This window comes from Heterocephalus glaber, unplaced genomic scaffold, assembly GCF_053883595.1.
Source record: "Heterocephalus glaber isolate CG9 unplaced genomic scaffold, H.glaber_assembly_v1.0 deba00000546, whole genome shotgun sequence".
NCBI classification, from domain to species: domain Eukaryota; kingdom Metazoa; phylum Chordata; class Mammalia; order Rodentia; family Bathyergidae; genus Heterocephalus; species Heterocephalus glaber.
In genome coordinates this window covers 8,507,558-8,579,646 of record NW_028258147.1, presented here as the reverse complement: position 1 = coordinate 8,579,646, position 72,089 = coordinate 8,507,558, and the positions used below count along the sequence as shown (strand labels likewise).

Below are 72,089 nucleotides of genomic sequence, written 5' to 3'. Positions count from 1 at the left end.
CATTAGAGAATTGCAGATTAAACAACACTGAGATTTCATCTTATACCAGAGGGAAAGGTTATCATGAAGAAATCAAATAATAACAAATGCTGGTGAGGCTGTGGGGAAAAGGAATCCTTCTACATTTCTGGTGGGAATGTATAGAAGTCAGTAGCAAGATTCTTCAAAACACTAATACAGAAATTCTATTCAGTCAAGCTATTCTCCTTCTAGGTACCTTTCATAAAAAAGTAAAGACATCATATTATAGTGATCCATGCACAGACACATTTAGAGCAGCATTACTCATAATATCTAAATTTCAGAAGCAGCGTATAAGTCCATCAACAGATGAATGAATAAAGAAAATGTATTTATGTACAATGGAATACTACTCTGCTTTGAAGAATAAATTTGAGGTATTTGTGGGAAAATGGATACACTTTGAGACCATAAAGTGAAATAAGGGACGAGATACAGTTCAGTGGCACTGTGCCTGCCTGGAAAACCCAAGGTCCTGAGTTTGATCCTCAGTACTGGAAAAATAAATAAATAAATAAATAAATGAATAAATAAATGAATAAATAAATAAGACATGCAAGCTTCCATATCACATAGTTTCTCCTATATGACAAACTCAAAATATAAATAAAGAGCAAAATAAAAGATAATTAATAGGAAACAGGGAGATAGATATTTCACAAATGGGAAAGGACCAAGAAATGGAGGGATGGGAAGAGAGAGGAAGAGAAGAGGAAACAGAAAGAATTAAGATGTTATGTACATATACCAACTCCCCATGATGAATGTAATCATTGCGTACTGGAAGCATGTGCTAATAAAAAGAACAATTTTTAAAATCTTTTTTAAAAATGGAAACCCTATTGTACAAACAATGAAAAATGAGAAACAATTAAATTCAACAAAACTTTTTTGTCATAAAAATTGATGAGTTTATATTAATATCTGCATCTTAATAGCCCACTTTAAAATAACCTAATATCGAGTATCCTAAAAATTTAACTTGGACTAGGTGGATTTTCCAATTATCTATTGTACTTTGATTAATTATTGACTTATTTTCATTTTCATCCAATTTTTCTCCTCTCGTTATGTTTGAGTAGCAGTTCATTTTTATTACTTTAAAATGCAGAAATACTGTAAGTCAGCACAAAATTTTACACATAATATTGTTAAAACTTACACAGTTTATGTTTTAGTCTAAAAGGTACTTATAGTAATTAATTTCATCATGGGGCAGATTTTAATATTTTTTAAAATTATTACATGAATATTATGTAAGCAATAGAGTTGCATTTGGCAATCTGTTATGGAAACAAGGCATGAACACATCACAGAAGCCTGTGCTGCTATTACATAGCAATAGAGGTATTGAAGAGGGTCAGCTGGGAGAGGTCCAGACAACTCTGAGATGATGGAGTCTTCATGTTACATAAGATGGCCTTATTGGTGGGGGGAGGGGGGATCTGCTGAGTTCAGCCTCTGGGATGACCTTTTCTTCTGTAGAGTCAGCTTCTTCCCAATCCTTTAGAAAAGGAAAAGGAGAAGACACCGAATCAGCCCGCGGCAGACAGGCAGGTCTGTGCACGCCCTACCGAGGTCCTGAGTCGCGCGGAAGACACCGAAACACCCTGCTGCAGACAGGCAGCCACCTGGTTCCACACTACAAAGACGCAGAGGACACCAGACCACCAGACCAAGGTACTTAGTTCCACTGTTCCCGGCCCAGAGGTAGGGGCTTCTGAGCCGTCGCCTCACTGCTCCTGGTCCAGAGGAAGGGGCTTCCCAGTCACCATCCCTCCCGCTGCTCCCAGCCCAGAGGAAAGGGCTTTTGGGCCACCTTCTGTCCCGCTGCTCCTGGCCCAGAGGAAGGGGCTTCTGAGCCACCATCCCACTGCTCCTAGTCCAGAGGGAGGGGTTTCCCGGCTACCATCCCTCCAGCTGCTCCCAGCCCACAGGAAAGGGCTTTTGGGTCACCATCCCTTACCGCTGCTCCCAGCCCCTGACCCACCTCGCCCAGCTCAGAGGAGGTAATTCGTGCAGGCGCTAACAGCCCCCCGCCCCAGTCGAAATGAGAAAACACGTAAATAAGCCTCAAAAACAGACTTCCAGATCACCTACAGCAACCCTAAAGGGAAATGACATGGAACACTCTGATACTCAACCACCAGGAACCACTGAACTGGCAACAAAAGGGGATCTGGAAAAAATGAAATCAGAAATAATTTCTCAGATAACAGGAGAAATTGTGCCCCTAGTGCAAGAAAAGGAAAAGGAATGAGTCTCTGGGTTGGTATTTTCTCAGGATTGGAGCCAATATTTTTATCATGTCCTTCTTCCAGATAGAAACAACTTGAAATGCATCAGAAGGACAAAGAAGCCAACTTGTAGGGGTTCCAAATGGTCATATCTGAGACAATTTAAGTAGCAATAAAAAATGATTATAATAATGTATTACAACTCATAGGTTAAAATAAGAATCTAAGGGTCTATAATAAATAAATAAATCTTCCTTACAGTAGATTTCCAGCTAATAAATGTTGGATGAAGGAATGATGAAAATAGAAAATCAATTTGGCCGACACCACAGAAATCATTGTTTCTGGCAAGAATCATTGGTAAATGCTTAAATTTCTAAGTGAAAGTTTAATGAGAGATAAGATAGTTTGAGAGTTCCAAAGTATCTCTCCATAAGAGGCATGTTAATTACAAGGGAGAAAAGAGTTGGAGAAAGCCTACCTGACATTTTTAAAAATTATTAAGGTTAACATCAGCAGAATAAGTTGATATCATGTGCATCTCAGTGAGACCTATTGAGTATCACTTTTATGGTATTCTTGCCCAAAAAAATGCAAAACCCAAATTGAATTATTGAGAAAGACTGCAAACTGAGTGACACTGTTCAAAACAACCATTCAATATTCTTCAAATTTGTCAAAGCCAATGAAAGACTAAAAGTTAAAATAAAATCAAGTTCTTTCTTAACCTTCTCTCTTCTCATGTACTTCAGTGTATGACAATATAGGCATTTGCTTTTCAAAAAAAATGTGTCAACAATTATTAACTCATGAACTATCTTGTTTATCTAATCCCATTCCCACTGGATTATTTTGAAAACAACCCCAGACATTATAACTTTTCATTCGTAACTACTTCCTTATGTTTTTCTAAAGTTATAACCACAATACCACTATCATTTTGAAAAAATTATTCCTTAATATTCCCAAAATATTCAGTCAATTAAATATATCCATAGATAGCAATTAGTTGATCCTGGCAGTGTCACTGGGGAGAGAGGAGGCAGTCCCCCACAGGCACATTTTTGGGCAGCTTTATTGGCCAAAAGAAAAATTATATTGTAACAATTTACTCCATTTTAACAAGGGCAAAGATTCAGTGGAATGGTACATCTGCCTACTCTTAAAATGTTGTCTCATTTTTTACTTAAGGCACTCTGCAACATTTATAACATTTTGTAAACAATTCTTTTAAAAATGTTACTTATATGATTATTAGTATTTCCTTTACTTATATCAGTTAACTGTTACCATAATAAATTATAATAACTTACAGTTCTTTTGAACTAATTGGTTTCCTATGTGCATCTGAACACAGCAGTGTCTCTAGCAGCATGACTGCTTACATACCAATTGTATTGAGTGGTTTCCACAGGCATCTCCACCATTGCAACCACTCAGTAAAATTCATGTGTAAGTAGTCATGTGGCTAGAGACGCTACTGTGTTCAATTGCTGCAATGACCAATGAGACAGCCTGGAGTAGATAGCACTTGTACCCTGGTTCTCGTTCCCATAAACATATTTTTCTAGCTGTAAGATGATGTTGCAAAAATTTTGCAGTGTAATTATATTAAACTATATATTTAATAATGAATAAATCTATGCAAAAATTATCTTAATTTTTCTCTATAGGTCATTTTAATTTTCTACTTTAACACTGTAGATTACTGTATTTTTATTTAATTAATAAATAATTGTAAAAAATTACCTACATTTTTTTCTATATGTCATTTTAATTTTCTATTTAAGTAGCTTAGCATATTCAGATATGTTGGATGATAGCAAGCTGAAGGACCGCCTGGAGTAGCACGAACTCTAGCTATGCCACTGGATATTGGTCCTTAGTAGTCACCTAACAAAATCTCAACCTAATTTTAACCAAGCTATCCACTTACATGTGACCTGACCTATGGGACAGGGCTGCAGAAAACCAGGCAAAATGATCAGTTATGATATATGTATGTACCAATACCCCCAAACAAATGTAAATATTATGTATTACAAATATAACTAATAAAATTTAAATTTTGAAATAAATGGATTGACCCACTGAAGGAACATTAACCCCATGAATGAAGTTCATCCCTTTTTATTTGAGGAACCAAACTGAGACAAAGAATGATTTTGTAGCCTAGTCAAAGTCATAGGCCAAGCACAAGAACTAGGATCTAGACCTGAGGAATCCAACCTCTAGATTTCTCACGCATTTCTCAGACTAAATGCATAAAAGAGTGCTTTTCAAGATTGGCCCAATGTTTGCTTCAGAATCAGGAGGCAAAGGGAATGCTTGGTATGTGTGATAATTGAGTGATTGTGTCAACTTGAGAAGTTTGGTTAAGAGACTTAGCTAAATCAGCTCACCAATTTCACTCCCTAAGGCCTGGGAGACCCACCCTAGGGCAGCTCCTCACCTGGATGGTATAAAGGGGAAATAAAGGACATGGCTGCTTCTGTTCCTTTAGAGGAGCTCTTGTCTTTACCTTGGACATCATCTCCTGCCTTGCAGCTTAGTCTCTTCAGCTTCTGGTGCAGTTCCTTCAGCCTTCTGGCCTAGACTCTTCAGCCTTTCATCACAGACCCATCAGCCTCCTGATATGGACTTCCACAGGACACTGCAGTGATCTCCAGACCTTCGACTGAATCCTTTGGTCTCCAGTGTGCAGACAGACCCTCTGGACTCTTCCTCATCCAACCCTGTGGGTGGCCATTGTAAGCCAATCTTGTAAATTCTTATATATTTATATATCTTGTGTTATATCTGTTTCTCTAGTAAATACTGACTGATACAGTATGACACTCATTCCTGGATCCCACCACAGCATTACCACACCCAAATTCTGTGCACAGAGTTCAGGAACCCTTGTGTTCAACAAATGCCCCTGGTGTTTCCTCTGTGCATTAAAACTAGGAACTCACCCACATAAACAGACCATACTCCAGCTCCAACAAGAAAAACCCAGAGATATCTGAGAGAAGCAGGTCAAACATAAGCCCAATTTGATGGTCCAGTAGTTTCCTTATCATTCCAATCTATAAAAATGGGAATCAGAATCAGCAGGTATGGATGGCTGCTCAGCAACAAAGATCTTGCTGGCAGCAACCTATTCCCATCAGATGACCAGCCATGGTCAATGCACTTGACTAGAAAAGCCCGGATAATTTGCTTTCTTAACTGGTGCTTACACTATATTTCTGGTCAGCATTACAGACTATAATTGCCTTTGAAAAAAATAAAAATAAATAACTGAATGAATTTACAAAATGAATGAGAAAATAAATAAAATTTACAAGCATCAAAATAGGTCACAAATTACCATTCATTTTAACAAATATCTCTGGAGCTACCAGTATTTGCAAGTGGAATTATCTATGTTAAAGTAAAAGACATTATTAAAGTGTAATTTACTTGAATAGCATCTGTCTCTTTAGCAATATGTGTGTGTGTCCCTTTATGATATAATGTTTCAAAGCTGACTATTTCCTCATAACAAAATCCAACAAGACTGACAGTGAGTAATGGAGGAATCATAATTGTTGAACTAAAGAAAACTAACCATGTCTCAACTGTGTAACAATTATTATTGAAGTCAATCATAATCAATCATAAAATGGAAACATCAGTGGCCTAATTTTTTCAAAAAGCTAAAAAGAGGTGTTAATAGCTTTCTTTTGGTGGTATTTATAGATAATCACACAAACTTGCTTGATGGAAATATTGTTTGCATTAAGGCTTAGATTAATATTTTTAAAATAAGAGTTGGTAGATACGACTAAGAGGGTGGGTGGGTAGTAGTATTTAATAGAACAGAACTAACATGATTTTGTGAACCAAGAACTGGAGGAACTAACGTTTCTCCAGTTATGCTAAAACATCTCTATGTACTCAAATCTTGTATAAGACTGAAGCATTTGGAGCACCTAAGGCCACATACATAACCTATCACAGGCTTTGGAGTCAGACAGATCTACTTTCAAATCCCATTTCCTAGCTGATTTACCTTGATGGAGTTACATAATTTCTCAATCCCTTTTGTCATCTATAAAATGGCCATACTCATGTATACTTTTTAAAACTGTTGGGGGTAATAAATGAGATTACAACTGTTAAGTTGAGTACTCAGCACAGTAGCTCACAAATATAGGCACACCTATTGGTTCTCTTTTCTTATCTCTTCTCTATGCAAAAAGCTATAGTCAACAAAATTATTTTAAAGGCCAAATTAGGGCATCACCCTAATAAAACTTTCCATTAACTTGAACTGAAGGATAGCATTATACAGAAGTTGCACTTGCAAAGTCTTTTTATACACTTGGCCTTCCTGAGTACAAGAGAGATTAACACTGACCTCTGGCTACTGTTCTAAAGGTATATAGCTTTAAAGCCATATGATAGTGGTTTCAATAGATTAGTAGAAGTAAAAATTGCAGAAACAAGAGCTAAGATATCATAGGTTTTCTGCTATTTCTTTTGTTTAAAAAGAACTTTCACTTCCTAGAAAGGCTGTTACTACATACAGAACATCTTAGTTGTGGCACAGCAGGATTTTCTGTGGTTCTCTGTAATTATGTATAGGTGATAATGAAGCTCTGAAAACTTACCTCCCTCCTGAGCTGGTGTGGCAGGAGTATGGCCAGGGGATACAGCTTAGCTGTGTAAATCAGCTGTGAGGCAGGAGGGCATGAACAAAGCAAAGAAAACAAAGATGAAACAGGACATGCTTTTCACAAACCTAGGCTACAAGTCCAGTGGCAATTCCACTTGGATATGTCTGCAGAGATGCTAAAGAAAAGTGATTACATTACACTGTAGCATCATCCGCCCCTTGAAGAAAGAAATACCTGGGGTAGGGGATGTAGCTCAGTGGCATCGTGCCTGCCTGGCAAGTGTAAGGTCTTAAGTTCAATCCCTGGTACCACAAAAAAAAAAAGAAGAAATACCTAGTAATGTGGTTTGCAATAGGTAAGAGATCAAAGTCACAGCATTCTGCTGCCTGTGCCATCCTATTGGCACATTTGATGTGTGTATTACTGAAGCATGGAAGCTGTAACAAGTTGTCTATGTATCTTGGCTATTCCTCCCTGAATCTCATATTGCTCACACTTGTATGCAAAATTAGCCTGCTTCTTAAGACCATCTCTTTCCCACAAGGCTGTTTTCCAGAAGCCAATGGTCATGTCTCAAGGCCTGACGTCTTAAAGAGAACTTGAGCTGCAATGGGATCATTGTGGTGGCTCTCAAGTCTTGGTTTAACTATCTTACTCTATATGAGCTCTGGTGGGGCATAGTACACAGGACCCCCTTCCACTGTCCCACCAGCCAATGACACCTTGCCTTTGTGACTGGACAGTGACTCCCACAGTTAGGCCAACAGGTGCAGAGAATCACAATGGTTCTGGGCCAGAGCTGTGGGTCCTCATCTGTTCATTGCCCTGTGTCATTTGTCCATGCTGAAACATCATGTCCAGAGTAAACAAAGAGTCAAATTCCCAACTTTGACTTCCAAATTAGAGCCTTGAAAGCTCTGGCTTTTCATTCTAAGAGCCAGCTATGTGTGAAATACAATGTTTAGGAAGAAGAGATTGGAAGGGGTGGATTTCAACATCTTAGCTTGAATACCAACTCCTAGGCTGAGGGGACTATTCACGTAGCATTTAAACACTAAGACACAAAGTGGAGAAAATGCTTAAGAAGAAAACAGACAATTTTCTCCCACACAAAGGAGAGATTCTGGGCAGGACAGAAGAGGAGAAGAGGGTCCATGCTGATCAGGGCACCTGGACCACCATATACCATTTGGATCTTTGTGTGATTAGAAAAAGGCATATGACTTCTATTTTCTAGAAAATCATCATAATGTACAAATCAATGAAATTGATGGTGTGAATAGGAATCCCTTAGATGTGACACTGTTGTACAGCATGTAATTATTTCATGAAGGCCCTAGGGGACACACATTGTTCTCTGCCTGCTTCTGGGAGTAAAGGCTGTTGAGAAAAAGGAGCTGAAATTCTTCAGTATGTTGGAAATCTGACAGCAGATTGGGAGCTGGGCCCTGCTTGCCATCACAGATCTCTAGAGCAGATCAGTCTTAACATACTCACCACCAGCATGGACAGCAGTAGAGGAGACACTGGCAACTGACCCTATAAGCAGAGGGAAGTTGGAGGTCTCATTCTCGAGACTGCCAAGAAATCCAGGGAAATGCAGAAAGCACCTAATTAGTAGCAGAACCTCAAACTCGGAGTGAGTGTAAGAGAAAGAGGAGTCTTTCAGACCACCTTAGTACATTCTTCAAAGATGCTTCTTGTAAGAGCATAAGGAATCCTCCACTCTGAGGTTTTACGTTAGTGTCTTAGTTACTTTCTTATTTCTGGGACAAAATACCCAACATCTACACTTAAAGGAGGAAAGGTTTATTTGGCTCACAGTTTATAGAGGTTTCAGTCAGCTGGCTCCAAGGCAGGGCAGTATGGCCAAGGGCCATGGCAGAGGAGGCTTGCTCATGGAGTGACAGCGGGAAGCAGAGAGCCATCAAAAAGGAAAGAGAAGGGAAGAGGAAAGAGAGATAGAGGTAGAGAGAGAGAGAGAGAGAGAGAGAGAGAGAGAGAGTGCCTTCCAGACCATGCCCACAGTGACCTACCTCTTCCAGGCTTCACTATCCAACTTCACACCCAGCTATAAACCCATCAGTGGACTAATCCAGTATCACATACCCATGACCCAGTTACCTCTCAAAAGCAAATCCTATGAGTACATGAGGCATTGAGGGGACATCTAGATAAAAGCTCTAACAATTGGGGTTTGGTTCAAACTGTTAATAAGTGTACATTTGAAGGCTTCGGGCCACCGTGCCTCTATTTCCTCCAAGTCTCTTCAAGAGATGGCAAGTTGACTGGCGATAAAGGTTATGTATATTAAGGACTTTGGACCAAATATGCTGACTCATTTTCACTCATTATTCTAGATCCCTAGCACTCTGAAATAATTTATTATTTGTTACAAATATAATTCAACTTTTAGAACAAAAGTTTTATTCTTTGGCTTCTAGAAGTTCTAGTTAAATGCTTCTAATTACTATAGAATATTAGATACTTAAGAGCACCCCATGTCTTGCACAAACATTATTTATTAATATTATACAAACACATATTAATGTACAAATTAATGAGACTCACTGTGATATTTCCATACATGTACACATTGTGTGTTTATCAGACCCATCCACTCTTCTTCTACCCCTGACTTCCCCTCTCCCCCCATTTATCTAACGAGATTAATATTTTTAATCATTGTGTTGTGATTTTTGTGTGTGTGTATGTGAAAAGTAAAAGGCGAGATCCTGAGAGCTCCGGCTGATGAATATTTGCCTTATTTCCATGGATTGATTCTGATGAGGATAGACATTCATTATGCATAACCTGAGGGGATGGTTTAGTTTTTAGTAAGAAACTGATGACAGCTCCAGTGGTTCCATTGATCTTCTGCTCACACCATCCTGACTATTCTTTACTTCTTAATAATAGTTCTTTTCTCCTTTCCTAAGAAGAATTGATTTTCTAGTTTAGTCCTTATGATTCTCAGAAGAAAGAATATGAAGACTTTCATCTGTAGAAGATGAAAGATCTTGAAGAGAATGTGGAATTAAAATGGATCCTTATTTTTAATATATCTTTTCTGAAAAATCAATATTTTTTTAAAAAAAGCACACTCCTTACAGTTACTACAAATGTATCTACAATTCTTAATCAGAAGAAAATATTTGTTAACTTTATTTAAATTGAAAAAAACCTCATAAAGTTCCTTCCAAGAGACAGGAAGAAACATAAAGCCCTTGGAGGACTTTTTTTTTTTTGGTACCAGGGATCGAACTCGGGACCTTGCACTTGCAAGCCTTGGAGGACTTTTACATCTGTGATATCTTTCCAGTTTATCCCAATGGCAGGAGGAGCAGCAGTGGAAGAAGGAATAGCAATAGTAACAATACAGGTGACAGTACCACTGGGGAGCTCACTTACCATATGTCAGGACCTGTTCTGAGGTCTTCAAACATTTATTTCCTTTCATCTTTAAGAAAATCTTAAAAGATAAAATATAGATGTTCCTCCACTTATTATGGGGCTATGTTCCAATAAACCCGTTGTAAGTTGAAAAGACAATGAATACACCTCACTTACTGAACATCATTCCTTAGCAGAACAGCACACTGCAAGGATTATTATTCACTGGCATGGCTGGCTAGAAGCTGCATCTTGCTATCACTTTTCAGCATCACAAGAGAGGATCATATCACATATTGCTAGTCCAAAGAAAGATCAAAATTCAAAATTTACTTATACATCATTGTAAAATTGAAAAATCATAATACATGGTAAATGGGGTACCATCTATCAATGTCCTCAGAGAATTGGTTCCAGTAACCCCTGAGATACCAAAATCCGCAGCTGGTTAAGTGCCTCATATAAAGCATATTTGTGTGTTAGCTTTCTGTCACTGTAACAAATACATGATGTAAATCAACCATAAAGAGAAAAGACCAGGAATCAGGCATAGTGGTGCACGCCTATAATCCCAGCATTCTGGGAGGCTGAGGCAAGAGGATCACAAGTTTGAGGCCAGCTTACACAACTTAGGACTTAGGGAGACCCTGTCTATTATAGCTTATATCTAGATGTTCCCCTAAAGCCTCATGCCCTCATAGGTGGAGCTTTTGAGAGGTGACTAGATCATGGGTGTGTGATACTGGGTATGTGATACTGCATTAGTCCACTGATGGGTTTATAGCTGGGTGTAAAGTTGCATGGTGAAGCCTAGTGGGAGGAGGTGGGTCATTGGGGGCATAGCCTGGAACAGTTTATATATCCTTCCTCCTCCCTTGATCCTTCTCTGCTTCCTGCTTGCCATGCCATGAACAAGACTCCTCTGCCATTCCCCTCAGCCTTGCTGCCCTGCCTTGGAGCCAGCTAACTGTGAACTGAAACCCCTACAAACTGTGACACAAAATAAACTGTTCCTTCTTTAAGTTGTGAGTGTCATATATTATGTCCCAGTGACGAAAAGTAACTAAGACACTATCTCGCATAAAAAAAAATAACAAAAGGCCGGGGGATGTAACTCAGTGAAAAGGCTCTAGATTCAATCCCCAGGACTACAAAAAGAGAGAGAAAGAACGGGTTTGTTTGGCTCACAGTTTCAGACATTTCAGTCCATGGTCCCATTGCCTTTGGACCTGTGGAGGGAGCACATAGTACAGGAAGCAGTTTACTTCATGGCAACTGGGAAGCAAAAAGAGAGGAAGAGGGGAAGCCATAGTCCCAAAATGTCCTTCAAGTCTTTACTTCCATTTTTTCCATTTCAAGGGTGGAGGGGGTGAAGGGAGGGCTAGGAATGGGGAAAAAATAAGAACCAAGATGCATCATGTAAAGGTACAAGTTCCCAATGAGAAATGTAATTGTGTTGTATACCTAAAATGTACCAATAAAAGAATTTTTTAAAAAATTTCCTTCAAGTACATAACACAATAAACTCACCACTCTCTACTAGGCTCTACTTACTAAAGTCTCCACTACCCCCCAATAGTACCATGGACTGGAGACCAACCCCTGCACACATGCACCTCTGAGGGACATTCAAGATACAAACTATAACAATTTGCATAGCCTATGCACATCTTCCCGTATACTTATAAATCATCTCAAGCCTTCTTATAATACCTAATATAATGTAAAAGTTATGTAAGTATTTGTTATGCTATATTGTTTATGGAATTATGACAAGAAACTAATGTGTACATATTCAGTACATACACAATTTTTTCCAAATATTTTTGATAAATATTAGTTAGATAAATCCACAGAAGCAGAACTCAAAGATATGAAGATCACCTAAACTATTATTGTTATTATTGTTCCCATTTTGCAAATGAGAAACTAAGTCTTCAGAAAATATAAGTAACTTGCCTAAGGTCACAAAATTAAAAGGCAGTAAAGCAAGATTTGAACCTAGGTTCTGAGCTAATAACCTGGCCTATGAATTTTAGGACCAAAACAGTCCTTATACCATCTCTAATCCAAATTCTCATTTTATAGATTAAGGAGCCAAGGCTTAGAATACAAATTATTCAATCCAGGGGTGTATAACTAGAGTTAGTGGAATGGCAGAGTTACAAGCCAGGTCACCCGACTTCTAGATTAGTGTCCTCAATGATCATTAAGACAGCACTTACCCTTTGTGGGAAAAAGTGAGTGAGAAGAGAAGAAAGAGGAGACAGTTGAGAGGGGAGAGAGGAGAGAGAGGAGAGAGAGAGAGAGAGAGAGAGAGAGAGAGAGAGAGAGAGAGAGAGAGAGAGAGAAAGGGACCACTACGTGGAACATCAAACATGTACATAAATACTTCCAGCAACATTGAATAGACCAAGCCACCAGCTGAGTCTGTTATTTTACCCCACCTGACGTCCTAGTTGCATCTGTGACCTGTGAAGGCAGAACTGTTCCATGCAGGAGAGCATTAGGAGAATTCAGGAGACTGAGGTTAACATGGGTGGGATCCACTGAAGACAGGAGTTTGAATGGAATTGCATCAGTAACAGCTAAGAAACTGAGAGGCCAAAGCATCAAAGCTTGGATGCTTTGTAAGGGCTACTGACTGGACAGGAAGCTTCTAGAAATCAAACTGCACAAAGAACCTGAAGTAAAATACAACTATATGTGAGGGAGAAAAACTGGAGAGTAGGTCTAACCAGGAAATACATGCCCTCACCTTTTAACCTTCAGGAAAAAAGAAGATGATATAGACAAGTGCTAAAGTGGAAAACTCCCCTATGGTCTTACAGAACTTTTCAAATATCCAAAAAAATTCAAAGAATTTTACAATGTACAATTTATTTCTCACACCAAAGTTTGATAATTAATGTTTCATCACATTTGGTTTATAACGTATTTGTCCATATATCTCTCTACCCACTTTTTTGATCCTTCACAACTTGATACATTTATATCTTTTTTCCCCCCATTAAGTTTATTGGTACATTTTAGGTATACAATACAGTTACATTCATCATTGGGATCTTGTACCTTTACATGATGCATCTTGGTTCTTATTTTTTTTCCCCTTCCCTTGCCCTCCCTTCACCCCCTCCACCCTTCCCTATTTGCAAAGACCTTGTTTCCATCTTTTTCCTCTTCTCATATTTTTTCCTTTCCCTTTTTTCCCTTCCCCTACCCCTCCCAATTCCCCTGCTCTTTTAGACCTTTTCTTCCTGTTACACAATATCAGTTATACATTTTTAAAATTACAATATTAAGATCTAGGAGACATTACCACAGATTTTACAGAATTTAAAAGGATACAGAAAGCATATTACAAAAATCTTTCTTGAAATAAATTTGACAACTTCTAAGAAGTAACTTGGAAGACAAATTAATGAAACTAACTCTGGAGGAAATTTCAAATTTGAATAGCACCTATTAAAGAAAGTATATTCCTAGCTTGAAAACCTACCTATATGACAACAGCAGGCTCATAAACATTTTAACTGCTAAATTATATCAAACAATTAAAGCAGAAAAAAGAAGGAACACTTCTCCCCTCATTTTAGGAACTCAACATTGTGTTAATCCTAAAACTGGATAAAGATAATAGAAGAAAAAAGTATGAACATAGATAGAAATTTGTTTAACAAAGCAAACTCTTAGAAGTCAGATCTGGCAGGATGTAAAAAGTGGTTTTGTTATAGGGATGGCAGTGTTGGTTCAGCATTGGAAGATCCATCCCCATAAGTCATCATTTCAACAGAGGAAAGGAAAAAGCCAGATGATCCTGTCAGTAGTTGGAGAAAAAGTATTGGACTAAATTCTACAGCTGTTCATGATAAAAGCTATCAGGAGACTAGAAGTAGAACAGAAACTTCTCAACAGATTAAAGACATGTACTCCATACTTCCAGTGAGAATGCCTTATATAAATGGAGAAGATACAATGCTTTCTCCTTAAGGTGGGGAACAAGGGCAGATATGCTTACTCTTTATCGGTCCATTAAACTTTGAAACCTAGTCCCCACCAAAATAGTCTGGCAATAAAATGACACAACTAGGATAGGATTGGCATGGCAGAAGCAAACTCTTTATATGTAGATGAAATGATCTTCTACAGAGAAAATACTAAGAAATCTCTAGGAGCCCCTAGAACTTGTACTTGAATTTAGCAGGATTAGAAAACAAAAGGTATATATAAAAATTCAGGTCTGTGTATATTTGCTATAAATGAAGAATTGGATATTGAAATTTAAAAGTTAGATACATTTATATCTTGTATTTTACTGCATTTGCGTTCTGACACATTAATCCTTCTTCCTATACTCTATCCATCTTATTTTTTATTCATCTCGAAGTAAGTTGAAGGAAGTAGTGCATGTTACTCGCAAACATATGAGAATGCATATCATCAACTAGAGTTCCATATTTATTTATAGCTCTTTTTTCTTTTTGAAATTAAATTTATAAACAGTAAATGGCAAAAATGTTAAGTCATTCATCGTTGGTTGACCAATTCACACACCTGTGCAAACTCTATCATGGTATAGAACAGTGATGGGAAAGCTTTTAGAGCTTTCAACGATATAAACAGCCCGCTGTGGCACGTGTGCCATAGGTTCACCACCCCTGGTAGAGAACATTATTATCATCATCCCAGAAAGTTCCATCAGGCCCCTCACCAGTCAATACACATTCCTCACACCACAACCAACTACTGTTCTGATATTTTTCACTATGGATAAATTTTGCCTGTCCTAAAACTTTGTTGAAATTGAATCATACTTTACACATTCTTTTGGTAATGATTCTTTTACTCTACATGTCTTTGAGACTGATCCACGGTTTTTGTGAGTACTATTCTGGAGGTTTATTGCTTTATTGCTGATTAGTATTTAATTGTATGTAAATACTACAATTACTCATTCTCCTCTTAAAGAATACCTCAGGTATTTCCACTATTTCGCTGTTATGAATAAAACAGATATGAATATACTGTAGAAGTCTTTGGGTAGACATACTCCTTGAATTCCCTTAAGTAAACACCTAGCAGTGAAATGTCTGGGTTATCAGGTATATGTTTAATTTTACAGAAACTTCCAGAAGTTTTGCAAAGTAATTATACCACTTTATACTTCCAGCAACAGTGAATGTAAGAAACTTCTGGTTACTCAGTATGCTCACCAACATTTGCTATTGCCAGAGGTTTAGCCTATGGAGTGGATAAAATTAATTCACAAAATTTCCCATCTGTTTTCCTCTCTGATCATTTGGAGGATGAAAAACAATGATTCCTTTTATCTTATTTTAATGTTAATGATAACATTTACTGGACACTTATTATGTGTCAGATATTGTGTTAAGTACCCAACACATTGTATAGGAACTTCTTAATTATTATCATTGTACTGCTGAAACTACTGAGACAGACAATAACTTCTTCAAGGCTACGTATCAGTGGTACCACCTTCCCAAGATCTGGGTCTTAGCCTTTTTGATATGCCACCCCTTGAGGCTGGAGTAGGACAGAAAAGGAGTTCACATTTGGAGCAACTCCCGCCCCTTCCTTTTGCCTAACTGTATGTGTACTAACTGGAGGAAATTCTAAGTTTAATAGGGATCCATAGAGCCACAGCTAATCCATCTGAGTGTCCATCTACAAACATTAGCTTTTTTCCATGCTTTAAACCATAACATAAAACTGTTGGTCTTCCTCTGTGCTTCATTATGTCTTAAGAGTATTTCACTCATGCTTTCTAAGAACACTGAAGTGAGTGAGTTCCATAGATTTGACTCTATTTATAAACAAGATGTCATCAAGAGATATAATTAATGTCTGTGGCCACAAACTATTAGCTGTCAGATCCATGTCTTAATTTTTTGTGTATTCTATTAAACCACATACCTTTTCCAATTGTACTTCAGTTCCCTCATTCATTTCTCTTAACTTGTTCAATCAAAATGAACTGAATTTTTGATGGGGCTCCAGAAAGGTGGCAGCTCAAAAGCAAACCATTTCTGTTAGTTTACTTCTGTTATTGTCTGTTCAACTTACATGAAAACCTAGAGGTCTAAAAGGAAAAAACAATTAATGAAAGTGTAACACTTTCTTTTTAAAGTTTCATTATCCTAGAGCACGTGCTACAACCTCAGAATCAGTTGTTTTATAGTGGGTTGTCTCAAGCTACATAATTCCAGTTCCTCACTTGGTTTCTTTGACTTTATGCCTGTGCTATAATACTGCTGTGGGCTTACTGTAAATAGTTATATTCAAGAGAAGTAACAATCATAATAATAATTTCTGACATTCTACTGAATTTAATGTGCTTTCATTTAAAAGCCAGTAAATATCTACTGACATTGCACTAAATTTAATGTGATGTCATACATTTTAAAAGCCAGTACATATCCACAGTATCAAGTGTGACTAGGAGCACTTCTGAGTACTGTGAACTTTGTCTTGCCCTCACTGTTTTTTCTTTCAGAATCTTAGCCTATCTCTCTTAAAGGCAGAACTTCTACTAACCTAAGAAAATGGAGCTAGGTAATAACTTACGTGCTCTCAAAAGATCATTGGGTCACTGTGCTTGATTTATCATGCACAATGATAAATAACTGTATACCATGGAGTAGTGATAGGTAGGTAAAACAATGTTGAATTATGTTCCTTTGTAAGTGTTTCTAAGAAACTTGGGTTTGCATATATCATTTGCAGATTCCTGCTAATATTACATACAAAAACCTACTCAGAGAGATTAATTATATTATTTGCATGAAATCTAACTTCTACACAGCACTTTACAATATTTCAAAGAAAGAGAAGTGGCAGAGAAAATTATTAAAGCAATCAAGTAAATGAAATTAATTGTATATCCTTTTTAGTTAGAAACAATGATGTTAAAAATGACATACAAGTAAAACACACAAGCTAAATATCACATGGTTTTTCTTATATGAGAAACCCAATAAATAAATAAATAAATAAATAAATAAATAAAGTGCAAAATATAGACATAATAGAAAAAAGAGAGAAAAAAATTATTGTAATCCAGCATGGACAATATTGGCTAAAAGTGTACCTTAGAGATTTGTTTTATGTTTTATGGTCTGTTAGTCTGGCTATTAATCTGCGTTTATAACAATTACCTTGATAAAGACTTAATAAAGCTTAAGAAAAAGAATTACACTGGGCCCACCTGAAGAATCTAGGATAATATCCTCATTTTAAGATCCTATAATTAAATCCTTTTGGTATAGCTCCTTTGACATGTAAAAATCACAAAACTGTAGGTTCCAGGGATTAGGTGTGAACATCTTTTTGGGAAGAGAAGGGAGTGAGCACTTATTCTGCCTATCACACCTCAGGAGCACCTGCTGCCTAACAGCTGGGAGGCAACCCTAGGATAGAATCTCCTTAGGCAGTCTGCACTCCAAGACAGTCAGCCCAGAGGATGCCTTCACATGATGGTGGTGAACCTATGGCACACATGCTACAGCAGGCACACAGAGCCCCCTCTCTGTCACACGTGAGCAAAGTTGGCTCAGCAGTTGAGCCTCAGATAATAGTTGTTTTTTTCTAAACTAAAACCTCAGTATTCAGGTTTAATTGCAGTGTTGGGACTTTGTGATAAATAAGTGGGTTGTGGGTTTCAGTTTGGGCACTCGGTCTCTAAAAGGTTCGCCATTATTGCCTTAGCATTTTCTGTCAGAGAGATTGATTTGGTCCCTGTGAAGGAAAGATCAGCCTCAGAAGAGAGAAACCAAATGTTGCTATCTCCCAGGCGCTAAGGAAGGAGCAAATGAAAAGCTAGATCATTCTCTGCATGTAGGATGCAATGACTGGTGCTGGTTTAAGAACTGTTTGATACTGGTCTAAGATGGAAAATTACAGAAACCAAAAGAAAGCTTTTAGAAAACTTTACAGCAGTTTGGCAGATTAATTTTATTATTTTTCTGTCAGCTAAATATTACTTTTTCGAGGAATTCTCCCTGAACTTGCAGATTAACAGAGGTCCCTTGTTCCCTTGCAAAACATTCTGCACTTCCTTTTATATGATTTTGGTTTTATTAGTATGACTCTTATACTGCTGTATACAGGTGTGAGAGTTGTGTTATTATTTTCATTTTCTAAAACACAAAATTTGCTGAACTTCCCACTAACCTGTATGGAAAAAAATCAAAATGTTCTGTCAAGCCTATTAAACCACAGAACAATTCTGGAGTTTCTGGAGCCCCAGGATTTAGGGTATGGGCCTCTAATTTTCATACCATTGTGGTCCACAGCCCCTGCTTACATACTCATTGCCCAGTTTGTGGTTCATTTCACAAAACTATGTTTTGCTGAGTCTAAAAGAAAATTTTTCTAATGCCAAAATTTTGTGGCAGAGTTCATGTTCACAGTATTGAAATCCTTCCTGATTTCATAAACTGTTGAATTTTTCTAATTATTAGATTTAAATTTCATACTAAAGTATTTAAGAATTACTGATATAGTAAGTATTTTTAAAGTTCCTTCTTGACTTTTACATGGGTAACTTGGACATTAATGAAATGATAATTCCAGTAAATTAATGAATGGCATTAATGGTACCCTAAATCCCTGTTGTCAGTCATTAGTACAGTCACCACTAGCTGGCGCTATTGGTTGGATCTTGTAACTAACACAGGATGGTGCCTTTATACAATTTCAGATAAGACCATTTCACAAATAATTTTTATTTTTTCCAAACAAAATTAGCTTTTTTATTGAAATAGCAACATAAATATTAATAAACTTACTCTTTATTAAAGAAATCAGGATTAACAATAACAAAACTCAAAACACTATCCTAAATAACATGTGAAAAATGAAATAGAAACAGCAATTATAATCCATTATTTTTAAATAGTAACATTGAGAGACTACATACCAAAACTCTTGGGATGCAATCAAAGATGTGCCCAGAGGTAAACTTATAGTCTTACGTGTCATATTAAATAAGAAATAAAAATAAATGAACTACACCATCAATTACAAAGAAACATTCATAAAACAATAAGCATAAAAATAAGTAAAGAATTAAAGATGAAAAGTTATATTGATATATACAATAGAAAAAATAAATTGATAAAATATCTAAGTACTGGTTCCTTAAAAAGATTGGCAAGTCTAATAAAAGAAAGGAAAAATGTAACTAAAAAGATTAGAACTGAGAAATAAGCTATAACCACAGATATGAGAAAATATTAATTATAATTTTATGTAGAAATCTGCTATCAACTTTTAAAATTCTATGAAAATGCATGATTTTCTTTAAAAATATAATTTTAAAATTGATATTCAAGAAATAGTAATCTGTCTAGGCCAAGACCATAGAAGTTTTTTGAAAGTTTTCAGAGAATCATCTTCCACTCACTCAACCTGAAAAATCATGAGGTCTAAATAGTGTTATGAGTGAGTTCCTCCAAAACTTAAAAAAATAGACTATCCCTATAATACATTCTAATCTAGAACATAGAACATGGAAATTTTCATTTTTTTGAAGCTGATAAAGTGGTATACAAAAATGCACAACTACAGTCCAATCTTTTTCATAAATATAAATGCAATAATCTCAAATAAAATGTAAGAAAATGAATTTAACATTACACTAAAAAAGGAAAAAACTACCATGATGAAACAGGATGCATTTTATGCAGAATAACTCAATTCTGAGAAACCTATTAACATAATTTATTGTGATAATAGACCACAAGAGTAAAACCATAATGATAATCTCTAGTTGTCTGGAATATGTTTAATTCAACAACTTTCAATAAAATGTTTAGTTGAACTGGGAATCCTGATAAAGACCTGTATTTCAGTCCAACAGCTAACATTAAAAGCTGGTGAAATATTATTGGCATTCTTAAAAAGTCAGGAATAAGAGCAAACTCTCACCACCATTTATTCAGTATATGAGATGTAAGTATTGTAAAGGAAAAGAGAAACTATTAATTACATTTGAAATGACTGGCTACTTGGAAAAGAATCAATAAGGAGGATGAATGAGAGTTCCAAAAAGCTACCAAATAAAAAAATTGCTTGATCCCCAAGGAACAACCATTTATTTTTTTTAAATCCCACTCAACAACAAAGACATGAAATATCTAATATAATAACTAATAGGAATATGAAAGACTTAAAAATTACTGAGGATTAAAATAAAGGATGTTCTTAGTAACCTTGACAAGTGACAAGTTCTGGAAAAGGAAACTTAGTATTACAAAATTAGCAATTCTTCCCCAAATAAACTCTACTATTTTTAAAGTGTAATCTATAACATTAAAAATTGTCAAAAGTTTCTTTTGAAACTTGATCAAAATATAGCTGAAGCTTATCTGTAAGAATAAATGCACAAATGTAGCCAAAAACATTTTGAAAAAGAAGAGTAACACTTATACCCCTGAAAAGTTAAATACACAACAAAGCAAGTAATAAAATGACAATAATTTAAATAACACAGGTTCAGTAACAGAGAATACCAAAAAACAAACAATGAATCCAGAAACCACTTCAAGAATATGTAAGAATTTAATAATTGATAAATGTGAGATATTCAAAACAGTAGAAAAGGGATGACACAACAACTAAATAAATATTTAGACCCTTAATCACATCTATATCAAAAATAAATTCCATTTGGAGTAAAGATTCAAATCTAAAAAAAATTAAAAAGAAACATGGCCAGATATTTATATAACATTGATATGATTCATGAAAAAATTATCTAAATGAAAAATACAGTATGTCTGTATATCAAAGACATCATGAATTACGTTGGTACATATCTGAGAAGGGGCAAAATGTCTGCAGCATACAGGAAAAACAACGGTTAGTGGTTTTAATATATAGTGAACTCTTACTAACCAGTAAAGTGAACCCCTAACAGAAAAACTGGCATATGCATTCATACATTACTGCAATATTTACTGTGCACCTAACACGTGCCAACTATCATGGAGGGGCTGAGAATACTACACTGAAGAATGCACACATCCACACAGGGTCTCTTCCCTCATATATTCTAGGATGGGAAACAGACCACTCAAAAAAGTAAACAGACAAATAAATAAGGTTACAAACAAAAGACTGAGACAACAAATGATTTGAGAGGTGAGGGTTACTTTCCATAGGGTGCTCTGGGCAGGCCTTTTTCAAAACATATCCAAGTGCTGAACATTTTGTCATATATTTATTTGCTGCTTATCTAAAAGATGCATTATGATGGGGCAGCAGGTGACCATGAAGAGCAGCTCAAGCACAGAGAACACATTTACAAAGTCCCCTGAGGTGCAGAAAAGATCTTGGCATGGTGGGGGAACCAGGAGTGGCTGCCTTGGGGTAAATAATAGAGAGGAGCATAGATGGGGTTAGATAAGTTAGGGTCTGATTATGCAGGGCTGTATGAGCCATGGGAAAGGGTTTAGATTTTAACCTAAAAGCAACAATTTACTTGATTCAATTTATAATAATGGTTATTGTTGCCACTGTATCAAAAATGTATTGAAGTGGATCAAGAGTGGTAGCAGTCAGACCAAGTAGAACTGACTGTCACCATATTCAGGTGAGAAAGCATACTGATCAGGACAAAGTGATGGCACTGAACTTGGAAAGAAGCAGACAGCATAAAGATATATTTGGGTGATAAAAAACTGGTGAATTAAGTGATCTACTTGTTGTAAGGAATAGCTCATGGAAAAAAGCAAGGCTGAGTCCCAGGTTTCTGGCTAAAGCAACTGGCTGAATGATGGTACTATGTATTGCAATAGGGAAATGAGGTTTGGGATGAGAAAGAGAAATTAGATTTTTGCAAATGTTGAGTTTGGGAGATCCAAAACAAGCAAAGGAAAAAATTAAGGAAACAATTAGATATGTGATTCTAGAACCTAGTGGAAAGGTCTGAGATACATAAATGTGAAAATCATTTCAGTAAAAAGATGGTACTTAAGTCTTTGAAAATTTGTAAGTTACCTGGAAAAGAACACAGACGTAAAAGAGGGACCAGGGAGGAGGCAAGAATCCTCAACTTTTCAATATTAGGCAGAAGATGGGCTATAAAACTAGGGAGTAAGTGACACAGGAAGAAATACAGGCGAGAACAGTGGCTTGGATATGAAGAGGAAACATTTAAAGAAACAGTGGTCAAGGTCTGGAGGGCAAAGCACCCTTTTGGACTGGGAAGTATGAAAATGCCTGGTGACCTTAACAAGGGTGCTGTCCGTGTGTTAGTGGGGACACTGTATCATGGTGGACTGAAAAGTAGACTAGAAAACACAGACAACATGAAAGGACAACTCCACAAAGAAGTGCACTTATAAAGGAGAGCTGATAATTGGCTACAGATGGAGACGATGTGCACGAGGGAAGATCTGATTAAAATGAAGATACTGGAGGAGCATGCTTGAAGGCTGATGAGTACAATCCATTGAGGGGAAAGGGACTGATGATGCGGAAAAGAGAAAGGGAAAACCTAAAGAGAAAATTCTTGAAAACTTAGTATGGGGTGAAATTCAGAGGACAAAAGGAAAGGCTGGCCTTTGAAACTTCCTCTACAGTCACAAAAAGGAAGGTGGTTTCCAAGGTAGCTGGGATGGACAGTCTTGTGGGAAGACCAGAAGTCTGTACTTAGTAACTCCTATTTTCTCAGTGAAATATGAAGGAAACAGGGAGAAGGGGACCTGGGCATTTTGAGAAATTGAAAACATATGAAAAGAAGTTTTAGAAGAGGGGCACTGAGACTATAGTAGGAACAGCACGAATTTTAGATTTGAAGATAATGGACTGAAAGAAAAACTAGTTGCTTGAGTTTTGTGATTTTCTTTTCTTTTCTTTTTTTTTTTTTTTTTTTTTGGTACCAGGGATCGAACTCGGGTCCTTGCACTTGCACATTTTGTGATTTTCTTAAAGAAAATGTTCAGTTATCTAAATCAGGCCCATGCAAGGTAGATGGTATAGTTTAACAAGGATTGAGATTTTTCTCAGGAAATAACTTGGAAGAAACTGAGGTTTGAGAGCTGAGAGCACTTCATTTCAAAGAGTGGGATTATGAAAATGGAGCATGGAATCTAGGCTAGAGAAGAAATTGCATCCAAGACAAGGACTGATTAATAGTGGGGGAAGATGAGGTTAATGAATTAGCTGTCAATGAGCAAATAGCCCAGGATAGGAATATGGTAATCAGGGAGTGGAATGTCTGAAATGTGTTAGTTCAGTCCTAAAAGCAAACAACAAGACACAGTTCAACGTGCAAGTTCTATTGATGGGACACTTGTGAAGGATAAAGAGAAGGAAGCAGGACAGGGGCAGGGAGCCTTCATATCATAAGGCAGGTCTGACCCACCTATGAAAGGAGAGGGAGATTGGGCAAGAGCCTCACACCAAAGCAGCACAGTTCTAAGAAAGTTCCAGCCAGGTTTTAAGAGGTCCCCATGCCCAAATCGCTCATTAGGGGCCTCCTGCATTCTACATGAATGGACCATCACCAGCACACAGCCTGCTCTCAGTCACTGACTGGGATTAGCCCAGAAGGAGCACCTCTCAGTGGATTCCCTTGGAAGGTAGGGGAACCGTCAGTCACCCATGCTCCCTGGAGCAGCTATGAGAGGTACATTTCTGTGGTCACCACAGACGAGATTACAAAGAGGTTACTGTTTCTAATAATAACAAGGTTAGAACAGTGGGAGCAAGGATTGATTCAAAGGAAAGAGTCGGAGATGAAGTTACAGGAAGGAGGAGACTGAATGCTGGAGTTTTTAAGTTCAATCACAGTTGCACATGACACAACTCTAGGTTATGTCAACCACTTCGTCGTCATTGGGGATACGCAGCTATTAAAACAATCTTCTCCCACATGGCAGTAGTGAGGGGCAGGAGCTAGCTTGATAACAGGACTTCGAGGTGGAAAAGACTAATTAAGAGCTACTCTTCAAAGAACTAATAATGAAAGAAACTGGGAGTAGGAAGTCTATAAATTAGGACAAGGAAGGAAAAGGTATCTTGTTCTGTGACAGATTCTCAAAGCCAGGGTTATGGCAGGGAGGATGAAGTCATGCTCTATGAGCAGCAATGACCAGCCCCGGGGGCCACCGATCCCCGGCCCTGGCCCTAAGGCACGTAGTCCTGAGGGGCTTGGGATAAACCAGAATGGGTTAGAGCACAGAGTGACAGGAGGTCTGGGAACGGGCTGAGGACCAGGAGTTGGCTGCTGGCGGTGGCCTTTCGGGTGCTCCGCGGGTCCCCAGGGGCGCGGCGGAGACGCCTGAGGTACAGGGCTGCGCGGGCGCCCTGGTCCGAGGTGGGCGCGGCGCTCACGGGGCGGGCTTGCCGAGGCCGCGCGGCGCGTGCTGGCGCTCCCGGGCGGCGCCGCGGAGCTTAGCGCGGCAGCTGGCGGCGGCCTGGCGCGTGGTGACGGTGCCCGCGGGCGGGCAGCGGCTCCCAGGCGCGGCCGGACGCAGTATGTTGGCGCTGCGGGGTGACGGCTTCGCCAGGCTTCGGCCCGCACGGGCGCAGCGACCCCAGGAAGGAAAGACAGAGACGCTGGTTAGAAACGCACAGGAAACACGCACGCGCTGCCCCCCAGGAGCGGCGGCCCCAGGGCGGCGAGATGCGCCTTCGGCGCCCCGCGAGACGGAACTGGGGTCCCGCCCAAACTAGTCTAAGGGCGTGTGTCCGCGATTCGGGAACTCGGAACTCGAGCAAAGCCCTGAGACTTAGCAATACTCCGCCCTTGAAATCCTAGTTTGAGAATTTTCCCTGAAAGAATAACCATGGATGCATACAATATTTTTCAGTGTTCAATGCAGCAATAGTAGCAGAAGACAAAATAGAAAAAAGGATCGTTAAAGGAAAACTGGAAATATTCTGTATCTAACAGTTAGGTGTCAGTCTTTTCCTTTCAGTGGATACTAACCTGATCTTACAATAATGCTGTGAATGATATGGAAAAGTATACTATATGCAATGAAAAAAACTGTTCCATCCCCATCTGCAGTGTAGATGGGTGTCCACTTCCGTGCTTATACACACAACACTCATGTATAAAATACTGGAGAAAAACATGCCAAAATGTTAAGCAGTTATCTCCACGATACCACTACAGGTACTTTTTATTTTCATTTTATGAATACATTTCTCAGATGTTATGCAAGAAGTGTATTTTATTTTTATAGTGAAAATATATTAATACAAGGAATTTTTCACTATTATATCGTTATCCCAAGTTAAATTAATGAAAATAATTACACAGTATTATGTGGCAAAGAAGTGAACATCAGAAAGACTTTAAAGAATGGATAGTCACCACAGAAGTGATCTTCCTCAAAAGTTCTGAGTAAATCACAGTATTACAGTGTAGATTAGCCCTTCCTTACACATTTACAGTTAATCAAAACCACTATCTTTTATGAAGCTATATCTTACTCATTTCTACTTTAGGAAAAAAAAAGTTGTCTGTGCCTTTGACAAATAAAATTTGATTGGTAATTTCCACAGACTTGGGAACAGAAAGTCTACTAGAAACAATATTTTACCATATTTTTGGAGCATATGTCTTACATAATACCAATGTTCTACAATAACTCAATAATTTTTATTCTATTTGAAAGAATTCAATGGGAGCAACAGTAAAATATTACAATAAACTAGAGTCTAAACCTAACACTGTGGTTTTTCAATCATAATGGATTTAAAGTTTTAAATTACTAACACCTAGGGAAACTGTGTGGCTAAACTTTGCTCCAGGAAAATGCATAAAGGGAACAATGAAATAATACAGAAGAATGGTTTTAGGATTTTGTTATTAAATTGATAGAAAGCCCATTATAAATTCCAAAGATATCTTAAGCCAAAGTGACCTGAAAGTTGTGTCACTCATTTTAATGATGAACAATTAAAGATTAGTTGTTTATTGAAATGTTGCTTTTTGCTTAGATGATAACCTGATTAATCATACCATCCTGCAACTTTCCTTCCCTCTGAAAGTATTGCAAAGAATTATTATGTCTGCAGGAATACCTTTAGTAAATAAAAAATATCAGAAAAAATTTTACAAAAACAACAAATTCCAAGAGATCAAATGTTTCACCGTCCTTGTACAAAATAAAGTTTGTAGGAGCTTTCAATAAAGCATTTCTCAAACCTGTTCTATTCACCAAATGACTAAACAAAGTAGGGTCAAATAGAGATAAGGCGTAAGAGCATTTATTCCCGGCACTACAGTACAGCTTTCATAATCCTAACATTTCAATTTAATCCAATATTTTTGGAATGTCTGTTATGTCCTAGGTGCTGGGCTCCAATACTATAAACACCAAAGGTAACACAAAGTTCCTACCTTTGAGAAATGCTATCTAGAAAATTACTTTTGGGTTATTAGAATGTCTTAAACCCTGAGGCTAAGCTTTTCTTCCCATCTTCTTCAGATGAGCTAATTTCCTGTCATTCCTTTGCGCAAATTCATCCAAAGCAGCCCATTGTCTCCATACTGGCTAACTCAAAAGTTTTTAACCTCTGAATGAAGCCAAAATCTAGCCTGAGATTCTGATTAAAGATGTAGTCTTGTTTGGGCCTCTGACATAGCAACACATACTTCATCTTTGATAATTGTGTCTCGTTCCCTGAGGTAAACTTGCTTAAATCCTTGACTCATAAAACTATATAGAACCAAAGCAGAAATTCATAGAATGCTTTGCTAGATTAAGGTGGTCTGTATAATGGAACACTGAAGTCTTCCAAGACTTTCAAGTTATGAGTCAACTCACATTATAGGTTCAAGTTCAAATAAGGCCTCTGCAAATTTCTGTTTGGTAGAGAAAAACATCAGATTTTGTTCCTATTTCTTGGCAATACCTCTTGAAAAGATGACAGGTGCTGATATGGAAGTAAGGAGGCACAATGACATGAGGCAGTCCTCATCGAACAGGAAAAACATGCCGTGAACCTGACATCACAGGTACACGGTCTGCCCTCTGATTTCTATGACTTTTCCATTTTTGTTTTTCAGAGAGTGAAAGCAAGAATGAGAAGGAATACTTTGAGATGTTGAGAGTTTTCAGCTTCCAAAGTGTTCTAAAATGGGATTCTTTGATATCATCAGAAAACACATGAAAACATGAAGCTGAAAATGCTGAGAGGGATCAATAGTTTCATCTAGTTGCAGGGTGAAGAGAAATAGCATAGCAACCTACTTTTTTTCCCAAGTCTGGAGCTAGTGATCACATGACAAGCCCTGCCTCAATTTCCTGTCACATACCTCATTTAAGAATTTCTGGGCCAAACTGTTTTACTCTCTATTCTCATAGCATACACTATTTCCCATTTGTGTGCTTTTGCTCTTACTATTTCACCCACTAAAAATGTTTTCTTCCTTCTCATATTTATTGAAATGCTATCTCTCAAGATCCACACAAAAGCCAAAATCTTTCATTATTTTCCCTGATCGCTGCAGTCTGAAATTATCTCTCTTCTGAACTACCATGGTTCCTGTCTGATTGTTCTCAAAGTGTGGTTCTGAGACCGTAAGTTTCAAAAATGCACTATGATCTATATTTTTACAAATACCAGAAAGAGCTGTGGTAATATCTCTACCATTTTCCAAATCTAGTTTATCACCCTTAAAACACTAACTCATCCTCCAGATAGAGAAGAGGCACTTATTGTTATTTGTATGACTGATTCATCTGAATCATTCCTTTCTGTACTCATTTTCACACAAGAAGTTTTAATTTGTCAATTGTGTGTTTCTCAGATCTGCAATGGCAATGCTGACTGCTGAATTCACCATTTTAATCTTATCCTTGGATTTTCAATCATTACCTCCCAATACCCATGCCCATCTTGCTACTCTAAAATGCTGTTACAATTTTCAAAATAATTTTCCACCCTATGAGAAAGAATTTTAATAGAGCTTAAAATGAAGGAAAGCAGACAGAAAGAGCCACATATGTCATCTTCTATTCAAATAAGATGTAAAATCAAATGCATTCTGGAGCTGAGCAGAAACTTCAAGATTATCTCTTCCAAAAGAGTCACATTATAAAAAAAGAGAACTGTGGGGAATAGGAAAATTTGGGAACAAGAAGGTGAAATTTTAAGAGTAAAAATTCCAAAAGACAAAAAACAGTTTTAAAATCATGCAGTCAAAAGATATTGTTCTAATTACTTAAAGCAACATTAAGGCCAAGTGAGATTAAAGAAGTAAATGAAAAGAGAGACTGAAAATAATTCATGATGTAAAGATGACATAGATCAGTCATCTAATGATCCAAAAGAATGCCTTTGCCATTATAAGTAACAAGATAGGGTGATCTCAATACTAGTTACACTTATTAATAATAGTTACTATTTATTTACTACATGCCATGCACTGGTCTAAATATGTTACATAAAATAGCTCACTTTTATCAATAAAACTGATTTTTATTAAACTCTAATTGAAGAAAACTGTGTTAAAAGAAATAATCTATACATCTGTAAGAAAAGAAATGAAGAAAGCAAAAGTTGTGATGTGTCTACAGCCTAGTTCAGTGGTGGTGAACCTATGGCATGTGCCAGCTGTTTATGACTGAAAGCTCTAAAAGGTTCACCATCACTAGCCTAGTGTAATAGAAAGGGTCCTCTGAAAATTGAGGGATAATTGTATTCCTATGGGAAAAATGAGTGTATCACACTGAGAGTTGATTCAATGCTCATCCAGGAACCTTCAGGTTATAGTTTTCTGAGTATTTTCCCTAACATGATAAAAGTCACTGACCCATAATCATGAGAAATCACTGTGCCCAACATTCATCACTGTAAATTAAAGAACTGGCACTGTGCTATTTATACACACCAGGACCTATGATGCTGGTTAGAGTAAGCACCTGCCTTAGAAAGTAGTGGCCATGTCAGTTACCTGTGAGGCCTGACAGGTAAGCTAGCCTGCCTTCTCTTGCTGCGCCTTCTCTGAACTACAGTTCCATGTGATTTTACACACACACACACACACACACACACACACACACACAAATCTAGTTGGAAATAGAAATGATAGAAAGAGGAAAAAAATAATTGTTTCTCCATGTCCCAGACCACCACGTTGTGAATTTAGAGCTTAGTTTTTACAGCAAAGGATGAAGGTGTTTGTTTTTAATGGCACTAACAAGTATTTATTTTGCTTATTAAAATAATAAATCACCCAAGGAAAAGAAAAACTTTCAAGCAGAAATTGGACATACAAACTTTTATCAAAGAATAAATTCAAAAATGTTTTAGATGTCCAAAATACTTGCAACACATGACTACTTAGGGCTTTAAGGTGCTTCTCAGTTTGTTTTCTGAAGTGATTCCCATGAGAGAGAGGACTATGACTATAGCAGGGTCCTAACATGACCTATCACAATTCTTGACCAGACTTTATCTTACATCAACAATTCTAAAGTTAGAATGCAGTAAGAACCAATGGACTATGCATCCAAGTGTGCAGATAGCACACATAAAAGCTACACTAATGCTACGAACCTCCAGGACACAATCAGATTTGTTCTACTACTGAATTTTACCTATTGTGTTGTTATGAAAACATGCATTTGGTTTGATTGACTTTTTTTCTAAGTGACTCTATTTTCACACACAATTAGCCAGTAAATAATACACTGAGAAGTACTGTCACCTTTAGGTAGAATGTAAGATCCCTGATTAAAGTAAAATTCAAATGTATGTACTTAATCCCATCACGAACATGTGGCATGAGACACATTTTTAAATGGATTTTTCTGTTGTTATATGGTACCTATAGCATAAAATCAAGCAGTTCTAAGAGGGCCTATTAATATCTGAAAAATAAAACAATAATTCTACTGATAAATTGGCCAAAATAAGCCCTCAGTGCTCAAAGTTAAAGGTGTATCTTTCTGTACATTTATCATGGGCTATATCAAGATTAATATATATAGCTACAAACTTTTTAGAAACAAATGAAAAACTATTTCTGTAATTTGCATAAACAAAATTTTAGAAAATGAAACACACTTTTGTGATTTGGTATTTTTAACATCATTGCTTCTCACTAGCCCTAGAACAAATCCTTTTGTACATACCACACAGGCTTTTACACAAATATAAAGACAAATGGTTTCCCTGAAAACATCATCTCTTCTATTTTTCTTAAATGGAAAAGTAGATGTCCCAATTACACCTATTTTTTGGTAACTAGCAGGAACAGCTATTATATAAAATTCTCTTAATTTTTAGCTTCAGCATGATTTATCGTAAAACAGTGACCACGATCTCTTAAAGAAATGTGAAATACTTATGATAAATATAAGGTACTCAATATGATATCCTGGAAATAAAGAATTAATAATCTGTTCATTCGGTTAAGAAGAACTAGTTGTCTAAATGATATAAAATACAGTAATATGGAAAGCTCATGGACTGAGAAAAAAAATTAAAATATCTGGGCTCTACAATTTTCAGACATATTGTTAAGCAAGTGAAAAAGGCAAGGTACAGAAAACTATGTATATGCTACAATTTGTGTGATGGGCAATGAATATTTATTTGGTTGTATATACATAAAACAGCTTCTGAATGCCCAAGAAACTGGAAACTGCTTGCCTCTGGGGAAGTAAATGGAGACCTAAGAGATGGGGTAGGGAGAAAACTTACCTTTCATAGTACATCTCTTTATATTGTTTTATTTTTTCAGATATACATTTTATTACCTATTAATCTTTAACCAATAGCTACTTTCCGTTTGACTTCATTAACTCGACGTGATCTTGTGCAATCACTTATCTCAATTTTCTTTCTTTTAAAATGAAGTTATACTATATATCTGGATTTTGCATCTATACAAAATTACGGCTCAAAAGAAGGTACACAACATTCCCGGCAGCAAAATAAACTAACTGTAAGCCCTACTTTGCAGTGATTTATATTATATATTATAATCACTTACAACTTTGCTGGTTCTAAAACAGCATAGTAAGTGAAAGTCTGAGAAGAAAATTCAGATGTGCAAGCTTGATAATGTTTCTCTTCTTTTTATTTTGTATCAAGTAAAAATCTGGCTATGTCTCCAAACATCCTGATAAATGAATATATATTTTTTTAAAAGTATAAAGATGTAGATTTTTGTGGTAAGTTAAAAAATGGGTCCTGAGATAGGAAAAGGGCTGGAAAATCACTACTTTGTTCTCATAGAATTATCCTGAGTCTCCTAAAACCATCTATTATCTTTCTAAACAGAAGATACTAATAGAACCAGAAGTAACAAGAGTAGATGAATAGAAGGCTTAGACCAAGAAAAGTGACATATGAGGAAGACACTGGAAACCAAAAGTCACTGACAATCTGCAGGACAAAGAGAATGGGGACAGGCCTGGTGGTCCATTCACTCATAATTCTATATGCTGCAAGGTAAAACTACTATTCTGGGACCTCCAGGGGCTTAGATTCTAATCATGGGAACTTTGCAATTAATAATGATGCAATAACACAAAGGCAGAACATAAAATTTAAATGGTAAAGATGGTGCAAGGTCATCAAAGGAAAAGGTCTCCATGGGTTGGAACTGTAAAGAATAAATTCATAGATGAAACAGGACTTTGATGTCCATGTAATAAGCAAAGTGACAGTGACTGCATAGACAATGTGAAGGGAAGTCAGTTCTAGTAGGATGATAATGGTCACAGTACTAGTAGTAGTAGGTATTACAAATTTTAGTCATACTTTGGTTCTGTTAGAAATTGTTTTTCAAATATTGGGTTGCCAAATTTTCTTTATAGATTACTATATAGAAGCAATGACATGCTGGTACTCTATCAAAACTGGCTGACTAGGCTCAAATACAAGATAAGATGAATCTGGATCCAACTCTTTAATAGGGTAGGACCCGAAGGCACGAGAAAAATTACAGGACGCTTGACAACCTCCTCCTGTATTTTCTTGCAGGCATATATTATTTCCTATCACAACCTTCAGACGAAGGAGTCAGCTCCACCCCCCAAAAAAATCACAAAACCAGGAAATCAAGAGGTACCAGTTTTACTTTTCCATTGCTAGTATGGATTGGGTCTGGTTGATGAAATAGAATGCTGTGGGGTTTACTACATGAAAAAATGTCAAAACAAAGTAAAAACGATCTTCTATCTCTCAGTGATTTCAGTGATCTTATACATCTAAGAGAATAATATATAACCACTTAACTTTCAGTAAAATACACAATATAAACTCAAAGATAGTCATTATCACGAGTGTGTGTTGTTGTTATTGGTAACATACTGATAAAACATTCCAAAAAATTTTTAAACAAAATGTATCTTGAAAATAAATAACAAATATCAAGAAGGCAATTAAACAAATGGACCTCAACACAGAAAGCATGTATCCCAAAATTCAACTCTACTATCCATTTTCATTACAATACTTCAAAAACCTAAATACACAATTCCCTTTATCAATAATGTATGAAGTGAGTTACTGAATAATAAACTGGTATATAGAGGCTTGATGAAGAAAAATCAGTGTTTAATTAAAAAGGTCTGAAATAGGTATTTAGGAAAAGTCTATGGATAATATACCTCTGTACCACAGCACTGTGCTTTGTGCTTTGTGTTATGTGATGAGCTTCTATCCTAATACATATTATCCATTGAAGTTCAAACATCAAAACAAAAAAAGTATTTTCAAAGCATCAGAATGGAAAACGGCAGGGTCGTCCTCTCCCCCACCCCATTTTACTATAGATCATACAGGAATAACAAAAAGTTACTTTATTATAGCTATCCTCCTCCAATTCAGGTCTGTCAGCATCTCTATTACTGATGTGTTTTTAGGAGTCATAACTCACCCATAAAATTTACTCAACTAAAATTTCACAGATTCTCAGTTTCCTGAGAATTTTTCTTTTAAAGGCAGATTTTTCATCAAAAAATCTGGATACCTCAAAAGGTATATGGACTTACATATTTTGTATTAATTGTCAGCATTCTCAATTGCAAGCAGGGCTGATTACTCAAAAGTCATCCCACATATACTCCTAAGGACCACAGGAGGGGTGGGGTGGGGTGGTGAATAGACTGCTTCATTTCTGTCTTAATGGAACAAAATTTTCCATTTAAATTCTCGTTGCTTTCTATACCGCTAGATCACTATGGTATGTTCTTCAGAAGAGGTAAAAAGGGAAGAACCACTTAGGGCCAAAGGAACATATAAGACAATGCAAGACCTACCTTTTATTAACTGTAAAGAATTTACCAGGTGAAAATATGCAGCTTTACAAAGTAAAATTAATATACTTCAATCACCTGTTTAACCTTTTAGAGCATCTTTTTCCCCCTTAAGACTCTTAGTCTCTGTCTATGGATAGTCTGTCATATGGACTGTGTCTGATTCTGTCAAGATCTTGTTACTCAGATGGCTTCCCCCAGCTTTGTTGCCTACATTAGAATACAGTTGCTGCCTTGATCAGAGGCATAGGGATTAAGTTCTGCTTCGAAATTATTATTTTATCCATGTCCTTCTCTATAGTCTCATTGCCATTATCTGAACTTAAGCCTTCTTAAAAAGTTTTAACAATGGTTCTTAAGTGATTTCCCACCACAAATCTTACCTGTGTCTCACTCCAATTTAGTCTCAGTGCCACAAGATATCTTTGTTTAAAATCCTTCAACAGCTACCCCTAATCTTGAAAACATAATTCAAACTAGTTACTTGGTCCATAAGATGCTTTTTAATTTGGCTACTGCCTTGTCTCATAGTCCTTCCCTTAATCTGTATGCAGTTTTATGTCTGTTTCTACCTCCCTAGAAACTTGGTCCACTTCTCTCAAAACTCAAGCATGAGTCTAGGAATTATGAGAAGCCTTTTCAAAACCCTCAGAGTGCCTTAATACTGTATTCTACCTCTGTTTCCTTATAATGCATTCCTCTCCCAAAGTACCTGAGAGGAAGAACTGTGGCTTATCTCTATAATCCTAGCAATGAACTCTGCCTGGCCCAAAGCTAAAGCTCAGCATGTCTAATGAAGCAAGTCAGCTAAGACAGCAAAACCTGAAGACTACTCATCAAATTCTTTGACTTCTGATACCTAAATAAAGCTTTACAGAAAAAGATAATTTATTATTACTAATCTTTCCTGATATTTTAAACAATTTCATCTTCTATTCAATAAAGTTTAAACTGAAATTTTCAATCTTTAAAAGTCAAACAAATAACTCATTTCAAACATAACTAGTTCTACAAGTAGCAAACTCTTTAATTAATGTGATACAAAGGCTTGCATCACTCAAGAGGCTAAAAAGGCTTCTGGCTTAATTTGACCTAGCAAGTACCTGTTTGCCTGCATGCCTAAGACACCACCTATGCGTTAATAACAGGTAAACAAACCTTGCTGCCACAATCCACAGCCCCCAAATTAACTGTAGTCACAACAGTTCCTGTCACATATCATAGCCCCAGATTCCTTCAGCTTCCTATAGTTAGTCTCTGTAAAATTTGGCTTACTTTCCATCTCTATAGATCTCCATATTGAACACACCAAATTATAAGTCACATGAAGAGGACATGAAAGCAAATCAGATTTTTTTAAATAAAGGTATGTTAAAAATAGTGCTTATCAAAAACCAAAATTGTCAGCTAACAACTAAAGGCCAATAAACACATCTACCTCCAACAGTATTGTACTGAAAATAAAGTACATACAATCTTCTGAGGGTCAAGCTGTTTTTATTTTTTTAAACAGCAATGGGGTCTCTGAACCAACAACCTGCTCTACCTATAAAGGCCTTTATTTGGCCTCAAAGGATTATAGCTGACAGGAAGGTCAGAAATGAGAAATTACTTTCAGATTCACGCTTACCATACATTTGATGGTCATGAAAAAAAAAGGACAATGGTTCACCCTATGTGTGTTGAAACCTTAATGAAAAAATAATATCCAAAACTATTCTGAACTAAAAAGGATTAAGTACAGGTATACCACACTTTTTTTAAAACTCAATTTTTAAAAATATAGGGGGTTTGGTCTTTATTGCTCAAAGTATGGATTACAGGTCAGCAGCATGGACATCCCATGAGAGCTTGTTGGAACCAGAAAATCTTAGGACTCAGCCCAAACCTGCTGAGTTAGAATCTGCATCTTAATTAGGTCCTATATGATCTATATTATGTTAAAATTTGAGATTCTCTAGTTTATATAATCAGGTGATTCTGGTTAACCCATCAAATCAACTGGGTAATTGGCATAAAATACATGCTGACCATGCCTAACCCCAAAATCCAAAATTAGATAGACTCCAAAATTCAGAACTTTTTGAAAGCTGACACGACTGACACAAGTAGACAATTCCACACCTGATTTCATGTGACAGGTCATAGTCAAAACTCAGGCACACTAAAAGTACTATATAAAATTACCTTCAGGCTATGTGATGTATATAAAACAATAAATTTCATGTTTAGACTTGGGTTGCTTCATCAAGATATCTCATTAAGTAAATGCAAATGTTCTAGAGTTAAAAAAAAAATCCAAAATCTGAATTACTGCTGGTCTCAAAGCATTTCAGATAAAAGATAACCTATACTTTAGAAAAATCACTCTGGCTTCAGCATAGGGTAATGAACCAAAGGAGGAGCAAAGTGGAGGAGGGGTCACTTAGCCATTACTTTAGTGCTAGTACAGGTATGAGATAAAGATGATCTAAATAGAAAGAGCTAGGGCAAAGGAAGAAAGTGGGCAGACTCAAGAGATCCTAAAGAAGTAGAAATACCAGGCTAAGAGAATGAAATGCTGTGTTTTGGAGGTGCAAAGAAGGCAAGAATGACTCTTCTATTTCTAGCTTGAATAATGTGGGATACCTGTATAAGAAAGAGAATATAAAAAAAAATACAGATTTAAAAAGAAGACAAATTCAGTTTTTGATACAGTGACTAACAATCACAAGAAAATATCCAATAGACAGTTCAATGTGCATCTCAGATGAAAGACATGAAAAAAGTCTAAATATTAAAACTTCTTGACAGTGATCAACTTTTATCTTTCTTTAAATCCTAAAGGCTTGCTACAGTTCTTGGCATAAAGTAGTTGCCAAGTATAGATGGATGAATAAGTGGATTAATGAGAAGATAAATTTAAATGACCGATTAAGTTTAACCAATGAAACAAATTCATGCATTCCATAAGCATTTATTCAATCCACATGTTCCAAATTTAACCTCTTCTTTTTGTTATTAGTATATGTTTGCAGTTCATGTTTACATTCCTTGTGTGGTACTGGTACATGTATGTAACACATCTTAATTCCTTTTTGCATCCCCTTACTCTCCCCTTCCTCCCCCCTCCCTCCATCTCTTGATCCATTTAAGATCTCCCTCCCTACTTTTTATTATCTTTTATTTTGCTTTGTTTATAATTTGGGTTTCTATATGAGAAAATGTGTGATATCTGAGCTTATGTGTCTGATTTATTTCATTTAACATTATGGTCTCAAGGAGTATCCATTTTCCTACAAAAGACTCAAGTTTATCTTTCTTTATGACTCTGGATGAACAAGTTCAGTTTATTTAAGAAGGAAGCTGTATTTTTTTTTTTTTTTTTTTTTTTTTTGGTACAGGGGATCAAACTCGGGTCCTTGCGCTTGCCATGCAAGCGTCGGAACCACTAAGCTAAATCCCCAGCCCGGAAGCTGTATTTTTTGCAAAGGTTCTCACTTAACAGTTTTGTTTTTAAGCTTTAAAACTTAAGGTAAGCTGCTACTGACTGCAATATCAATTTAAATAGACCATCTCTTAAGATGCTAATAAGTAAATAGGACTCTACATATGGAATGCTCCATATGGAGCCGCTGTCTTAATGGAATATCCAAGTTCCACAGAGATATGATTACTCCATACCCCAAATTAAGAGCCACCTTTTCCAAAAAGTTTTCTGGAGAAAATGCACAGAAATAAAAAGAAAAGGTCCTCAGAGCCTTCACTAAAATGTGAGTGTGGAATAATGTAAGTGTTGATTTCCATTTAATTCTCATCCTTAGGGGAAAACATTTCACAAAGCATAAAGAAAAAAGCCATTACTATTTTAAAAGGACGTAACTACCGAGCAAGGTCTGTGAGAATGTAGGAAAGTTCTATGACCCTGTAATTTCTCCGTCTTTGCTATCTCCTTTGTATTTTCCAGTATTGCTAAGTTATCATCCATCTAGTCAGTCAATAGTTTTTAGGCATTACCCTGTCCCAAGGATTGGCACAGGTTCTGCCTAACTCCCTGGTCCCTTACATAAATCTCTTCAATGGGAAGACAGATATTAAACAAATGAATGCCACAAATACAGTATAAGCATAATATACAAACTATATTAGATAAGAGAAATGGTACATCAAACAGAAATTCAGGGAAGACAGGATATTTCAACTGAGACATGAAGAATGAGTAAATTAGTTAAGCAAGCATATGGTAAAAACAGATCTGTGCTTTAGGAAGAGTTCTGGCAGCAGCATGGAAGACAGTTTTAGAATCTAAAGAGATAGCAACTGACTAGGAGACTATTACAATAGAAGGTAAGAGATAAGAATCCACACTAAACTACTGGAGGTAAAGATGGCAAGAAAGAACCACATATAAAAAAAATTCAGAGGCACTGATCACTGATTAAGTAGAGTGTAAAGGAAAGAAGTCATGGTATTTTCCAGGATTTTAATTAGCCTAAGTAATTGGGAGGGTAGGGTGAAAACTAAAGGAACACACAAGGGAGAAACAAGTTTGAAACGGAAGATTAAGTTTGGTTTACTGAGATGACCTGAGCTGCATTTCACAGAATTCAACAGGCATGAATTAAAGGTAAATCTTTAAAAATATTATCCAATTAATATGGTCAATACAGCAATGCTGTTGGTTTGAACTTGCCACCAATACTTAATAATAATGGAAGAAGCCAGAAGGCTCACACAAAGCAGGTAACAAAGGCTATGAGATACAGAAATGAACTCAAAGGTAGAGAAGCTCTACATTTTAGAAGATAAAGCAATGAGAAAAGAAGTAAAAGCAAAGACAGACTGAGGACTACTGATAAGCCTGAAGATAACTAATGTACTATTCTTGCCTTCTTTTTTTACTTCAATATTCTTAGTCTTTATGTGAGAGGACACTGAAAAGCACTGTACACAAAGACAAGACATAATTCTTGCTTGTAAGTGCAAGGTTAGGTATCCACAACCTAAATGTTTACTGAAAAAGAGAGAGAGATGCCCTGAGTTTCAATACTCAAAACTATATATCGTTCAGTAAGATACTAATGAAAAACTAAAATATCAAAAAGGTCAGTAAATTACTGAACAATTAACAAATAGTTCTGCCAATGACATCAAGCTCCAGGCACAGATTAAAGGTTTATAAAATAATGGTATATTCTAACTCAATGAACTGCTGTGTATCTTGGTTTTATCACAGATGTTGCATCTGACTTTTCATTAAATGGTGGGATTAATGCCAACAAAAAGGCAATGAACATCAAATGCCAAAGCAAGATAGCCAGGAACTAAGTGCTAGAAAATATTTCAGCAACAAATTGACACCAATTTTAGTACACTACAACAGTTATAAATATTTTATGTGTCCTTACTTAAATGAGGTATTGTGCTAGTAATACATATTCCCATAATAAACCTACTTATATGGGAGATTCTAACATTATCACTTTATAGACACACACACACACAAAAACAAAGTCTAAAAAGGCATTGATCACTGTAGTATCAAAGACACTGATTAGTATAGTTTCCCAAACTACACTGCTACTAAACAGTCAAGACTTGAAGTCAGGTCTGTATGACCCTTGAAAAATCTATTCTTTAACCATTATATGCTTATTTTTCTTCAAAGGAATAAAATGCCAGGTACAGGATGGACACTCGATAGTGACAACTGAAGAAATGAATGACAGGACATAAAGCATAAAGCTATTGAAGAGCAAGTTCTAAAGCCAAAAATACAAGTAGAAAAGCAGGAACAATAATTTACTAAATCACAACCATGAACTGTGCAGCATAATTGTGGATGTCTGAAACACAGCAGTAACTGAAGAATACCCTAATATGCTGCTACAGGAAATGAAATGTCTTTCTCAGTGAAAGTTTTAGGCTGCCTATGAATCTACGAAGCCAAAGATAGAAATGGCACCCAGCAGTTCAGAAAAGGAATTGCAGATACTGATTCAAGAACTATCTGCCACATTTCCTCATGAGGAGTGCTGATGCTGCAGCGACCTAACAGTCAAGACCACAGGTTGTCTTTAAAAAGAAAAAAAAAGCATATATACAGTATTACAGAGCTTATTATATTCTGGCACTGTCCTTTTTTAATGAGTCTCACCAAAAGGTTCTTCTATTGAGCTCAGGGCCATATTTTATGCCACTGACTCTGCCACCATGATCATAAATGATAGGACTACCAGAGAGCACCTGTCCTAAGAGCAGCCAATCTATAGACTGGCCAGTAACCTATGAAGAGGCCGGGCACGGGAGATTTGCCCACCAGGCAATGTGTCTAATTAAATAATCAGATATGCCCTGTAAGACTCTGAACTCAAACTATATGGAGAAGGAAAGTAGCTAAAAGATACAGAAGACAGACACCAGTAGAGGAAGTTATGACCATATTGAGAAGATAAGGAGGTAATTTTTTTGTTTAAAATAAAAGCAGGGTCTCAAAGGAGCTAAGAGCAACGGAGAAGCAATACTGCTGGCTAAGAGAGCAACACACCCAGTCATTAGAATTGTACTGATTCTTCCTAGTTTCTATAACACCTAGCTAGTTGAAATCATTATGGTGAAGCCAAGCTGTACAACTATTTCTAGATTCCCATAAGGCCTTGCTATTTCTATCGCCCTCACATAAAGCCTAACAAACCTTCCTTTACTAGCAACCAACCAAGTAAAATCCTGTGCTTGCAACCCCCCTCCCCTCAAAATTACTATAACATAGTATTTGTATGTACGGGTGCACATGCACTTACACACCAGCAACTAGATGACATAGCAACCTGGGTGGTAACTAGCAATCCAACCATTGTGGGTCTCACTTCCATTTTGTGGCATCTGTGGTTTGGACACCATGATACTGAGCTAACGCTTTTAGGAAGAAGGGCCTTCAAAGTATCTAAACTTTAAAAATTAACAATCCATATCATTACAATTGTGCACTTACAGATTAAAAGGACATCCAGGGCAATTACAGGAAACAAAACCATCTCCTTTAAAAGGTTCTTGCTCTTACATGTGCACAATGTATTAGAATTTTGTGGCAAATAAGAGAAATGGTTCTCTGAGAATCCACACTTAACAACAGCTCACTAGTCAAGATGGTCAGGAAAAGAAAGGACCACTATGAAAAATTATGAAGATATTTTGTAGAAAGTATAACTTGATGAAAATTACACATTTCACTAAATGTGTCCTTAAACTTTACAATCCCTACTAACATATCTTCTTTCCTCAAAGGCTGACCATACAAGGAAAAGAGAATGCTCAGAAATTCTCAAACCGCTATAAACCAAATGGGATGCATTCCAAGGAAATCAATGTAATATCTACAGAAGCTTGTACCTTCTTCCCTAACAATGCCTGGCTAAAAGACTACCTAAAAATCTTACCCTAAAATTTTTTTCTTGTAACTCAGCCATGTGCGCACACTGAGTTCCTACTGTTTTACTTTTTTAGAAATACTCCCATTTTTCTTTGCACCCAAAATAAAAGCTACCAGTCACAACCAGCAGGTACTTTCTGCCACAGTACCTATCTACTGAATAAGACTTTTTGAATTCCCCCCCAACCCCAGCCTGCCCCGAGACTGAACTCAGGATCCTGCGCTTACCAGGCAGGTGAGGCGCCACTGAGCTACATCCCTGGCTCTGAATTGTTTTTTTAAATACACACTTGTACAGCTGAGAAGGTCTATCTAAAAGACATAGTTCTATTTCTCAGAACATTTTCAGTATAATGCCACAGATAGAAAGGATCAAAGTCCAATATTCAAAACCCACACTGCAATGAAAACTATATGCTCTTAAGGTTCATTTTGATACAATTTCTCATATGAACATAACATCATTACATAGTCTTTTCCTGAAAGTGTTACCACATTATAGAGAGAAAACCATGGGACAGAATCCAATATATTGATCAAGCATCCAAAGTGGGCTTCCTTTTTAAATTTTGGTTTGGCTATTTTTTTTTTTTTTTTTTTTTTTGGTACCAGGGATCGAACTCGGGACCTTGTGCTTGTGAGGCAGGCAGCAGAACCACTGGCTATTTTTTAACCACTTGATTCTACTGCTTAAACATTACAATGTTTTGTGTGGCAAGAATATCCCTTAAGATACCTGATACAAGCATTTTAGTATCAGAACCACTAAGCCACATGATCCAGGTGTAGGAATGCCAGCATGAGATCTGAATTTCAAAATATAAAGGGATAAACCTAGGTACAAGGATTCTCTGATGATATGAATCATACTAGTCCCTGAATACTAAAGGCTCTAAAAGCATCACCTTACTGTTTAAAAATAAAGATCAAGAAAGATTGGTCAGGTGTGTGGATTAAATGCTCCCAACAGATAATTTAACTGTAGTAAGGCCTTAGTTGAAATTTGGAATACTGCCACTGATGACTACCATGGGCAGGGCTTTTGATGAGTGCGGTTTCTTTTTTATCTCCCCATGACACATTCATCAAAGAAATAAACCCCATAATTTAATGCTTTCTTCAAATAGTGCCACATATCTATTTTTATTTAATTTCATAAAAATATTCCGGCAGTATTATTCAATTAGTATTTGCTCCATGTCAATATTTTCTGCATGATCAAAAATATTTGTGATAGGACAGATTGAGAATTTTCAAACAGATGGGTTTTTCTAGGGAAGAACCATAAAAACAAATCCTAACTTAGAATGAATGTGTTTAAAATTCTCTATCATGAAAAATCTGTAAGAATGATAATCAATTACTGACTAGAAAAGAAACTGTTAACAAATAGTTGGTTGTCAATCCCCTGATTAAGTACAAAATTGGCATTTAAAAATCTCATGTATAACATCTGTTCTAATGCAAATTTCCATCTAAATTTTAATAGGTAATAATAAAATTCTACATTTGAGTATGTTACACGAGTCACTTTAGTAATAACATCTAACATTTATTGTAACATGACAGGCACTGTTGTGTTTTACAAATATTTTTCATCTAATCCTCTAAACAAACCTATTAGGTAAAATATACCCCATTTTATCAGTGAGGTTATTAAAGCACAGAATGTTTAACACAGTCACAATGGGGTTGTAATTCATATGTCTAGCTGCCAAGCAGCTCCAACACTGGTGGTACATGCATGACTCTCCCAGAGGGCAGCATGGAACAGTTACATCAGGAGGTACATTCTGCCTGATGGGACAGTCATGTGTGTACCATCAGTGGTACAAACTGGGGGAAACATGTTAAGTAAACCTGACTAATGTCATAGAGGAAATAATTTGTGGATCTAAAAATTTCACCAATTAATCTAACTCCTGATAGTGAATGTGCTTTGCAAACAACAAAATGTGCAAATGTAACTTGAGCTAAGAGCACAGACTCTGTCAAAATCTCCTACTAGCTAGTGAGCTTGATTACCTCACTGACCTTCCTAAGCTTCACTTTTCTTTCTACAAAATAGGAATAAGGAAGAAACAGGTCTTACTTCTTAGGATTGCTGATAGGATTAGACGCATTATATAGGTAAAGTTAGCAGAGTGCTTGGCATTCAACAAGAACTCCACAAATGTGTTATTATTAGCTATTACTAATAATTTTATTTTCATACCAATGTTACCAATGTTATTTTCTGAAATAAATAAGATCTATAGATATTAAGATAATAAAGTATATGAAATTAAGACTCAAAGTCGCCAAGTATGTGACAGCACAATTTTAGATGGAAAAGGCTACCATTTGGTTTAATACCATTTTCAAACATATATTTAAAGTGCCAAGGTATACATGAAAAACTGCTAGGCATTTTAAGAACTTTTCAGATATAGTCTGTGACATCAAAAACATAGTTAGACAAACTAATCCTGCTAAATGGGACAAACAGCAAAACCTCCAACTTTGGGCTTTTTTCCAACCAGAAGATGCACCTACATATTTTGCTGGGGTCCACTCTTCCAACATCAGCTAAATTATTGCTGATCCTTTTAGCTTTTAAAGTCAGAGAGAGGTGAAACAATAGTGCAGAAGGATTTTGACTAAGAGCACAGCCCACTGTGCTGCATGTATCTTCAATTGGCCTCAAGAGTCACGCTAACTGAAAAGATCTGCAACTCTACAACAGGGCATGATATCCATTTGTGCCTATTTCCGCATATATTTGCCACACCTCCTATGGGGAAATTCTTTCTATGCCCAGTCACAAAACTTTGTACTGCACCCATAGTTGTAAAGCAAACTGAGTATCATCCATAAAACAATATAACAAATATTTCCTTAAAAAACTTTTCAATAATAAAAGCAATCTGTAACCAAAAACTTAGTTCACATATACAAAATTAGGCTCAAATATTAAGGATGAGGAATTTACACATTTTTTTCAAAAGTTTTCCTGTTAAAGGATTAAGAGGAAGGGGGAACAGAGGCATGAACAACAACAAAAAAAGGTGGTTGTGTATTCAAGGTCTATCTCCAGGTTCTAAGGAACACTTATCTCGTCAGCCAAACCTTATCCACTTGTACCACCCAAACTCAGAAGTTAAAAGGCAAAGCTACACCCATTACTGCTTTCTCCTCTTCTACCATACTTAGCAATGGAAAGCATCTTTAGAAAAGAAGTTGAATTCTAAGGAAAAATTCTTTACTGATCAGATAACAGCAAAAGTGGACAAAACTTAAGGCCAGAGACAGGTATTAATATTAAACAAGCAATTTCTGAAGGCTCGTTATCTATTTACTCCTTACTACAATAAACCATATAAATATTTGTTTATATGTAGAAAAGCTATGTGCAGAAAAGCTTCCAGTACAAATTTCTTAGGCCTCTTGTCCTGAGTCTCTGAAATGATAGTCAAAGTAAAGACAAAGATCAGAAAGGATTAGGAAGAACATTTGTTCTATTTCTTGTTTGTTCTATTTTTCTAAACTGGTCCCAGTGTAGCCTCTTTTATGACTGCCATGATCCATTCTTTTGGCTATTATGATAAAATGTTCCTAATCTCTCTAGGCCTTTCTAATTTAGGCAAGTCCTGATACAGTGCAATTCATTCTACATACTCAGATGAAATCTTTTGGTCCCTGGAACCCTCATTTTCTCCTTCTAAAGTCCTGTTGAGGCCCAACAATTATTAAAGAGGAGACATCCTGTGAATGGTTCTGCAGAAACTGGTGGGTAGAGTAAGGAACTTTCAGCAGCTGGGGTCCACTCTTCCAACATCAGTCTGTTTTTATCTCTTCCAGATAGCATTTAAGGAAAGCAGAGTGGAAAAGGATGTCTTAGACATGAGAGGGTGCAGCAAAGAGCTACCCTAAACTTTTTAGGAATCCTACTCTTCTCACTAGTTATTGGTACTTAAGTCTGGAAAATCTTTCAGATATGTCTTGTGTGTAAGAATACATAAAAGATAACACCTTGCAAAAGTCAAACATATAGGTTTAATAATGTGCAATAATAAAGATGGTTTATAAATGAAATACCACCTATGCATTTAGTCCCTAAATGTAATCTGCTTTTAAAGAGCAATCATTATTCTACTTCTTAAAAATAAAACTATCTGTATATAATTCAAGTGTCTGCTCAAAATCACTAAGTTTAAATTTGATAATAAAGCATTTTAAATTTCAACCAATGCACCTTTGTTGAAGCACATTTAGCTGAAATAACTTTGTCTGGTTTATTTCCATCTCATATAGTACATTTTTTCCAACAAGAACATGTACATTCAATATAGAACATTTCCAGCAACAATTACAGTCTTTCTAATTTCCTTTCACAGTATAGTTTAGTGCAAAGCACTGAGAAGGGTAAATGTTTTTCTAGCTATAGAAGCATTTTATTATGACCGTGTGGATCTTCAACATTTTATAATTTTATACAAAAAGTATATAGATGGAAAGCTTCCCTTCTAAGTACAGGTGTGAACCTATATAAAAACATGGTATATTTTCTGCTGTACCTTTTAAAATTATAATGACACACATTACTGAAAAATAAAATATTCCCTAAAAAGTACAAAATATTGATACACAAAAAAACCTGCCCAAAATTTCATATGGATGTACTTGTTTTTCCTAAAATCTTGATTACAAAAATGGATAAGAATTCATTATTATCTAAATTTTACAGTAGGAATCAAATGTATCTAAAGTGGTTATTTAAATTTTTTCTTGGGAGGAAAAAAATCAGGGTTTGCGCCCCACCTTCCTTTTTAAAAATATTTAAGTAAATTAGCTAGTATCATAAGAAGTGGTTGTGCATGGATTGTCTGCATCCATAAAATATCAGTAAGCTATTTACTGCCTTCATATTAACATTAGTAAATGTGTGGTCTTAAAAAAAAAAATTGAAAAATAAGGCTGCATCTATCATTAAAGTGCTTTATATAAAACGTAAAGAAAAATAGGGAAATGTTTACTTTTCATAAAAACCTCAATGTTTAGAAATTTAAAATATGACCCATGTATGAAAATGAGCAGTAACTTTCCTGTATTATATATTTTAGAATAAAACTTTCAAACATTTAAGTGCTAGAGAACAAGTTAGAGATAAATGGATGTAAAAATTATCACAAATATTTAGTAGACTAAATATTTATAATGTGTTGATACTAATTTTTCTTTTGTTCCTAACATATACTCACTAGAAAACCATATATCTGTTCAATCCAGATGAAAATTTTTTCAAATAAAGTGAAACAAAACTAAAATCACTAAGATATACAGTAGTTTCTGTGAATTAAAACAGGTATTTTCCTCAGGTCGTTGATCTTATTAATCAACACTATTTGGGAAATAAAATTTGCAACATTTTTGTAGAACAAATGCACAAAGTCAAGGTGGTTAGCTGATAAGACTTGATGATGATACGTAATGCCACAACTACTTTAAAAGTGCTGGAAAATAGGCACTGCTTTAGAAACAAGTAGTTAGATGGTTATTATTTTAGTCAGAAAACAGCAGTTGAAAATTTATAAAACTTTTTTCCTTTTTTTCCTCATAGTACCATGTGAAGATGTTTAGTGGTTCTAACACCAATTTAAAGTCTTTCCACAAACATGAACTCCAAACCTTTTCACACATCACTTGAAGTTATCTGAGGAGAAATAGGAATAAATGAATACTTTTTGAGTTTACCATTAAATCTTGGTCTTAAAATTATACAAGAGTAAGTAACTTCTAAAGGATGGTTTCATCTCAAATTTTTCACACAAATAAAATGTGTGATAATCAAACCACAGTAATATTTAATCTACTCAGCCCTCAAACTAAGAATTTTGCTTTAGAACCTGAATCTAAGACTAACTTAATACTTATTAAATACATTAAAAGCCTTACAACAAGGGAAACAGGTGCTAAAGGTAAACCTTAAAAATATTTAGATTTTCAAAAATGAATACAAGGAGTCTATTTCTTAGTTTACAATGTATTTTTAAAACCTACGTTTGTCCTAAAACCTTTAAAAAGTAAGATTTCTCTCTCTTTCAAATAGGGATTTTACTTTTCTTGCAATGCACAACCAACCAAAAAAAAAAACCCTACGTAATAGTAACTATGTTGAAGTGATCACCAAAATGGTTTATTAAACAGAAAGGGAAAAATAAAGAGTATCTGGACCTAAATAATCATTTTTTTCAACAGATCAAAACTAAAAAGCAGTCACTAACACACACTCCCAAGGAGAAGGAAAAAATCCAAACTTTTGTTTGCCAACTTTCCCCCTTTGCCTGGAAGCATTGTTAGAAGTAAATAATAAATGCTACTCATTCTAAATTCAATTTGGGGATTTTTTTTTTTTCTAAGTGCAGCACTTTATTCAGCCATCACAAATTAATTTTTACAATAATTACAGTGCCTCAAAAGTTTTTTTCCTATAATTATTGCCTTCACAAATTCCTTCTAATGTATTTAACTTTCCTACAATGCATGAATTAGTAGACTAAGTCACTGAATCAAATTAAACCTGTGCAAAGTTAGTTAAACAGATTTCTACTGTAAACATAAGCCAAAATAAATGCATATTTTTTACAACATTAAAAGGAAAGCACTGACCCTATGTCATCTACCTATAACTACATTGCATTGTCTTGTGGAAGGTAAATTCTGAAGTTACTTTTGTTCTCAAGCCACTGGAATAAAGGTCACTGAAGAGGTAAATGCAATATGCACATTACTCTTGCAGTTCCCACTGCCATAAGACATATGGAAGCAAATATGTGTTAAAATGGAACCAGCTATAAATTATGGTCAAATGGTTTTTTTTTTAGTTCGATGGGGAGAAAAAAGCAAAACTCTGTAACTGTTCCTCACCAGACAAGAGCCTTAGATCTTGTACTTCGGCCTTTGGTTTTGTTTCCTTCAGGTGAATTGGAAGCATTTGCCTTATGAGTTTTCTTATGATGTTCAAGATAAGTCTTTTTAGCAAATGCCTTTCCACATTTATTGCATCTGTGAAGAGAAAAGTTTTTTGTGACTTTTACTTCAATACCGACGTCAGCTACCTCATACTTTTTACTAGGAGAATTAGAAGTGCCGTCGTGTTTTGAATCATTATGTTTTGCTTCGTCCCTTGAAGGGCCTCTTTTTGCCACTTTATTTAGAACAAAATCAATAGGCTTTTTTATAGCTCTGATCTCTAAACTGGCTGTTATTTTGCCAAGATAGCGAGATGACTTTTTATGAACCACAGTTATATGTCGTATCACATCACGTTTCCGACGAGTTTCATAAGTGCAAAGAGGACACTTGTAGAATTTAACATAAATGTTATTTCCATCTGTGTGCAACTCGATGTGTTTAGTCAAGTTCTGTTTGGAAGTAAACTGACGTTTACAAAGTTTACAGTAAAGTTGCTTAAAGTCAAAGCCAGCTGAAAGTTTTGGTTTCCTGGTTTTTTGTTGGCCACCTGCAGCCGACGGACTGGTTGATTTAGGGCTTTCAGAGTCTTGTTTAACTTTATTTTTCTGTGCTGCCGGTGTGTTCTTTTTTTCATTTGAATGATTTGTTCCCTTTAATTCATTCTGCGGAGAATGGGTAATGGAAGGGGGTGAAGATTCTACAGAATCTGCTGGTTCAACTTTAACTTTTATTTCTGAACTGTTGGCAGTATTATTAGGGCCTTTCTCTCTTTTAGAGTTTGTTCCAGAAAGAGTTATCTTGTGAACAATTTGCATATGTCTTTTAAGCATTATTTGTGAACTATATTTCCTCTTGCAAAGAAGGCATTTGCATGCAGTTAAATTGTATTCAGCCTTTGAAGACGACTTTTGTTTTCGAGTCTTAAAAGATTTTTTAGGAGAAACAGAATCCAGGAACAAAGGTTGCCCAGGCTTTGTTGCTATATCAGGAGTAATTGAATCCCTCCTTAGTCCTCTATGAACTTCATCAAAATGCCTTCTTACATTCGCTTTTGTAGCAAATGATTTACAACATACTGGACAACTCCTACTTAATGAAACTAGAACATTCTTACTGCGTCCTTTAGAGGACTGGTTTGGATTCTTTCGTGTTTCAATGTACTTTTTTAGTTCTTCCATCTTTTTCTTGTGTACTTTTCGAATGTGACGACGAACACCTCGTCTAGAATTGAATTCTTTTCTACAAAGACAACATATCAACTGGTGACCAAAATCAGAATTGTCAGAAGTTTCTGGGTCAGGCTGTGATTCCTGAGGTTGTTCATCGGATGTTGGTGCAACTTCATCAGCAACAATATCAACAGGAGGAGGTTCTACAGTTTCTGCCTCTGTGTCTGTAACTGTTACTGTTTTAGACTGCTCAGTGCTGGTTTCCTGTATTTGAACTTCAGTTTGCTCAGGAGTACTGCTTGACTCTGTGACTTCAGTAGGATTATCAGTCCTTGAAATATACTGAAATACTGCATTTTGATTAGTTTCTATGGGTTCTAGCTTAATGATATATTCTCGTTTGTCCACACTTGGATATATGGCTTCTAGGAGATCATTTATGGCTTGGCTTTGTTTATCATTTACGTCAGGAAGGTCTGTTAAGAAAAAAAAAAAACATTTTAATCTGAAATAACTGGCCTGTTGTAGTCCTCTAATATTTTTAAATATTTTATGATAAAACCTAGCATTAGCTAAACTAAAATTTGCTTTTAAGTCCTCATTACAGTACACAAATGTTAAGAAAGGTACAATCTGAAGAGCTACTTCTAAGCACCCTTTTTTACAAGTACATGGATGTCTTAATAAATACAGCACTATATATTTTTAGCCCGTTTTAGACTAGCAAAAGCATTCAAATTTCTTATAACTTCTTATAATCATGAAGAATGTTACTATATAAAGTTTTTATGTAAAACACAACAGTATTTCTATTACTGTAATCCTTAACAAATAATGTAGTCTAATCATATAGATACATCTAAGTATTTTACAGAAATGAAAAAGGTTTCTAAGCAATTATAAAAACATGAACAGTAATATATATATGCATGTATTTGTTAAATTAAATACTACTGTCAACATGATACAATCTTACTAAAACAAAGGGTTAAAAACTATACTTTTATCCCCAAAAGAGAGCTACTTTTGTTTATTAATTGTACAGTACTATACCCTCTTTAGGCAACCAAATATCCTACTGTAACAGTTGTCTAATATTAGTTTCCACATACAATTCTACAATCTAGCCACAAATACATAATTAAATCTAGCATCTATTTAGAACTCAAAAAATTATTCATTATAGCTCCTCTAGTCTACTTGTCTTTCTTTTTAAAATGGATAAAGTAGTGTCTATAAGGGTAATACTTTCACAAAAGTGTTTGTAGAATTGCCAAAAGGAGTACGCAATAATATGCCAAATCCATTTATCTATTTCATGATATAAGAACTCCAGAATCAAAATATAACAAAGAATAACTACCAAGAAATAAGTTAAGTTTCTACTAATATTTTAATTAAAAGGTTAAATTTAAAACTAATTTTGCTATGGACTATAATTTATACACCTGATAAAAAGACGTAAAGTAGTATCAAACAGTAGTAGAAAATTATGGACAAATACAAAATATTCATCTTTCTATATCATGTAACATACTTTAAACCAATTTCATAGTAGTAAGTAAAGAAGTACTTTGATATTTGAAGTTTGCATTTCATCCCCATGCCAAAAAGTTTAAGTTGAGGAGCCGGGGATTTAGCTCAGTGGGTTCACTGCCTGCTGCGCAAGCGTAAGGACCCGAGTTCGATCCCCGGTACCAGAAAAAAAAAGTTTAAGTTGAAACACATGAGATCTCTAAGGCATCTATGGTATCAGAATGTCAAATAAGTTCTATATTTTGTAAGTCCACAGAGTTGAATCCCTGAATAAAAAGTAACCTATTAAAGTCTTTTAAAAGAATTCGTTATTTAAAGCAAGAAAATAATACCATTATACACACTGCTAACAATACAAGAACAATACACTTAACAAACATTTAAATCCACGAAGACTTTCTTACTCTTCTACGTGCCTTCATCACAAACAGCTATTCTGACCTCAAGTAAGTGACAAAACTGAATTTTGGTAAATTAAATTTTGCTGAGAACAAAACTGATTTTCAAATCAAGACTCAGAAAACACTAGAAAGTTTAATAAAGATTTTCTAATGTTCTCTACCATTCCCAAAAAAATCAACTAATTTACTCACTCTTTGCTCTTTATTTCCAACATTCTCATCCACTTAATGGAAATCTAAGTAAGTGATCAATCATATTTGGTAACAAATTATCAAAGATGTAAAAAGGAAAAATACCAGAAATTGCTCCCTTCAAAATAGCATCAATATTCTGAATTACAGATATCCTGAATATAAATTATGTCCCATATAAACATTCAAAAATAATATCCAATATTTTAATCCAAATAAATCATACTCATAAATCTAACCTCTTATATGATATCTAGGAAAATCCAAGTGGAAAGCACTAATATGAAAGAACCTATTTTAAAAATTGAATATAACACTAAGTATTTAATTTTATTCTCCATCACTAAATTATCTACAACTAGATATCAATACCATTTTAATGCAAATACACAGCTGCAGCAGTGTAAGAAAACTGTAAAATGCATAACTAAATATATAAGTAAAACTTACTGTCATCCATCTGAAGACTTGGTGGGCAATAGAATTTCTTATGGGTAATTAAATTAGGTAATCCTCTGAAGAGACTTCGGCATAATTTACATTCAAAAATTGTGTCTACATCTTTCAATAAAATATGCTTAAGTTGTTTGGTTCCTGGGATGGAAAGAAAGGAAAATTCAACACAAAAGATAACTTTAACATTCACTTTTAAACTAGGTAACCAATGAAGCAATCCAAAAGTGCAGTTACTCTTTGAAAACAAAGGCACTGCCAATTCCTATCACAGTGTATTTAGAATTAGGTTACACACTAAGTTTTAAGCAAAATCCTATAATACACTGGAAATCTAGACAGCTAAAACTGATTCCCTTTTCCTACTTCAGTAACCAATCAATTCTTGGAATATCTCAATGCAGTAGTTCTGACATCTAATCATTACAATAACTGGAAATAAAGATGTATGTTACCCTTCCCTAGAGATTATGACTCAATAGGTCTGGTTGAGCAGGAAAACGTTTTCATATCACCTCTTGCCAAAGTGCTTGGCTGGTCCTTCCTGCTCTTTTCTAAATTATAAAGTGAACAAGTAGTTTTTCAATACAGTTTCCCAACTCATTAGAAGATCAAAATTGTATCACAAGATAGCCTATGACTTTTTTTTTAATTCAGTTTACATTATTTCAGGTTCTGAGCCAATATGGCATTGTATCTATTCTAATCGAAAGATTCTACAGAGAATCTCTGTCTATACTGACAGATAATTCTGAATCTTGATTAGGCCTCTTGATAGCACTATAAATTTATGCAAAGCCTTTCTCCTTCTGAACTCTTACCCAACTGCAATTAAGTATTGGTATAATTTGTAGTTCAATGTCTGTCTTCTCCACTAGATTATAAGCCCTCAAAGCAGCCAAGATCAACCCTATCTTATTTATAACTATAACATGTGTTTAGCTCTAATAATACTCAATAAGAATTTGTTGAAGAAATGCTACTGGATCTAGGGAATCTAAGCATTGTATTATGATAGGAGATTAAAAGACACAGAAAAAATAAATAACAAGAAGGATCAAATAATCAAAATAAAAACATCCAAAGAAGAAACATAATGTCTTTTGTTGCTACTTTGCAGGTATTTGCCAAAGGTAAGCAGACAAAATTATCTTTAGAGCTTTACTCTGTCTTTAGTTTCTTCAAATTAAAAAAAAAAAACTGATAACATTGACTTAATTTTGTCACTTAATATTGACAAAGTGTTCTGAAAAATATCCTTAAGATCATTTAGGCACAAAATGTTGTCATTCAACAAATATTTGACTTCCTATTAAGCTCTGGGACTACCAAAGAGTATAAAATATTTTAAGCAGAATATTCTGAGGTCTATAAAAGTTAAGTGTTTCTGATTCAATCTTTTGTAGTATATTTACATTTAACTTTTAGAGTCTATTTTATCATCATTTCAAAGGTAAGTCAGTCCTCAAAATTCTATTGGAAAAAAGACTGATTATCAGGTTATCAGAATATTTTAAAGTCTCTAGACACTGCAAATCTGATATTATCTAGTTGTATGACCTTAAAGACCCACATAATCTTTGCACACTGGTTTACTATCTGTAACAATCCAAACTATCTTGAAGAATTATGAAAGAAAAATTAAATTATACAACTGAGTTGCTACTGGAAAAGATATGAGTATCTACCATTGCCAAAATCCAAATCTATGTTTATTTTACTAAATCCTACTGCCTACTGTTTTTACCCTGAAAACATAAATTTAAAGAGTCAGGGAATAGCTTGAGTGATATTCTTTATTTAAAAGTAAATTCTTGGGCTGGAGATCTAGCTCAGTGTTTCCACCGCCTGCCTCGCAAGCGCAAGGTCCTGAGTTCGATCCCTGGTACCAATAAACTAAAATAAAAGTAAATTCTTGTATCTTCCTCTAATCCATTTTACATTACAACATATTTAGACAATAGATGGCTAATATATTTACTTCACAGTTAACTTCATAAGTGATTAACAAACTATGAGAAGCAGACTGAGGATAAAAATATTTTAGTTAAGCCTCTCTGATTCTACATGTATTCAGAAGTATATCTAAGTAGAGAACTTGTGAGAAGATAAAATAAAACTTTTTGCACATGGTCACTAAGTTTAAATACTTGCTAAGTCCATACTAGATGTTCAACTGTGACTTAAAAGATAGTAAAAAAAAAAAAAATTAAAGAAAAATATAAAAATCTGTTTAACTTAAAAATTCAACTGAGTGGGCATGGTGCCACACACCAGTAAGCCCAGCTGCTAGAAGCTGAGGCAGGAGGATCACAAGTTCAAGACTAGCAGGAGCAGCAACTTAGCCAGACTCTGTCTCAAAATAAAACAAACTTTTAGGATGAATCTTTTTTTTTTTTCCTTTGGTACCAGGGATCAAACTCAGGACCTTGTGCTTGCAAGGCAGGCACTGGAACCACTGAGCTAAATCCCTGGCCCTAAAACAAATTTTTAAAAGGACAGAGGACATAGTTCAGTGGTAGAATGCTTGTCTAGCATGCACAAATCCTTCAGTTCAAACCCCACTACTAGAAAAAATTTCAACTGAAGCTTTAAATGGAAAGTATACAATAGCAGATTTAAAGTATAAAAAAATCAGCCTGTAAATAACCTGAAATTATATATAAAAATATAAAAAGATGGTCAAGTGTAAAAATATAAGACAGTATCCCTAAACCAAACATATATATTTTGTCCACCATCTTCTCTCAATTATAACTATCAATTTTTTAATTAGTCCCAGTTAAATAGTTATATTTGGTAGGAAATGTATGTTTATTCCAAATAAACATTTTTAAAAAGTTATCTGCCTCTAACTTGACTAATTTATCTTAGTTATCAATCACAAATACTACCCTCACACAGAGTTACTGCTGACTCAATCTTAGTTATCAATCACAAATACTATCCCCCCACACAGTTACTGTTGAACCAAGTATACCAAATTTCTTTCAAGTTGGCAGATATATCAAATGTCCTCTCCCTCCCTCACTTTACAGGTCACCTATGCTCTTCTCTCACTGTAACATTTTCCTGCTCCACTAGTCTGGCTCACTGCTAAGAACGTTCAGATCCCAGGTTAGATGTCATTCTTCAAGGAAGCCTTTAATCCTGTATGTTGTTATGAATTCTTCATATACTCCAACTGCACCCTATATATCTACACCAGCTTCCCACCATCTTATAATCAATTATTATCTGTGTCCCTATTAAACAAGATCTAGGAGAAAAGATATCTTTGCTGCTCATCACTGTATTCCTAGCCCTCAGGAAAATGTCTGATTGACATTTGTTACATGACATACTGGAGAGCTCTCTACACCTTCAAAAATACCTTGTTCTTTTTTAATCTATGTGAAGTTGACTAGGGAATGTAAAAAAGAGGCATTAAGTGTTTTCTAATTCTTAAACATTTTACAAATGAGAAAAATTAGTGTCTCATTTCCTAACTATAGACATTCAAAGTTTTTCCCTAAGTTAGCTTCAGTCAACATTTCAGATGTTATATTTTTCCCATGGGAACATAATGGCTTTATTCAAAATCAGCTACCATTTTCTGATTGTTTTGCTCACCTACAAATATTTAGATACAGCCAACCATGCCTCTGTAAATGGCTAAAATTCCCAGTCACCTGAGACAACAAACATGATTATCTAACAGCAAACAGTGAACCATGTTGTTTTCCTCCAAAGTATTCCTTTTCAGACATTTCTTTCTTGCCTTAGTGTTTTGTTTTTGCTTTTGTCTTTGGTTTTTAAATTATCTTCAAAGTCACTAGTTACTGCTTATTGACAGATCATCAATCAGGATCTTTAAAATAAAACAGTAACGCTTTCAGTGATGTATTACTGCCACATACCATAATAAATTTATAAGTAGAATAAAATTACTTTAGGACTGTACCTACTTGTGAATCTTTTAGTTTAATCTAACAAAAAAAATCTAACAATTATTGAGCACCTATTAAAAACCAGGTATAATGTTACTCATTGTTAATACGAAAGTTTAGGGCGTATGGTCTGTGCTGCTGAGAAATTCATGAACTAATATAAATAGCTGCTCCCCTAGGAACACAGGCCTAGAGGACACACTCTGAAGATAAATGTAAGAACAACACATGACACAACTCTACATTTTCCCCATTTAACCAAAAAAAAAATTAAATCCAATCTAAATTTCCTACAATTTCTATGTAACAACTCAAAACAAAATTCCCATTGTAGAATAGGGCACTCTCCTGTGTATCTCTCATAAATCATACCTCCCTCATAAGCTTTTGTCTAAAGAGTAAAGACTGAAGCACCACCATTCAGTCAGAGCTCACACTAATTAAATTTTAAAAAGTTGTTTCAAGCAGAAAATAAGTAAATAAAATAAAAACTTATAAGAAGTAAAATGACCAAAATGAGGAAGATAATTTCAACAGCAAACATCACACAAAACTAATTGTTACTTTTCACTACCATTCTATAAAAGTTACAATTCACTCCTAAGAGTCAAAAACAATGGAGTTACTTGTACACAGTAGTCTGGTATTATCTACATGTAAATTTTTTCTTTTTTTTTTTTTTGGTACCGGGGATCGAACTCGGGTCCTTGTGCTTGTGAGGCAGGCAGTGGAACCACTGAGCTAAATCCCCAGCCTGTACATTTTTTTCTATAATGCTATATATTATTTGTTTTCACAACATTATACATTGTAAGAATCTTTTTAAATGTGAATTTCCTTCATATTAAAGATCAGTTTTGAATACTGGATAAAATAATTATCCTTCTTCCCTCTTCCCATTTTTCTGTTTCTAACCTTAAGGTATTCCACAGCCTCTTTGCCTCTCTACCAGAGAAGTAAGAGACCAAGAAAGAATATTAAACTCAAATCAATTTAATAAATAACTAAAAGATATTTAGTAAATATCTAAAGATAGTATATGTTTTACTTATTTAAAATTTTGTTTGGGCCGGGGATTTAGCTCCATGGTTCTGCCACCTGCCTCACAAGCACGAGGTCCCGAGTTTGATCCTGGGTGCAAAAAAAAATTTTTGTTTTGGTTGGAAGAAAGATGTCAAAGAACAAAGATAAACTAGAAGTGTTAAAGAAAAAAAATCTGCAGACATCAAATCACAGATGTGATCCTAGAAGTACTAACAGCCAGGACTAAACTCCACAAAGAAAAAGGCACAGCCAACGTAGAACAGAAGCCAGAAGTTGAGAGCAAACAACAGGTTTCAAATCAGCCAACCATCAAGGATTTCAGACTAGAAAATGTGTAGATACAAAACAGCAAGGCTTCCAAAAATACTTATCTCTGGATTGATATACAAAAATAATCAAATCTACTGTCAATAAAACAGGTACACAAGAGTGTGCTGTCATCTACCACTTATATTGGGAAGAAAATGAGGGGTATATTTGTACATGTATAAAAGGTCCCTGGAAGAAGACACTTAAATCATATAGAAACAGCTGCCTGAGCAAAGGAGAACTGGGAGACAGTATAGAAGAGATTTAATTTTTTTGTTCTAAATCCTTTCATATTTATTATTTTTTAATCCAAAGAAACATATTAGTTATTCCAAAAGAAAAATCTATTTAACTTACAAATCAAGGAGCCAGAAAGAGATATGAGGTGAAGAATCTGTAATTTAAAGTCAGAAAAACCATCCAAAGCAAAAGCTAAAGTATAAGGCAAACAGAATACATTAAAATTGCTCAAGTAGTCAATATAACACACATGGAACTAGTGACCTTAAAAATGAGTCACCTCTCTGGGCATAGTGGTACATGCCTATAATCCCAGCACTCTCAGAGACTGGGACAGAAGGATCACAAGTTTGAACCCAGCCTGACAACTTAGCAACTTAGCAGACCTTGTCTCAAAATTTAAAATAAAAAAGTGGGAGGGGGCTGGAGATGTAGTTCTATGACAAGCCCGAGTTCAATCCTCACTGTCACACACACATAAAAAGTTAACCCCGCCCCCCCCAAAAAAAAAAACTCCTTCCTCATACAGAAAACTTTTACAAACTTCCAGCTTGGGACAAATTAAAACCAGCTCATGGATGGCCTCATAATGGTGGGAGAAGGTTAAGACAGTGAAACAGATGATGACAACCATCTGAGCTTGAAGATAAAAAATAGATTATCTTATCACAGTACTACTATCCAATCTGACTTAGCCTCTGTTAGGTTAACAAGAGTAGAAGCACAAGGTTCAGAGTTCTTTCTTCAAATATATGTCAAAAGATACACAACACCACCAGGATAGTTCTTTAAATTCAATGTGTATGACCTAGTTGTAATGAAAAGAGCCTAGAAAGAAATGACTCACTGAGGGTGTGCTCAGGAGTAGAGTGGGACATGGAGGAACTGTCAATCTCTGTGTTAGAAGGTATCTTAGTCCCTAAGTCATGTGACCCAAATTTCTATTCCATCCTCTGAAGGTTTTAGTTGGTCTTGATTTAAATACTTTTGTACTAAAGAGCTACTAGATTAGTATCTTGAAGAAATTAAAATTTCTTATTCATGAGCATAACAATGAAATAAAACAATTTTTTAAATAGAAAATTAGTTTCTCTGTACCATACAGCATATATCCAAATCATCTCTTACTTATTCAATACTTAGAGAACTAAAATTATAGTATTTTAAGAATTTGCCTCAAAAGGCTAAGGACATTTTAAAAAGAACACACTTCAGAAGTTAAACATAAATGGTTTTGGAATTACACTATTTCAGATTACTCATTTCAGTCCCTGTTCTTTAGCTTAGATTATAAAAAAAATGGCAAATACAGAAAACAGATATAATCACAACGCAATAAAAAAAAAAAATTTCATCATTAACATTTACAAGGACAAAAATGTGTCTTCCAAAATTAAAGACCCAAATTTTAAGTACATAATCCTTTGTTGGAAAGGTATTTTTACAAAACAAAGTAATTTATGTTTAACCAACTTTAAATTCTTATTCAAATAACTACAATAAACTGAGGCAGTATAAAATAACTTTATTAATTCCAAATTATGAACTTAAAAAAAAAGATGGCAAACAGTACTACTAAATGGAAAAAGGTATTACCCTCATTTTTATAAAGAACAAAAAGAACTTTTATCTTTATTTTTAAAGTAGTTAAAACAAACAGAAAATAACCATTTTTATCTTATGCCAGGGGAAATAGTCACTAAGCAAAATTTTATTTTAATTGTATTTATCATAGGAAAATTTGACCCATGAGTTTTTTCTGTTAACCAAGAACAATTATCAAAAGTAAAAAACAGACTCAAAAAATGCTCTCAAGTGGGGCATAAGATCATTTAACAATAAGAATAGGAGCATGGTATACAAGAATACTTACTAAATTAAATACAATATATTGACAATAAAGTCAATATTATATATTGACTATAATATTATACTGACAATAAAAATACAATATTGACAATGAAGTCAATGTCACAAAGACTACGATGAGAACTCTGAGAAATAGGTCTTCGAGTCAACAAAAAAGAACTCTTTTTAAGCTACATTAAGGAACAGCCTATTACAATCTTAAATTAGATATATGCTATCCTCCCTTACAATAATGTAAAAATAACTAACTCAAAAAATTTCTCATCAATATAAAAGTTACACATAAATCACCTTTTCCTTTGAAACTCAAATTTTTCACTAAGATAGTATGTTTTAAAATAATGACAACATCATTTGAGAGATGCAAATGAAAACAATGCTGAGATTCCACTTCACTCCAGAAAGAATGGCTGCTATCATGAAATCAACCAATAACAAATGCTGGCAGGGCTGTGGGGAAAGAGGAACCCTGCTCCACTGCTGGTGGGAGTGTAGACTGGTGCAACCACTGTGGAAATCAGTATGGAGATACCTCAAAGAACTAGGACTGGAAGTCCCATTTGACCCCACTATTCCATTGCTGGGGATCTTCCCCAAAGAATTAAAAGAATCATACCACAGTGATATATGTGCACCCATGTTCATAGCAGCACAGTTTGTAATAGCTAAAACTTGGAAACAGCCTAAATGCCCATCAACTGGAGACTGGATAAAGAAAATGTGGTTTTTTATAAAATGGAGTACTACTCAGCCATAAAAATTGAGAAATTAGAGACATTTATAGCTAAGTAGATGCACATTGAGGAGATACTCTTAAGTGAAATAAATAGGACACACATGTATAAATACCAAATAGTTTCTCTGGTGTGAGAAACTGAAAGTGCAAATATGGACTAAATGTATAATAGGTAATGTGAAATAGGAAGAAAATGGGCAAAGGGGAAGGAAGTGGGAGGCTAGGGGAAAGGATAGAAGGGAATGGGATTAATATGAGAAAATGGAAAAATAGAACAAAATCTTTGTAAATAGGGAGGACTGGAGGGCTTTAAGGGAGGGCTGGGCAATGGTGGAAAATAAGAACCAAGAGAGACTATGTAAAGGTCCAAATTTCCAATGATGAATCTCATTATATTGTATACCTAAAATGTACTAATGATTAGAATGAATAATTGATAATGTAAAATAGGAAGAAAAGGTCCAAAGGGGTAGGGGTAGTGGGAGGGGCAGGGGAAAGGAAAGAAGGGAAAGGAAGAATGATGAGAAATGGAAAAAATGGAAATAAAGACTTTGTAAATAGGGAAGGGTGGAAGGTGTGAAGGGAGGGCTAGGAATGGGGAAAAAATAAGAACCAAGATGCATTATGTAAAGGTACAATTCCCAATGAGAAATGTAATTGTGTTGTATACCTACAATGTACCAATAAAAGAATTTAATAATAAAATAAAATTTAAAAATAAAATAAAATAATGACAACATTGTAATTCTTTAAGCATCAATTAGTTAGGTATCCTTTAGTTTTTGTTATTTGCTTGTTCACATTTGACTGAATAGTCTGCAATGTTAGAGAATCCTAATTCTTAACAGATGGACAAGGGGATCATAGGAGTCACAACAATCTGGGACCTTACCTGTACCACAAGAGTTCCAACAGTTCCCAATCATTTATATGTAGTGAATAATGCCTATTTTTAAGTACTAGGTTGCAAATGAATGTATTTATTAATTCTTAACTTAATGGAAATAAGAGCTAAACAAATGTATCTGAAGCTATCAGGGCTGGACTGTGTCTTTTTTCTATCCTGTGCTCTATTAAAGATATTGAAACTCCAAAGTTTAGCAGAAGATGGGCTACCTAAACAATGATAAAGTAATTAATCTACAAGTGACATCTTAGACATTGTGAGGAAATAATCTTCCATGCCAAAGTGTTTAAAGACCCAGAATAATTTACTAGCTTTTGCAAGCTTATACAGAACACAACAAAAGATAACAATGGATCTTCAAGAGGAAGAAGCACTTTACCAGCAAATGTATTACATTTTATACTAAACAAATTCAATTAAAAAGGTATAATATATACTACTGAAAAAGATTTCCAGACCAAATCAATATCTATCTACTTTCCAAAAGTAAGACAATTAAAAGTATTCTACAAAGAAAACCAATGTATACATTGTAATATATATATAATATATATATTTTAAATTATGTCTAAAAACTTCTAGATTATTTTTAACTACTGTGTTAAGATTGAAAAAATACATCCTAAAACATTCATACCTGATCGAAAGCACTCAATTATTTGCTGAATACCAGATTTGGATGTCTGTAGTGGTTGCTGAAACAAAGGAGGATCTCCAGGTTCCAGGATATAAACTACATGGAAGAGAAATACCCACCCCAAACCCCACAAAAAGGGTTATTTAAATCATTTATTATTAAAGTAAAACAATGGTTTACTATAATTATGTTAATAATAATCACATTTGCATATATTTATATGTGTAAAATTCACCACCATCTTTCACAGGTAAGACAAAACAAAAGAGGGAAAAAAACAAAATAATTTTCAATTAAAGCCTAACTGAAAGCTACTTAAGGCTAGGTATTAGGTTTAAATACAAAGACTCTATTTTGGTATCATTTAGAATACATACCTTATGTTTGCCTTTTATTCCTCTTAAAGAGGAGCCACTCACTATATTTAACAAAAATGCTAAAGCAACATCGCCTAGCCACACCCCACAAACCATTTCAAAATGTATAATCTGGAGCAGCTCTCTGGACAATTACAGGAGCAAAACTCAAAACTTACTCCCTCAGGAAGTAACTGAACAAGTCCACATGATAGCTAAACAAAAATTTCACAGCAGCACTCTCCAGCACTGTGTATAATTAAGAGACATTTCAAACAACTTAAAGATCTCTCAATAGGGACCAGACTAAAACTATGAAATATCCAAAGAGGAGAATCTCTCACAATTCTCAGAGAGCATGAGCTAGATCTATGGGTACTGACAACAAAAGATGTCAATAGCTGTTAAGCAACAAAAACAGGCCATAGATTATGATCCCACTAACATTAATACACATTTAGATAATACAGAAATACATAAGTTTAATGTGTATTTGGGTATATGAACAGACCCAACATAAACAGAAAAGAGTCTTGGAAGGATATCAACAAATTTAGCAAAGGTTCTGTCAGCTGGTTTATAGGGTGATGTTCACTCTCCACTGCACTATTACTTCAGAACCTGGTCTTTTAGAAGTGTAAGTTTAGGAGGAAAAAAACATGTTTTTATAAGTAAAAATGTTTCCATTTTAAAAGTTTTTACATACAGGGATCTGTACTAACCCTACTTTCCAAAATTCTTGGATCAAGAGTATAAATATATAATTAGATAATACTAATATAAATATAACTAGATTATGTTAATATGAACAAAGTGCTAAAAAGAAAACTGAGCTTTTCCATTAGTTATCAAATAAAGATAGGCTGTGGTGGAGAAAAACTGGCCATTTTAATTATCTCCTTTTTTAACATGCCATAATTTTCTACCCAACTATTACCATCATAACCCAGGACATCCACTTGGTGTGAGGAGATAAGGGTTACTTCAATAGTGTGTTCTACTTCTGCTTCAGGGCTTAGGCTTGGATAGCAATTAGCTTTTTGATAAAGGGGCTGGTGCCTGCTGTGCATGCATATAGATGCAGCCTTAGAATCTCTTCTTTATGCTTCAAGTATAAGTACTCAATATATACAAACAGGAAGAACCCTGTCTCAGGATCACATCATTTCATAAGCAAAATTTTCCCAATTTTAAAAAAACACTCAAGAGTATTTTAAAAGAATTCAAAACACACAATACAACTCATTTTGAGAGCATCTGGTACTGACATTAACCGCAATGATGAACATAAGAATCCAGATCTGGACTGTCTGCATTTAAATTCTTACTCTGCCATTTACCAGACACAACTAGGGCAAATTAAACTTTTTTTTTTCTCTTCTCTAAAACAGGGATAATAAAATTACCTAAATAGAGTATTATGTGGGGATTAAATGAGCTAATTCAAGAAAATGATTATATCCCAGAATCTGGGATATATCAAGTTCTCAATAAACTATCATTATCATCACCATCACCACCTTGGTACAAATTAGCTACTTTCCTGACACCAAAACTGAAAAATCTTTTTATAAAATCTAAATCCAACCTCTCAGAGAAACAACAGAAGTTTATGAACAGATTGATAAAACTAACTGAATCAGGAGAACTGTCTGAATTAAATGGATCACTTTTCAGTATTTATAGTATAGTAATTGATAACTGTTTATAAAAATAATTACGAAAGACAGGGTGAAAAGCCACACAGTTGTAAAGAACTAAACACTTCAAGGTCTGACTCTCCAAGTGGCAAGAATTCTAGAACTGGAGAACAACAAATTCCATAGAAATAAATGGGGTTATTGGGGCAAAGAGACTGCCTTAGAGCCCCATTTCCTTATTTAGGTACAGTATATGCTTCAGAAAACTCTTCATAACATATCAACATCCACTTCCACATGAAAATGCTTGATTTTAAAACTAGAACAGTGTCTTAGCCACTACTCTCAAAACACTGCTACCACCAGAACACATTCATATCCTGAGGCACTTATAAATACATTTTCACATTCAAAAATAAGCCCAGGGCTAACTTAGCTCTACCTGGACACATCCACTTGGTACAGACATCTGTGTGGCTCCAATTAAAAAACAAAGAAAAAAGAAAAGAAAAAGAAAAAAAACTTTCTTCATTTGAAAACACAGTTCCCAATTCTAGAAACTTTAATATATTAATATTTTATAAAATTTCCTCTTCTATATCCTATCATCCCACCCCAGATCAGACTCTTCCATGTCATAACCATTAATAAAAATTATCCTCCTCCAACCAAAAAACTGAACCTCCAAACAGCTTTACAGTCTTCCAAGGAACACAATTTCTAGAATAACATCCACTTTTGTAAGAGTCTCTCCCACCTTAAAGCAAGTTCCTTAAAGATCTTCTAATTATGATGTCTAAGGTTTGTTTACAAATAATGTGAGTGAAGAGTTGTAGGGTAGAGAAGGAAATTATGGGAGAAGAATATAGATGAAAAGAGATTGTCCATGTACTGATAACTGACAGAGTTGTATGATGGCTATATCAAACTCTTTATACCATTCTATTTTTTTTAATTCCATTTTTTAAAATTCTTAAAAAATAATTATGAAACTACTTTTCATACATCAATAGGCTTCTAATACTACCCCTCACTATAAACTGACCAGTCCCATGAAGAAATATGGTCTCCTCAGGAATACTACTCCTTATCTGAGAACTCGCTCATATTAATTATCCAAATAAGGACAGACCACTTAGGACAATCCATTAAAGAATTTCTCAAGCCAAGTGTGGTGGTGCACACCTGTAAATCCAGAGGTGGAGGATGAAACACTTCAAATTTGAGCCCAGTCTGGAGAATTTAGCAATTTATCGAGACCCTATCTTAAACTAAAAACTGGGGGGCTCACTGGGAAAGTCCTGAGTTCAGTTGCCAGTACTTCCAAAGGGAAAAACAAATCTCAAACACCACCATCATCTTCTTGCCTCCATCTGAGAACATCCTCTATCACACTATCACATCATATTTCTTTCAGTCCTAGAAACATCATCCCACTTAGAATATACCTTCTCCTGAAACAGCTGTGGTGAACTAACTACCCTACAAGTTAGCCAACTTTAAGCTTTCCACTGAACTATATCCTTAGAGAGTGTTTAATTCTAAGCCAAGAAAATAGAGAAACATTAACTAGGTTTAATCTGGTAAGTCTGAAAATAAACCTATATTTCTGGTAAAAGAAAGATGAAGCTTTTTAAATTAATTCAATTTTTCTGATTTCTTGTTAAAAAAGAAAAAAACCTGGAGTTCCAATACACATTAAAAATAAAATTCCAGAAAACTTTGTTAAAAAGACATTAAAAGTCTCTACAATTTTAATTATCAGAATATAAGTAAGGCATGTTCACAAATTCTTTACTTGTTTATCTCTTCCAACTCAAAAGTTTGAGGAGGGAAGAATCTTATCTCTGTTGTTCACCATTTATACCCCCATTGTCTCTGACAGTGCCTACCCCTTAATAGGTGTTCAGTAATTAAAGAAATGAATGAGCATAAAAATTATCTTATTCCTCAATAAGATAACCTCATTAATGCAATTTAAATGACTTGAAGTATTCTCAGAAAAAAAAAACTAGAACAAAAAGTTAGTGGAACACAAGTATAAAAGGCAACACATCTTTATATTTCAAAATTAGCAAACACCACTCAACTCTGTAAAACGTAAGTGATGCACCTTAACTTCAAATACAGGAAATCTGCAGTGTAAAAGGATACTAACAGACAAGTCAAGAGGCAACAGATCAGAATCTGGATCCCATCTTGGGGCTGCCTGTTTTTAGTTACAGATAAGTTATTACTGATCCCAACAGAGTAGAGTAGAAATAAAGCTGTAGTATTAATTTTATTCTCATGTGTACCAAAGTTTTCTGAAAATGGAAGTTCCCTCCTTTTGACATTGCCATTTTTCCCATTAATCAGAAAATTACTTAATATGAACTCAATTGTGATCAAATCCAAGTGGTTAAGTGTAGTCAAAATACTCCAACAAAAAGCAAAAGTACCAAAAATTCCAATAACTTTGGGGTAAAAAAAAAAAAAAATTAAATACCTGCCTTTGGCCTGGACTAGAAGTCTTTATTTGGCTTACTAGGAGTCTATATTGAATAATTCCTTTACAAGTTGTACCTCTAAATCTTTGCCACAAACCACATTAAAATTCTAAGCAGAAAAAGCATCAACAGTTTACATACCACATCTATCAAAGTCTGCTAATATGTGTAAGACTCCAAGAAACAACTTTTTGTTTTCATAAACTCAACTACAACAATTCCACTAAATAAAACACCTTAGAAATACTTATTCATTTTATCTAATCAGATTTTTCCTTTTATTCTGCAATATAAGTTCTATCCAAAAACATTCTTAAAGATTTTTTACACAATTAACAAAACTTCATTTTCTCAACAAGTTCAACCAACCATTTTTAGGTGTTTCAACACTATTCTCTAATGAAAATACATGAGACACTTTTTTAAGTTTAAATGAAACAATTTTCACGAATGTGAACGCTGGGAGCCCAACTTCTCTTCATTTTAAACACTCACAGAGCATAGGGGTATAGCACTAACTGCAGGCTGTCTTGGAAGACTGAAAAGGACTGAGTAATTGATCTCATAGAAATGACTAAAGGTGACACCTGCAGTACTTTCTTTAAGGGATCAAGCTGGGGAGACCTCTTGTTTGTACAAGCTTTTAGCTTCATAACTGGTTTTATGCTGGGGAAAATTACAGCCTGCTTTACTTAGTAATGACTTCTTGGGCAGGAGAAAAAGAAAACCAGAATGAACCAGAAGGCAGAGTGGCTCTGATGGAGAGGCAAAGTCGCTAGGAGAGAAAAAGGGCACACCTGGTTCACAGCATCCGTGATGATGGTGGTCAGTCTGACAGTATTTGTCCCTTAAAGGCATTTTCAGTGAGTGCGACCTACTTTCCTTTCACTGCAAGAAGCTCTTCATTTCGGCTTTGCTGTGGAAAGAAGCAAAAACGCGTCAGGCACCCTGAACTTCCTGGAGGGCTCTGGCTGCAATTTGCAGATACGCGCACCTCGCGCGTCTCCGCCTTCCCCGCCCGACCCGCGCCTTCCCCTCGGAGAGCAGAGAGGCGCAGGAAGCCGCCCGCAGCCCCAACGCCCCGCACAGGTTCACCGCGCTACCCGGAAACGGAGCCTGGGGCGCCCAGGGCAGGGCGAAGGCCCAGGCGACGGCTGTGGCCTCGCCGTCCCAGGGGCGCGGAGAGGGCAACGCGGGGCTGGCGGGCACGGCCGGGCTCCGGGCGGCGAGGTGAGGCTCCCGCCCGCGGCCGACCCGCGTCGCGCCCTCCCGCCACGCACGTGCGTTGTGGTCTCGCTGGCGCAGCCCGGGTCCCCACCGCCGAGTGCGCACAACTTACTTAACTCCTGGGCGGGCGGGAGGAAGGAAGGAAGGCAGGCAGGCCGGCGGGCGCGGGCCCACCTGGTGCAGCCTCCGCGGACCGCGCGCAGGCAGCGGGTTCGGGCCCAACGCGCTCCCAGAGTCCCCGCCGGCGCTGATGCGGAAGCGCGCAGCTCACCGCCTCCCTCCGCGGGCCGAGGAGCCCGGGGTGTCGAACGCGGCGTCCCTCCGCGCTGTGGGGCCGGGCGGCGCGCGGGCGCACGCAGTTGACAGGAGGAACCGCCCGGCAGTAGCTGCCGCCGCCGCCGAAGGAGCCGGAACCGGAGCGGGCAGGAGCCGAGGCGCCTCTCGCCCGGGCAACGGCGGCCGCCGCAGCCGGGCTCCCCTCAGCGCCGCTCCACCTGCAACGGTCCCTCAGGCTTCGGAGAGGGGCGGGGAGGAACGGGGTCCCCCCCACCTTGGGCCTTTCTGGTAGTAGTTGTTGTTTCAGGAAACTTTATTGAGTCAGTCCGTCTCCTTCTCCGTCTCCGTCTCCCTCTCCCCGGAGAGCCCGGGCTACCGCCGCAGAGCGCGTAGGAAGGGGGAAGCAGAGACTCTCCGGCAGCGACAGGGAGAGACTGACTGACCCCGGACGGAGATGGGGCGAGGGCAGGAAGTGACAAGCTCACGGAGTGGGTGGGGGAGTGTGACCGGCACGCCCGGCAGCGAGGCGCGCATGCGCCCGGCCGGCCCCCGGCGGTGGGGAGGCTACTGGGACCCAGAACCTGGGCGGCCGGGGCCAGCGCGTCCCGCCGGCCGCTCGCGCGCGTCCTCCCGCCCGCGCACGGAGAGCCGGAGCCCGGGCTGCGCGCGCAGGGAGGTGTGAGGACCGTGGTGCGCATCCGCGCAGGGACGCGGGCTGCTCAGCGATTTAAGTGTTGCTCTCGCCTTTCGGTCCGTGGAACCAAATCGGGGACTCTTGCAAAAGCCCGGGGAGAAACTAGCAAAGGATTTGGCAGATGAGAGTGAGGCGTTGAGTGATTCGAAAGGTTGTCAGCGCGTTTATCGGTGGCACAAGTCGAACTTTGGTGTTTTCCTAGCCAACAGTTTTTGGAACGGAGCCTCCTTGAACTTGGGGGTGTGGGTTCTTCATCCGACGGTTGGGAGGAAAACAAATTATTGACAGCGGGGCGGTTTTGATTCCAGCGGGCCCCGTTGTTGAACCCGAAAATGAAGTTGGGTCACGTGGACACCTGCACTTTCCCTCTTCTGGAAGTCCGCGTCCTGCTTGGAAAATCCCCGAAGCTCGCAGTCCTCGGTCAAATGTGCAAACTCAGAGCCGCTTCTCCCCGAAGGGCAGCCGCCCCCCTTTTTCCCAACTCCAGCTACGGAATTCTTGCCCTTAGTGACTTCAAGCAAATGTGTCCACTGTAGGTCAGGAAATTTTGAGGGGAAAGAAAACCCATTTGCCTGTTTATCTCCCCTTACACGGGAATACTGAAAACCTTCGCAGTTGTCTTCGCAGTTCTCGGTGCCCTGAAAAAGTATATTTTAGTGCATGTGTTGGGTGTGTTTTGGGAAAAGAGTGACCGAAATCCATTTTCAAAATCTGAAAGTTTGTAAATTGATAGAATTTTTATTGTAAAAATGTTGAATGGAGCATTTTTGGGCATTGCAGCAGCTTGATTTCGGACGGGAGCAATAGGATAGAAAAATGATCACACTGACAGGCCTCACAAGATCATATATATCTGTACCATCAGCCAACATCAAAGTGAAATATGAAATGACACGGATTACAAAGCAATGCGCAATAAAATATAACACCACTTCTGTATAATAGGGTCTATTGTGCACTCAATAAAATCACATTTTGTAAAAAAAAAAAAAAAAAAAAATTTCATGGTCCTGGGGATTGAACCCAAGGCCTTAGCATTGAGCTACATCTCCAGCCCATGTATATGTATGAGAGTCATTCTTGCTGAGTTACCTGAGCTGGGCTTGAACTTGAGATCCTCCTGCCTCAGCCTCCCAAAAGTGCTAGGATTACATGCATGTAGGAACACACCACTGCAGGGGTGAAGTATTTTTATTTTCAGAATACCTGCAGAATTGCTTGCTGACATAAGTTTTAGAGAGTCTTTTTAAAATTTGAGATGATTGAAGAGTGCATTTTGGTAAAAACAAATATTAAACATTGAATCGTAGAATTTAAATGATGAAAATAAATCATGGAAGTTATCTAGTAAACCTTATTTTATAACTTAGAAAAAGCAAAATCAGACAGTAATATGTACCCGAGGTCAGTAAAAGAACTGAGTTCAAGATCTAGAAAACTTCTAACTAAAACATACGAACAATACTACTATCTGAGATGTGTTGGGTAGCTAGTATGTTTTAAATTCAAGTATTAGCTCATTTTATCCTGTCAACAACCCAGTGGGGTTTGTGCTATCCATTCTGTGGGTAGAAAGACAGGTAAAGAGATAACATCATTTATCAGGGTTACAGCTGATAGGCTGTTGAATCAGCATCTGAACCCAAGCAGTTTGGCTCTGAAACTCGAACTTGGCCATCATGCTGTATTGACTTCACTATACCATAATTGTTTTGGATCACATTGTATGTGAAAAATGAACCAGTGAATCCTGCCGGTCATAAAAAGTATTACATATGATAAACATACCAGGTATAGTGCACACCTGTAATCCCAGCACTCAGGAAGGCTGAGGCAGAAGGATCACAAGTTCAAGCCTAACCTGATTAACTTAGTGACTTAGCAAGACCCTGTCTCAAAAAAATCTAAAAAGGGCCAGGGATGAAGCTCTGTGTGAAGGCCCTGGATTCAATCCCCAGTGCTGCAAAATAAAGGAACAAATAAATAGGTATGTATAAGTATATCAAGTAGAAATAGAGTTAGTTGCTATATCACAAGAATTGAAATTTTACAGGGCTCTAGCTACGTTGTTTGTTTTGTGGTACTAAGGACTGAATTCAGGGGCTAAGCACTAAGCTAAATATCTAGACCTTTTTTATTTTGAGACAGAGTCTCACTAAGTTACTCAGTTGCCCAGGCTGAGCTTGAACTTGTAGTTCCTCTCTGCCAACCTCTCAGAGTGCTGGAATTACAGGAATGTGCTACCAAGCCTGTCATGGCTCTAGAGTTTAAAGGGACTCTGGACATCTAGAATTACCACCTTACCTCTTAAAACAGTGTACACAATCCCAGAAAAAAATCTGCTTCCATGTCACTGTTCGTGCAGCAACCTAGGTTAACATATCATTATTGCATCACTTTTTGATCTTTATAAGTCTAGAAGTATATCCTAATGATTAACCCTAAGTCTGCTTTATAATTTAAAGTATTCTCCTTCATCCTCAAGATGAGAGAAAAATATCATACATACATATATGCAAATATAAAAAATTGATGCATAACAAAGCACCCATAATTTGTGGCTTAAAACCATTGTATCTGTGTGTGTTTGGGCTGGCCCTGTCTGGAGTCACACAGCTGCTGGAGTCATCTGGTGGCTTGACTGGTGTTTATGACTGGCAGCTGGTGTTGACTGCCGACTGGATCTCTCTCCTTAGAGCCTTTCCTCCTCAAGGAGGATAGCCTGGGCTCCCTATGTGGTGGCATAATGCCAAGCCCATGAGGCGCCTGCAAGACCTCTTGAAGCCTCAAGCTCAGAAATTACACATCACATCTACCACATGCTATTAGGCAAAGCAGGTCAAAAGACCAGTACAGATTCAGGAGCTGGAGAGAAAGAGTCCCCTTCTTGATGAGAGAAGCAGCAAAGTCACACGAAGAGGAACTATTGAGGTGATACAATCTATTTGCATAGGATCTATCAGTATATAATCATTTCATGAATGATAATAGCTTATTTAAACTGATTTTTAAATGGTTGGTATTATTTTTATGAACAGTGAAACAAAGAAATAGCAGTCAAATCTATTCTTTAAATTGACAATAGGTTAATTTGGTGGTCATCTATAGACAAACTGGCAATTTCTGACTTTTCTGACTAGACTGACTTTTCTCATTTTGTTGCTTTAAGATCCATTCTTAGTTTTCCTTCTATTCTAAACAGATCCCACTAAAATACAGCATCAAAATCCAACATCAAGTACAGAACATCTCATGTATACAGTTCCTATAGGATCTACATACTGTGGTCCAGATTTGCTAGCACTGGTTCTCACTGTCAACCCCTGCGAATGAGTGCTGAGCCACCCTGGTTTTTGTATTTTACAACGTGTAAGTAAATCCACAATAACATAAGGATCTAATTATGGGCCAGAATAGGGGATAAGAGTTTAGAAAGGGGCCATGGACAAATTGCTTTAGAGGGACAAACATTAAACTGTCGATATGTTTTCAGTTGTATAGAAACAAGATGAAAGAGATAATGCTTTCCATAAAAGGCTTATTTTATATAAATAAAAGAACAAGAAGATAGTAGGAAACAGGGAGATCTTTTGTGAATGGGAAGGGGACTAAGGGATGGAGGTGGGAGGGGACTTAAAAAGAATTAAGATGTACATGTGCCAATTCACTGTGATTAATGTAATAATTATGTACCACAAATGTACTAATAAAAATTAAAATTTTTTAAAATGTGTATTTTTAAAAGAAAGTGAGAAGTAGGGTTACAGCCCTGGAGATGTGCTGCCTACTGGGAAACCCCCTGGCACAGTGTTTCAATTTAGATCTAGAGCGTCCCCCCAAACTCTCATGTGTGTGGAAGGTAACTGGATCATGGGGGCACTGTACTCATCAGTGGATTCATTCCTTCAAGAGTTAGTAGCTAAATGTGCGGTTAGGAAGTGGGGCCTGGTTGGAGTTAGGTCAATGGGGTGTGACCTGGAAGGGTATATTCTTGTCCCTGGCTCCTCCCTCCTTTCTCTGCTTCCTGGCCACCATGATGAAAGCAGCTCCCCTCCCTGTTAGGCCCAC

The 72,089-nt window shown here is 36.3% G+C and overlaps 1 protein-coding gene across 4 annotated transcripts; it reads right to left on the bottom strand.

Moving 5' to 3' along the window:
- Nucleotides 1-14,383: 14,383 nt before the first annotated feature.
- Znf800 (zinc finger protein 800) lies at nucleotides 14,384-68,052 on the bottom strand. 4 transcript variants are annotated; one of them, XM_021237546.2, is made up of 6 exons: nucleotides 67,164-67,772; nucleotides 66,622-66,740; nucleotides 61,340-61,435; nucleotides 51,666-51,809; nucleotides 47,870-49,562; nucleotides 14,384-16,397 (listed from the first exon to the last, which is right to left on the bottom strand). In XM_021237546.2, coding segments are annotated over exons 2-6 (1,995 nt in total). In that variant the 5' UTR covers nucleotides 66,683-66,740; nucleotides 67,164-67,772; the 3' UTR covers nucleotides 14,384-16,396. The 4 variants fall into 4 exon arrangements, with proteins under 4 accessions (XP_021093205.1, XP_021093204.1, XP_004856469.2 ...); XM_021237545.2 differs by lacking the exon at nucleotides 14,384-16,397 and adding an exon at nucleotides 23,154-24,835 and having other exon boundaries at nucleotides 67,164-67,773; XM_004856412.3 differs by lacking the exon at nucleotides 14,384-16,397 and adding an exon at nucleotides 29,317-46,655.
- Nucleotides 68,053-72,089: the final 4,037 nt, after the last annotated feature.

Bases quoted from the DNA above. Each gene is read 5' to 3' on its own strand.
- Znf800 (XM_021237545.2), bottom strand. From the start codon at position 66,682: ATGCCTTTAAGGGACAAATACTGTCAGACTGACCACCATCATCACGGA. The intron at 61,436-66,621 runs GTGTGCCCTTTT...TCTTCCATGTAG, and splicing joins TCACGGATGCTGTGAACCAG to TTTATATCCTGGAACCTGGA. The intron at 51,810-61,339 runs GTATGAATGTTT...TTTCCATCCCAG, and splicing joins AATTGAGTGCTTTCGATCAG to GAACCAAACAACTTAAGCAT.